Source organism: Xenopus tropicalis, chromosome 1, assembly GCF_000004195.4.
Source record: "Xenopus tropicalis strain Nigerian chromosome 1, UCB_Xtro_10.0, whole genome shotgun sequence".
In the NCBI taxonomy this organism is placed as follows: domain Eukaryota; kingdom Metazoa; phylum Chordata; class Amphibia; order Anura; family Pipidae; genus Xenopus; species Xenopus tropicalis.
The window spans coordinates 64049794-64121882 of record NC_030677.2 but is presented as its reverse complement, the minus strand read 5'-3'; the positions used below and the strand labels follow the sequence as shown (position 1 = coordinate 64121882).

Below are 72089 nucleotides of genomic sequence, written 5' to 3'. Positions count from 1 at the left end.
TCCTGCTATTGACTTAAAGAGATACTGACACCAGAAATTTAACTTTTTTACATCTATTATAACATTCTCTTTGCATGCTATTTATAATTTTGCCATAAAAGAATTTGCCCAAAGCATTTACATTACCTATCAGATCCCCCATGTTCCTCTATGAGGGGGCTGCCATATTTGTGCAGCAGTAGTTCATTAGCATTAGAAGCTATAACTGACAGGCTGAGAAGGGATAGTCAGGTTGCCAAAACAGTCAAGTTTAGGATTCAAGTAACAATTACTTGCAAAAGCAACCCTATCAGCTAAAAGATCAACATTAGCTATAGGTAACTTTAAATTTGAAAAGTAGTTTTTAGTGTCAGTATCACTTTTATCTTCTTCAGACCAAATTCCAAGTTCTTTATCTAGTGAAAGATAGGGAAATTCTATGTTAAGAGTTTAAAAAGGAATATATAATGTCTGCATGGATTAAATTTGTACAGAAAGGTACAGAACTCATTTTACAACATACCGAAAGATCTTAGGGCTCATTTATGCCTGCATGTGCAGTTGTGCTCCTGCATATTTCCCTGCAATGATTTGCTTGTTAAACTCCGTTCATTAAAATAAATGTTGCATTGTGGTGATTGCACTCTAAATTGCACTTTGCTCACTGCATTTGCAAATGTAAATGAGCCCTGTTGTGTTCTTAGTTACCAAAATAATAGCCTTATGAGGTCCTCCTTAGAGCACAGGGAAGAATGTAGATTTGTCCTGTCAGTTGTGTTGAAAAAAAACCCTAATTTTGTAGGCAGTTATAAATAATATAGGGTGCTGGTTTCACATTGGTCTAAAATTGAATGCAGTCTGTAAAAATGGCCCCTTTATTGGAGCTCCCTATAGATCCTATCAGTTCTCTGTCTGTGTTTCAAATGAAGGGTGGGCGTGCCAAAAGCTCAGCAGCATGGCGATAGCCAATCACAGCCCTGCACTCACACTAGCAAAGACAGGCGTCAGTTCCCTATCAGGTCAGCCTAGCTGCTGATTGGTTCCTATGCTACAGTGCAGTGTACTGAGAGCTGCTGGCACCCCTGCACATCCAGAGAATTCAGCCAGCAGGAAGTGGAACAGATGGGTGAGACTAGTGGGGTTTTGGTGGAATTTCTCAATAAATCAGTCCAAAACACAACTTTTTTAAGCACAATCCTTCTATAGTTAGAGGAGTATAATTCACTGGTACAAAATAAATTAGCAGCTTGGTCCAGAACCTTTGCCTTCTAAGCAAGAAAAACATTTTACTAGTAACAATATCTACAGTTTGACTCATTTACCTATGCTTAACTACAACACTTAATGGGCTGTCTTTGTGTACAATGCTCATTATTCCAGCTTATAATATATATTTTATTCCAGCTTATAAAATAAGAGTGCTAGACAGCATTTATATTTTTACATAGTGGGAGCAGCTTGTTTGTTTGTCTGTTTGAGATTACTCACACTTAATAAAGACTGTTATTACAGAAATATACTCTATTATAACATGCATCAAAGGAGATAACTGCACACAGTTTGGTACAAGTGAAGATCACTGGAATTTATTTGGACTTAATTTAAAAAATATTTTTGTAGGAATTGTCCAGAATACAATTAATTGATTTAAAAAACCCCAGATGTCAATGCCTGAAGCTTGCTTTTTCACCTCTCTCCCAGTGACAAAGTGATATGAACTGTTCCTTTACCTCTTATATTGTTGCTCATATTTGTAAAACTTGGTAATGAAGCAATATATGCTGTACATAGCACTAGTCTTTCTTCTCTTCTTACTGATTGTTGATTAATGGTGTCTTTGCTAATGTTACCACTGCCTGCTTCTTATAAGACATTTTAATTTTTATGTAAACAAATAAATTTGTAAATAGTAAGTAAAATACCCCTATTCAATGTTTTTCCCCAATAACAGTGTGAAGTTAAAGGTGAAAGAAAGGTAAAATCACTGGGGGGTGCCAAATGTTAGTCACCCCCCAGTGATTGTAATCGCTTACCTGTTACCCGAGGCTGCTGCTCCTGTTAGAGAGAGAAAACCAGCCTGGAGCGATCCTCTTGTTTCTTATGTCTTTGCGCAGCTTGTGTATGTGCAGTAGAGTGAAAGACTGAACTTTAACAAGAAAGTCATCATTTTCCCCGGATTCAGAAGAATGAAGACAGACTGAAGAGTATCACTACTTCCCAGCTACCCCAGGCTGGTGCAGTTTTCTACTAACAGGAGCACCAGCCTGGGGTAAAAGGTAAGCAATTACAATCACTGGGGGGTGCCTAAAGGTGCCCATACACTATAAGATCCGCTCGCTTGGCGATGTCGCCAAGCGAGCGGATCTTCACCCGATATCCCCACCTACGGGTGGGCGATATCGGGTAGGAAGGGACTTGGGGCCAAACGATTGGATTACATTTGAGCTTCAGGCCAGATATCGGTCGGCCAGGCAGCTCTGTTCTGCCCATACACGGGCCGATTAGCTGCCGAATCGGTCCAAGGGACCGATATCGGCAGCTATAGTCGGCCCGTGTATGGGCACCTTAACATTTGGCATAAAAGGTAGAGGGTTTGACAGCTATACCATGAAACTCGAGCAAAGCCAACTGTTACCAAGAAGTCAAGCCATAATATCCAAGGCATTGGACAAATTAGCAAAAAGAATTAGGATGTATTTAACTTTCTATTTGTTATATATTGTAATTTCCCCTTTTTCTTTCCCACTTCCTTTTCAATCTCCTTTGTATTAGCCTGTTCAATGCTTTTCTCAAAAGTGTAATAAAATAAAAATACAGAACATATGATACATTAAATAGCAATGGATCAACACTTTTAGCTGACATGTATTATTATTTATTCTGACTGGTTTCTGCATGCATGAACGGCCACATAACACATATACATACCTCCCAACTGTCCCGATTTTCATGGGACAGTCCCGATTTTAACAACTCAACGCGCAGTCACAGATTCTTATTGAAAAGTCCCTCATTTCCCTTTGATCTCCTGCACTGAATGCCAAAAGAGATACAAAGTTTATGAAACTTAACTAGATAAGTAGGCTTTTTTCAGAGAGCCCAGAATACTCAACACCTGCACTTAGATAAAAATTGTACAATACAACTAATAAGATAAGCAGGTCATAATAATCTATGTGAATGAGTGTTACTCCCACTGGTTCTGATGGCACCACATCAAAATAGAATGGTAAAATTAAACTAAACTGGTGACATTAAGCTAGGACATTATTACAGCATTCTAGAAACTCAACAATGGCCAAGCATTAATGAAATAAATGATGCACTGAATGTACTGGTGCTCTATATCAAGCACTTGTTACTTTGTCTATAAATCTCAGCAACAGAAAATCACACAAACTGGTGTTAGATAAAATACGTAATGGTGTGTATTGCCCAGCAAACAAAGACCCAATAACTTATTAAATTAGTAAATTATTAATTTACTTTCAAGATATTCGCTTTTACAGGATTCTTGAAAATATATTAAAAAATAGTATATCCAGCATTTTTCCCCTGCTTTAAGGGATCTAAATCATAAATAGTATCAATACTGACATACCCAGGTACGAACGAACAAACCAAGGTATTTCCCAGAACACAAAAACAATCTTCCCAGAATGATCCAATTGCTTCACTTGTTTTACTGTAAAGAACCCCATTACACATCAATACCATCAACAGTAATGGAAAAATCACTCTGCTGCAAAACAACTGTTTTATTGACACTACACATTTTAAACCATAAAGAACCCTCACGTCTCAATACTTACATATCTTGAAGTGCTCACCTGGATGCAGATTTCTAAAAATTTAAATTTGTGTAATTTTTGTGTTTTTTTCTACCACTAAACGCGCTTTTTAAAAATGCACAAATGTCTACTCATTTAACAAAAGCCATGACAAAAAAGTGGCTGGGAAACTGCATACAAAAACGCAAAACCTAACACTTTTCATTTTTGTAAGAATTTTCATGTGCTTACAAACAAAAAAAACCATATAAACCTCTAAACAGCCCAGGGTATCAGGTAAGTTGTTTTATTCCAGGCAATGTCATTCAGTGGCTACTAAAGCAAATAAAGTGCTGTCTTGCATAAAAAAGGGCATTGACTCAAGTACTTAAGAAGGATTAATGAGCTGGAGAGAGGACAGAGATGTGCAACTAAACTGGTAAAGGGGATGGAAGATTTAAACTATGAGGATAGACTCTAAAGGTTGAGGTTGTTTTCTCTGGAAAAAAAATCTGTTCATGTTTTTGAACGGATCTGAATTCAGGATTCTGCTGGAGAAGCTCTTTTAATGTTTTAAAAAACAAAAACATGTTTTTCCATGACAGTATTCCTTTAAATATACTGGATAGGAAGAGTTCAGCAAGAGACTTAGCAGAGGAGAGGGCGGGAAGGGGAATAAAATGAGACATTTTACTAAAATGGTCCACTACCACCCATATAACAGTATTTCTTTTAGAGGGAGGTAATTTTATAATGAAATCCATAGAAATATGGGTCCATGACGTTTCAGCAATAAGAAGCGATTGTAGCAGCCCTTGAGGTAAAGACATGGAAGGTTTTGAATGTTGACAAACTGGGCAAGAATCAATATAATTACCAACATCCTGCTTTAATGTTGGCCACTAGACAGTGTGGGACAGGAGAGAAAAGGTTTCAGTGTGGCCTGGATGCCCGGCTACCCTAGAATTGTGATCTTTCAACAAAACTGCCTCACAAAGTTTTTCTGGTACAAAGAGTTTACCCGGAGGCACGTTCTGAGGTAAATTAACCAGAGCTTCAGACAAGGAGGAATACAGATCTGCACTCATAGCTGCCACAGTCACTTCCTTAGACATAATAGGACCGGGTTCAGAGGATTAGAGACAAAGCTTCTGGAAGGGCATCTGCTTTGGCATTTTGATATTATCCTATCAATCTTTGACAGCATCAGATTGCCCCACCATGATTTGACTGTGTAAGGCAGTATCATTCCAGCTTGTCAGCAACATTCGGTACAACAATTCTTAACCAGTCGTTTACCCTGCCTGAGACTACAGATTACGATCAGGGTCCTTAAAAAAGGTGTCAAGAGAGACGGACTGGATCAGAAGGGGATAAGCTAAAAGTCCATAAATGAGGAGAGTAGGGTAATATTAAAATTTACTTTGGTCTCCTTGTGGAAAAGGAGCGTGGTAGGAACCCAAAGTGTAGTTAGCTTGCCTCCTGAAAGGCAAAAAATTTGCTATGTTCCCCCGAGAACTTTTCAGGGAAATGGACCTTAGGCTCCACTGCAGAATTAAGTGAGGATGTAGGTAGTGGTCTGCTTCCCGGGAAGGGAGCGACAGGTTGTTGTTGGATAACATCCAATCTTGCAGACAACCTCTGGAGGATGATTTGATCCTGCTTAGCCTCTTGTTCCCTGAGATGCTAGAGGAGATTTGCCAGGACTGCAACCGGCACGTGTGTCAGTAGCGAGCGAGGCGCATGAGGGAGGTAACCTTACAATATAATTCCTATTAAAAGCAATGTTTGTCAGTCCTTCCTATTCTGTGCTCTGGTGGCTCTGGCATTTGGAACAATGTAACACAAGCCAGCAGACCTGTCTTGCAGGAGGAGACTGGCTTTTGCAACATTGTTTTAAAAGTCATACCCAGGAGTATAGCAAATGTTTCTTTCAGTAGCCATTACATCTACAAAAAAACCTATAAATTGCTAATTTTTTAAAATAAATTAATGGAAAGTTGCTTAGAATTATGTTTTCTTTTATTAGGCAAAACATTATCTTTTGGATTGACATGTCCTTTAAGTATCAAAGATAGAGTATTTGTACTAAACTGGATTATTGCCAAGACAATAAATCTTAAACTAAAACTTTCTTCATTTTACTATAGTTCTTTAACAAGATTTCTTGCTGAGAGTGTAGTACAAAGGCAATTCTGTGGATATACAAGGACGGTATTTGCTATGCACATTAAATTGTTGTTTCAGGACACCTGATGAGGCAGTATATGTTTAGAGAAAGATTTGCTTCTCAGTGATTTCCCCTCAAGGAGATCACAGATTCAGCTGTTAGTACTCATTATTGCATTGCCTATGCAACAAACTGATACAGTCCATGGTTTTATTGCCTGTGATGTACTGGGATGGAATGCTTAATCAATAATGCAGTAAGACCTTTTCATATCATCAAAGGAAGCACGTTTAAAGAAATAATCAAGCTGTTGTTTGTCTTTAGGTTAATTTACTGTTGCACTGACAGTGAATAAAAATATTAGTGAGAATGTTTGTCTTTGTTGATGATTAAATATATAAGTTAATAGCACCCAGTAGAAGCATGCTTTCTGAAAAGGCTTCTACTATATACCTGGGAGTATAAAGGAATTGGTGCAGAAAACAACTACCCAAAAGACAATACAAACTCTAGTGAGTACTAAAGGATATGGGCCAGTTAAGCTCTTTTCTTACAATGTTCAATGGCACTGATGCATCAGACCAGCAAAATACTGTACAATCATGTGTTTTTCAGGAATCATAGGGAAAAGCCATAAAGGCTACTTGTAAATACTAAAATATAAATTGATTTTCTTTTCAAATAGGGGCCCAAAATATCCCTGTGTTGGGGTTCTCTGCTGTATTAGGTAGCTTATGTATTTGCTCTCAGGCTTTCATTGTCATCATCAAATATACATTGGAAATAGACAATTCCACTCAATATTAAAGACATGTTTAATTGCAGGGACATGGAATTAGTTTTTTTTTTTATATTAAAGGCTCGGTAACAACATAAGTGATTTTTTTTCTACATTTAAAGTTTGTACCAGCACCTACAAATATACTATTTCTTGGCAACAAAAATCCTATTTTGTATAAGAAAGGTTTTCATTATATAGCTCTGTAGAAAGCTAATGTTTATCTCCTCGATTTAATAAAAAGCCATTGTACTCAACAAAGTTTATCTGTTATTAGCCCTGTTGCCCTATTTCAATTTGAATGACTTTCACATGGCTACACAGCAGATTTATATTTACACTAAATACACTTTATTTGTTCTAATAAAGAAAACACACAGTCTTTACCATTGAAAGGTTACAGTATGATAGTTCTAAATGTATAGGAAAACCTTTCTTTATGGTGCTACTGTCCCTTTAAGGGGCATCATTATAAAAACATGTAAAATAAATGGCATATTTATAAATCTTCATTATGTCTACACATATGAATTAACACCACGTATTGCAATCATGGAAACAATCCCTTACCAAGATTAGGCATTTTGGTATGTGCCAGACCAAATATGAAAATTACACCATTATTTTTACACCACCTCAGACATGGTGTAATGAAAGAAAGCCAATGGGGCAATAAAAAGCAGCAGTGTTCAATGGTCTTTTAAGCTAGCATGTGTTTTTACACCAGATTTAGCTATACATATGCCAAAATGCATTAAACAGCTTTACAACTACACTTGATTGTACAATTACCAATTGCTAGAAAAAATAAAACAGAATACAGGAGTGTAGCTTAAAAGGAATGTATTACAATTACCGAAATATATTATATACCAACTGATAAGCTGCATGTTATTAAAGTAAAATTAAAATCAATGGGAGGGTGCCAAGTTGTTAAAAACCTCCAAGCAATGTTCCTTTTAATTTCTTCTTGGCTGTGTGCACAAAATATTTCTTTTGTGCACACTTTTTGAAATTGTGTGCACCCTTTTAATAGCTGGTATGAACAGTACAAACTTTTTTGTGTACACCACAATTTATTGTGTGTGTTGGTCTCAAAATTTGTGTGCTTGTGCACTCTTACCTGTTATCCCAGACTGGCAATTCCCTTCTACAAAAAATGCACCAGTCAGGAGTATCCAGGTTTGGACTGGGCTGTGGAACCCAGTGAGACTTTGCCCTTGGGGGCCCCACCAACCCATACTTGATTCCTGACAGAAACTGTGGCTGCTCCACCCTTACCCCCCATCATGACTGCAAGGGAGAAAAGGTACATGTGGGGGTAAGGGGTGGTTTTTTTTTGGGTATGCCGTGTGGAGCAGTTCATGACCTGTGTCGGGATGGGGGGGGGGGTCATCCCTGATGGGCCCTGGACCCTTCAGACACTGGCAGTACAGTTTACCAAACGCGGCATAAATTGGCACTCCCCATGATGTTACCTTTCTTTCTACTTTAAATTGTTAAACAATCAACTGGTCCTTACAATTTCTTTCTTACTAATACACCAGATAAACAACATCCAACACTTTTCATTTCAAGGTGTTTTACCTCATATTTGCTCATTAAAAATTATGTGCCATTTATTTGTCCTACTGTTAAGCTTAGTTGTTAGCATTAGCAAAGAGACTTTACATTGAGCAGCAACCTCATAAATTAGGATCTCTACAGAAATGAACTCCCTTCTGAGTTGTTTCTATTCAAAATCAACATTTTTAATCCTGTTTCTACAGTAAATCCAAACATAATCTTTGGTTCCTTCCTTTACCCACCAGCTTTATGTAAAACCCTTAAAAAATGTTGCATTGTCCTATTACTAACAGCAAAAAAAATCTCATAAACCAAGCTTACCCAGACTTTAGGCAACGTACACAAGGGGGATTAGGGTTGTGCTGCCTAAACCATGTCTAGCACTCGTCTAAACCCTTTGTCGGTGGATTACAGCACCCTCTTACCAGTAATTTTGCTCATAGCAGCCAATCAGATGCTTTGCCTTGGTTTCCTAACTGTTGAAATCTAATTGCTGATTGTTTGCCCCGACAACATTACCGGTAATGCTTCACTTCACTTTTTACACAGCATGATAAATATACCCCTCAGTGTACTGGCACATGGGGAGATTAGTCGCTCATGATAAATCTTGCTGCCATCGGTGAATAATCTCCCTAAAAATGCTTTCCCACCGGCAATAATGTAAATCGTTGGTGAGAAAACATACACAGCTCTTAATTTTTTGGAAGTCACCCAACATTGCCTTCCATTACCCTTAATCTGCTTTTGGTAATTTTTAATAAATCATGTGTACTCATCATACATGGCTTTCATGTGTACCTCGGGTTACCAACATATAGGCTCCTATCGGCCAGTCAGCACCTGACACTTCTTGTATTATTCCCTGTCCAAATATTTAAAAAAAATATGGTTTAAATAGTGGCAAGACCTTTTTGAAAATGTCCTGCTTACTAGTACCTTACTTTGTCTTACCCAGACTTGCTTATGCCAACTGCAACTCCCTTCAACTTCTGTAGAGCATGGGTTATATGTGACTCTTTACTCTCAGATAGACCCTTCCTTTACTGGTGGAAGAAGGGTTAACCACACTGAATTTACACACAGAACTTGATTTCTCAAATAACTTGGGTATCAGTGGTTCTTAAATAATAACTCTTTATTGGCTAAAAGGCTCACATTCTCTTGCTTGGTGCTGATCTAATGGTACAAACATCACTGAAGCGTGTTCCAACTAACCCTTTCTGGTTTCCTCAGTGGCTGCTTTATTAACTACCTTGATCCTGCCCCTCACTTTGAAAATTATTATAAAACTTCCTAACACTTATTTCTCATACTGAGGCCTACATCTGCCCCAGGCCATTTGGCACCACCTCCTCCAACAAATGGTTTCAAAAGAGGCAGAACATGGAGTGGCCTCCTTTTTTAAAGGCTGACACCCTGTGCCCAAATACTGAAATGCAAGGGAAATACTTTGACCTGGAAAAAGGAAACATCTCCCACATCCAGCTGTAAGTTAGGAAAATGCGAGACTTTGCATTCTCTCGCGTTTTCATGCGTATATCGGCTACATGTGCCTGCACCCGAGCGTATCCCATTCATTCGGGTGCAGGCACAAGTAGCAGGCGTAGGGCTGAATTTTCGGCAAGCGTTTTTCCGATTGCCGAAAAAATCAGCCCTACGCCTGGTGTGGCATCAGCCTTAGCTGTCCAAATTATTATAGTGAGTTCCTGGTTCCAGGTGTGCAAAACCTATACCCTCCTACACAGTATTCATTAAGCTGAAAGAAAACACTACACTGAATCACTTTCAAGCACAGACTACTCAATATTGCTCAGCTGACTTTTTCATAAGACTGTTATTATTTTGGCTTTGTGAAAGTTTATTTGAGCAACATTCTGTAAAACAACTTAATTCTGCAATTGACTTTCCTGATCATACATAACCATGTTTAAAGCAAACATCTGTTAGCTTGCTGTTGGAAAATTAAGAGATTTTCTTTTCATTTGGTTGAATGAATAGAGTTATGCCTCACTGAAATTTAGTCCAGCGTGGGTTAGTTAATTAGCAGAGAAACAAATAAATGGAATATAAAATGAATGTTGGGGTCCTTCCTAAAATGAAATTAGGCCAATCAATTCCTGAATTTAAGTGGAACTAACTACAACAACAGCATGCTGTCATATTAAGGTAAAAAAATAGTTTTAGCTATGATACTAGGGTCCATTTACTTTAAAGGAGAAGAAAAGGTAAAAACTAAGTAAGCTTTATCAGAAAGGTCTATGTAAATACAGCCATAAGTACTCACAGAAATGCTGCACAGAGTCCTCTGTCAATGGAAACACAGGATTTCTTCTCGTCTTTTGTATACACATTCTATTTTTGCTGACGACACTAAATTGTGCAAAACTATAAGTTCCATGCAGGATGCTGCCGCTTTACAGAGCGATTTGACAAAACTGGGCAGCAAACTGGAAAATGAGGTTCAATGTGGACAAGTGCAAAGTTATGCACTTTGGTAGAAATAATATAAATGCAAGCTATCTACTAAATGGTAGTTTGTTGGGGGTATCCTTAATGGAGAAGGATCTAGGGGTTTTTGTAGATAATAAGTTGTCTAGTTCCTGGCAATGTCATTCTGTGGCTACTAAAGCAAATAAAGTGCTGTCTTGTATAAAAAAGGCCACTGACTCAAGGGATGAAAACATAATTTTACCTTTTTATAGGTCCCTGGTCCCTTGAGTATGCTGTGCAGTTTTGGGCTCCAGTCCTTAAGAAGGATATTTATGAGCTGGAGAGAATGCAGAGACGTGCAACTAAACTGGTAAAAGGGATGGACTATGAGGTTAGACTGTCGATGTTTGGGTTGTTTTCTCTGGAAAAGAGGGGCCATGCGAGGGGACATGATTACTCAGTACATTAGAGGGGATTATAGGCAGATAAGGGATGTTCTTTTTTCCCAAAAAAACAATCCACGCACCAGTGGCCACCCCTTTAGATTAGAGGAACGGAGCTTCCATTAGAAGCAGCGTAGGTGGTTTTTCACGGAGAGGGCAGTGAGGTTGTGGAATGCCCTTCCTAGTGATGTGGTAATGGCAGATTCTGTTAATGCCTTTAAGAGGGGCCTGGATGAGTTCTTGAACAAGCATAATATCCAAGGCTATTGAGATACCAATATCTACAGTTAGTATTAATGTTTGTATATATAGTTATGTATGTGTTGGTATAGATTGGTAAGTATAGGTTGTGTGTGCTGGGTTTACTTGGAAGGGTTAAACTTGATGGATTCTGGTCTTTTTTCAACCCTATGTAACTATGTAACATATTCTTGGGTGTTAAACTTCCTTCTCTCAGAAAAATCCTTCAGGACACAGGCAATGAGTGCTAAGTTTGCTCCTCTCTCCCTTCTCCCCCTCCCAACTCTGTGTAATCTGAGCTACCAGCAGCTAGAGCTGCAGCACAGAAGCTACTGGGACCAAGCTAAAATGGCAGCTGCTATCGTAAACAAACAGAGGGAATTTCTAGGCCAATATCACTTACCTTAGGTGGGCATATCGGGGGGAAAGGTCCCCTCGTTTGGTACCAAACAAAATAATCTTATAGTATATGGCCAGCTTTAGTTAATGTTATGGGGCAGATTGTTTACTTAATCTGGTCTTTCCTAAAAAATGAGTTTTCACTCAGATTGAGTTGTTTTCCACAAGCACAAACTTTAAGCATTTTATTGCCAGTGTTAAGACTTTTTCAAAGCTTGTGAATGTACTGTATTGATGCTGAGAATCATTCAAACCAATAAGCTTAGCAGCAGAACAAATGATAAAAAACAGGTAACACCGGCAACACCAAGTGAAAAAAACTAGAAAGGTTATTGAATTGTAATAAATCTGTGCTATAATTTAAACTTAAATTATAAAATATAATTATTAAAATATAATTTAAATGACTATAAAATTAAACACATTGAAAAAGAAATACAGCTTGTTACTGCTATTAGAAACCTTTTATCATAAAACCCCCTAAAATACTCTATACAGCCCCCAGAATAACATACCTTTCTCCCTGCACCCATTCTCACATAGATTCTGTATCATAAGCAGCTCAGCATTAGGGGTCTATCTATTATGCAGTGTAAAACAAAATTTATTAAAAATGGTGTAAAACAAATAGAGAATTTATCAAGGTGTGTTTTATTTTACAACAAAGAAAGTTCCTCCAGCACACCCTTACCTCCTCCAACAATTCTTAGCCCTGAGAGTTGGCACTCCCAGCACAGTCCAGCAAAAGGAGTTGACCGGCGAGTGTAATGCAAGCGGGGTACCCCCTGAAGGGGTACGCCCCCAAAACGTTGCTGCTATACTTTGAATAAACACATAGGGGCTAAGCCCCGCTTGCATTACACTCGTTGTGCTGGTCATAATAAATGTGCCCTAGGTCTCTCAGCTACTTTCAAGTCTAGCATTAAGATTTGCCACCCTTTTCTTTGCTAAGCTCTTCTTCTCTGTCTGACTGTGAAGATAGTCAAAGTGGTGTCCACTGCGCATGCCTGATTTACATTGCAGCATAGGCAGCAAGCATGCACAGTAGACACCTCTTTGACCATCCCCATTTCACCATGAGCTCAATAATAAGGGTTTGTCCTCAACATATTTTTTGCTTATTGTTTTATTAGGAAATATCTATGGTTTTTGTTATTTCTGGCACTAAAGAATACAATAAAACCAGTTTCAATTGAGAACTTTTTGATTCTGATGAGCACAGGAGTAGGTGATATAACTAATTACCAGTCCACCGAGAAGCTCTCTGACAATGAGCTGCTCAAAAGCTGTAGTTCAGGGAAGGATAGGATTTGTTTGTTTAATGGTAGATAAGGCGATCTAAACAAATCATCTTGCTTATAATGGGAGAGGTTTGGAGGCCATTCAGTGAAAAATCCAACTAGTACTTTATAATGGCAAAAATAAAGATATAATATTGTATTTTTTAATTAAAAGATTGGGCAGAATGCATTTTCAACACAAGTTAAATTTATAGTGTTTTTTTTTAGCAAATGTGTTTTGAGGTGTATTCTGGCCTTTAACCCCTTGACAAATATGTACTGCAAAAAAGACAGAAGAGAACTCTGCTGCTATTACAGAGCATGGAAACAATGAGAACTAACAAGATGTTATGACATGTTTAGCTTTTAATGATAGGACTAATATTGTCCAATTAAACTGAGATGAATCAAAAGAACACGTTTAACTTTAATACATAATCAGCCAACGTCTATAAACATTTGTAGACTGTTCAGTGTGTAAGGGCAGCAAACATCTGTTTTTACTTGCTTGTTGGTGAGCTGGCATTTTTTAATTTGTGTAAGCATAAATGAAGATATTATAGAGCTATAGACCAATCTCCCTTGAGATTGAATATATATTCTCCATGATTTACAATGCATTTTGAGGATTTGTGAAAGATGGTAGTTTAATATGTCTTCCATTAAAACAGTGACAAGGAAATTAACACCCATTGCAAACCACTTTGCACCTAATATAAAAACAAATGGGTTTATTTTTAGTTAATGGTAGGTTCTGAACTATTTTAACCTATCATTGTAAGTTTTATAGCATTAATATAACTTCCATATTTTAACTGTTTTTACAGTATACAGTATTTCAGGAGATACATTTCTCTGAGCCCAATAAGGAGGGTAAAACTAGTCTGTAGATCTGAACAACAGCTGCCCTGGCTGAGCTTTGATAACCTGTAGGTGAACTTTAGTTTATATGGCAGCGGTTTCTAAACTGTAAGCCTTTCTGCTCTATGGGGGTCCAGAGCATTGGGTGGGAAGCTCAGACTGAAGGTCAGTTAGAGTGAGATTTGGGGCAATTTGCTGTCCTTGTTATTCCCGGAAACCTAATGTCAATGTTAATTATAGTGGATTTAAGTAGGAACACATGGGCTGAACAGTTACCCTCTCTCATCTCACATGTCGAACAAACACACAATGTACAAAGAGATACTCATCATATGGCCCTTTTCTATTGTTCTGTTGTGCAACAATAGGAACAGCAGAAAGCTACATCTCCTTATCAATTCTTCATCTGCCAATGCATTATGAACTAGCTAATATGGTGCAACAGCAGGTGAAATTTTCTAACCTATCTCATTTCAGAACCAAATTATAAATGGAGATCGGTCAGGCTTGGCAGGGCACCACACACATGAATCCTATGAAATGATATTATATGTACATGCATGGCCATCATTAGGGTGAACATTTCTTTTGTGCCTTAGATCATCATAGACCTAAGGGTACAATAGAAATGTTTATAAGCCAATGGGGGGGGGGGGGTGGACAAATATTGGAGCTCAAAGGGAGGTCAGAACTAAAAACTGCAATAAAGGGTATTCTGTGACAAGTGAAATTTTATGAGCAAAACTTTCAATTAGAAAGATTTCTTCAAAATAAGTTATAGTAAGTGAAATTATAGAACAGTGAAATGGGAAAGTCACGTTAGCCTTCCTTGTGGTCTCCACTGCCTTTGGCGTAATACTAAATCACAATAATATTGAAAAAGCAAGTGAGGCTAAAGAGCAGACTAGCTTCAAGTTACTTTATTATAAGTTTGTTAGTTTTGTAATGTGTAATTTGTTTATTGTTTATATACAGGTATAGGATCTGTTATCTGGAAACCTACGTATTGTCCAGAAAGCTCCAAATTATGAGAAATTAATCTCCCATAGACTCCCTTTTCATCAAATAATTTAAATTTTTTTAAATTATTTCCTTTTTCTCTGTAATAAAACAGAACCTTTTACCTATTTAATATAATGTTTCATTTAATTCATATTTATTTATTTATTTTTTTATTAGACTTAAGGTACAGAGATCCAAACGATAGAAATATCCCTTATCTAGAAAATCCCAGGTCCCGAGCATTCTGTATAACAGGTCCCACACCTGTACTATACATTTTGAGCCAAACATGGCCTTTTGTCAAATGTAAATCTTCCAGTTTATATTTCATGCACTTATACCTCTATACTTGTGCAAAGAAAACAATACATTACAATAAATGGGAAAAGCCAAGGGGTCATTTGATTAATTTAGAATATATTTCTTAAGAAATGCAATAAAACACAACTGACCACAAATCTGCATCTTATGGTGGACTGGACATCATGGAGTCAAAAAACATACCATATGGAGATATGTTTTCTTGTACAGTATAGTTATGGGATCCCATATCTAGAAACCTGTTATCCAAAAAGCTTCTTATTACAGTATGGCCATCTCCCATAGAGTCCATTTTAAGCAAATAATTCTATTTTTTTTTAATTTTTCACTGTAATTATAAACCAGTATCTTGTACCTGATGATAACCAAGCTGAATGAATCCATCCTAGTGGCAAAACAATCCTATTGGTTTTATTTAATGTTTAAATGATTTTTAGCAGACAAGGTAAAATGATCAAAATTACAAAAAGATCCTTTAATGGGACAATCCCAAGCATTCTGAATAATAGATCCTATACCCATATGTGGTAGTAGAACAAAGTTGCTATGTGGCTATGTATTTTATACATGTTTTCTACTGCAAAGTGTTGGATGGTTACGGGCCACCAAGAAAACAGGTTAAAGTGGGTCCTTCTACTCACTCAACCATGCAGCCTTGTACATTCACATGAAGGGAAGGACAGATGAGTGTATGAAATATGACTAAAGGTACAGGAGGAAGAATAGTTTGGGAAGTGGGCCAAGTCTTCCGGTGGGGGAGTAATCTCTGGTTTCTTACGTCTCTTTACCAGTCCATCTCACTACAGCTTTTCCTTTTTGTCTCGTAACACATGTTCAACAACCACACCCTTTAAACAAACATTTGCACTGTTGACTCCCTGGTTTTTTAAATTTCTAGGCGTTTACAGAAACATGACAGCTGACCTTTTTTTTATTTGAAGATACTTTAGCTACAGGGTTTACACAGAAACTCATGACAATCATGTTTCCAGTAGTAGATTTTGGTTCGTCTTCAGTATTGTCATATTTCAGTTTTTCACATACCGTATTTTTCGGACCATAAGACGCACTTTTTTTCCCCCAGAAGTGGGGGGAAAAAGTCCCTGCGTCTTATGGTCCGAATATAGCCTACAGATATACTTTAAAAAAATGTTTTTACTTGCCCGTGTGGTCTCCGTGCAGGGCCCTCCTCTATTTACCGGCGCTTAGCTCTGGCGCTATGGGCATGCGCGTCATTGTGCATGCGCACAGCGTCAGAGCTAAGCGCCGGTAAATAGAGGAGGGCCCTGCACGGAGACCACACGGGCAAGTAAAAAACCTTTTCTTAAAGTATATCTGTAGGCTATATGCTGGTACAGATGGGGGCAATATGTTGGGTGCTGCTGGTACAGGTGGGGGGCAATATGTTGGGTGCTGCTGGTACAGGTGGGGGGCAATATGTTGGGTGCTGCTGGTACAGGTTGGGTTTTAATGCACATAAAATATTTTAGGACACTATTTGTTTCAGAATCTTTTTTTCTTCATTTCCCTTCTCTAAAAACTGGTGCGTCTTATGGTCCGGTGCGTCTTATGGTCCGAAAAATACGGTAATTCTTCTTCTCTTTTTCAAAATACTTCCAGTTATTCTGTTAAGGTTTCATAAAACAAAAAACATTTGATGAGTTTATTACAGTTATTACAGTTTTGCTGAAAAAGGTGAAATTGCCCTTTAAGCTGCGAGTCTCAGTTCCCCCAAGAGACCTGTTTAGCTTATTAGTTAAGCTAATGTCAGACGAGGCGTCTGGCATATATTTTCGGCAAGCGGAAAAGCGTATCTCATTCATTCGGGTGCAGGCACAGGTAGGAGGCGGATGGTGCTATTTTCTGCAAGCGCTTTTTCGCTCCGCCAAAAGCCCACTTAATTAAAAGCGAGAAACAATGTTTCTAAGTAGGTAATGCTCGTCAAGATTTCTGGGCTCTCTGCCAAAAGTTACTTTTAATTAAATTTGTATCTTTTTCAGCTTCAGTGCAGGAGGTCAAAGGGAAATGAGAGACTTTTCAGTAAGAATCCGGGATTGCGGGTTTGAGGTGTCAAAAGAGGGACTGTCCCGCGGAATCTGGACAGTTGGGAGGTATGAGACTGCCCTCCTATAAGTTTACAGCTTTCTGGATAATGCGTTTCCGGATAATAGATAGCATTAGATATTTATACATTTAAGAATACCATTCTAAAGTACATTTTAGAATAATTTAATAATATTATTTTCATCGGTCGTATCTACACATACTGCTCACAGCTACAATATATGAATTAGAAGTTTTATTAACTTTTAGCCTAAATTCTAAACTAAACCTTGACCATGAGTGCCTTTCTTTGCTAGAGGCTGCTGTATATATTCTCATGAGCAAAAGATCTGTGCAGTAGTCAGCCCTGAGATGGTAACCCACAAGATCTGGATATGTACCACATGATTCCAAAACTACAGAGTTTATCCAGTGGTGTCATTTTGGATAGTTAAACTAAGGCACAAAGAGCCATAATTGGCTATAATTGGTAAATAGGGCTTTGGTTTAACATTTCTGATTATATCTTATAAGGCATGTGAAAGATTATATGCAGTTTGGACATTCAGACTCAACACAAAAATCAATGTGATTAAGAAAAGCAGTGCATATATTTGTTGTTTCGCCATGCAGTGAGCTTTACTTTACATTTCACAAGCTCCAAATAAAGGAGTAGAATTAGATACTCTCAGCAGATACTGAGAGATACTGCAGAATGTGTAAAATTAATGCAAAAAATTCACATAAACTTGCATTATTATTAACAATACTGTGTATGGGAATACAGTAACTATTTTTATTATCATATTCAGGCTTAGAGTGAGGATCACCTGCAAAATTATTTGGGATTATAATTACCATCCAGTTTTATAAACTTGGATGTGATCCCTGCCTATCTGATGAAAGTCATCAAATGCAAAGTTGAGCGCATCTGTATGTATCATATGATTTAAAGGTCAAGCTCATGTTAAAGAACAAATGCAATGGGATCAGGAATGTGTGTAACCATAACACTCGAAAACTGGCCAGGGATTCACAATCTTAAACGGCACCTATCACTGAGGGAGATCCTGGTGCTGGGAACAAGAGCAGGTGTTATGACTAAAATAATATTGTTTCTACATCTGGAGTGTGGGTTCTGTTAGCCTGCACTATATGTGTGGGGCAACAATTTGTAGGTGATATGGGCACTTTAAGTTAGTGGTCCACAGAGCTTGAAGAATGCTTTGGTTTGTTATGAAATCAGGGAAGTGACAGGAGAAATTAAGTTTAACAAAGAGGTAGGTTAGAAATACTACACAAGTGACTCATTTAATATTAGAAGAACTAGCCCCACCCCAGTAACCCATGGCAACCAATCAAATGTTTGCTTTCATTATTCTACCTGAAGATGGCAGAGAGGTGATCACTGACTGGTTTCTATGGGTAACTGTCCACATGCACAGTTGCCCAGTAAATAGCTGTCATGTTTCAGGCTTCTTTACTGGCACAAAGTGACAACAGACCATCTACTTTTCTGCTGATTCACAGCAGCTCGAGAGCTTGGGGACTGAAAATATACAGTATATACAGAATATAAAAACAAGACTAATTAATAATAAATTCAGTTTCACATTACATGGCAGCTCAGAAACCAGGGCATTCTGTATAAGCATTTAATAATCAACCCTTTAGCATCAGCTTCTATGGCAAATAGCATTTTCTGCTTGATGATTTCGTACAATCCCTAAGCTTAGATTCTAACAGCTGTCGAGAGCACATTGAGCATGTAAGTGTTGCTGAGCCTCAAAAATGGTCTAACAAGATGCAAGGTGGCTAGCTCCTGCAGACAAATTTGAAGGGCTGCAGAACCTTTGTGCTAGTACAGTATGTTCAGAGTATAAAATACAGCATTTCTAGCCATGTTAATATGCAGGCTTTACTTATCCTTTAATATTACATATTAGTATGCTATAGATTATAACATGAAAATTGCTTTTCTTTTTCATTTTATTACATGACAGCAACCTTCCTAAAATATTGCATGCTGATTACTTTAAAATTCAATAAATTTAAAACCTTTTTGATTGAATGTTGGAACAGGATACTAAGCTCACTGATCCTAAATACTGTGCAGTTGTTTCAATTCAATGTCAGAAAGACGGATGAAGAAGACAGAACCTAAATATAAAGGGCAATAACAATGTTAAATACCAAAAAATTCAACCTTGCATTCAAACTGCCTTTTGGTTTCTTGTACCACTGATCCTAGTAACCAGACAGTATTAGCTTCCCTTTAAAAGGGGATGCCATCACAAATCATAGGTCCAAGTTTTTAACCCATGATCCCCAGCCCCATCTAAGTAGAATAGGGCCCCAGTTAAAGAAAAAAAAAAAAAAAGCTGCTTGTCACAAAAAGGTCACGCAATTCCCTGTCATGCCCTGATGGTGATGGTGGCCCCAATTTACTGGTTTCTGGACTGCCATGTAATGTGAATCTGAATTAATAAGTAATTAGCCATGTATTGTAACTTTTATATAGACAGGACAGTGTCAGACTGAGATGACAGGGGCCCACCATAAAACCCTAACAATGGCCCCGCTCTCAAAACTTTAATTCTTCTCTGCTCCTTCAAACTCTTTTTTATCCTAATGTCTTTTCTCTACATACTATACTCTATTCTTCCATCTATCAAACTTCCATGTTCCCATATAGAAATAGGGAATGACCATGAAATAGGCCAAATAGTTAGAAGCAAGAGGGCCCACTGACACCTGGGCCCACCGGTAATTTTCCTGGTAGGCCAGTCCGACACTGAGACAGTGTCTTGTGAATTGGTTCCTAAGCTTAGACAACTGACAGCAGCACAGAGCAAATACTGTGTATGAGCAGAAAGGAAGATTGGGAGCTATAGAGGGCATCTTCTGAGGCACAGACCACTGCTAGGTGGGTTTAGAGTAAGTCATCATGGGACCCCCTACACCAGCTGGCCCCAACCCAAATTCTCAGGTAACCTGTCCCTTTTGCAGCAGTCTGGGCCCCCTGATGGAAGCCCTGGCCTTGGGTTGCTACAGAAACCCAAAATGTAACTGCTATCTTTTCATGTTAAATTGTAGTTCTTCTTCCTCACTAATTTGTTTTTTTTATCAGTTCTAATTACTTTAAGCATACACTGGAGACTATAATTGTATCAATAATATATCCTTCAGAGGCACTAACACCTCTGAAGGATATATTATTGATACAAGTATAGACTCCAGTGTATGCCTAAAGAAATTTTGAGCTCTATTTATGTCATCTTTTTCTAATACATAAAAAAAAAATATTAAAATATGTACTTGTGTACTTTTTTCACAAACTGAATAATTTTCCATTGGTTTCAACAATTCTTGCACTGTTCCATCGGCATATCACACAACAGTGCTGCTGGACAAATCAAACAATGATGCAGTGGAATAGTAATTGATAATAAATACATATACAATAAGTACTTGGCAGACACTTGTGTTTATCTGATCAATCAGATAAGGGATTATTGCCATTTTGCCATGTGTGACCATATTGTACAATGTGACAGATAATCCTGACACCCAGTTGGAATTGCCAAACATCAGCCCATGTATATCCAGAATTATACAAAGGTACATTTTGTACAAATCTTATTTGCCAGAATATTTCGGACATTGTGTCATAGTCCTGTATAGCCTTACAATTTCTACCTGGAGCAACACACTCATAGGGGCACATTTACTAACCCACGAATCCGAATTGGAAAAATTCCGATTGGAAAACGAACATTTTGCGACTTTTTCGTATTTTTTGCGATTTTTTCGGCGCCTTTACGACTTTTCTGAAATTGTCGCAACTTTTTTGTTACCAATACGATTTTCGCGAAAAAACGTGAGTTTTTCGTAGCCATTACGATGCGCTCGTATCTTGTCGCGACTTTTTCGTATTGAGCACTTGTAAGCGGCGGGCGAAACTTTCAGACTTAGCATGATTTTGGAAGCCTCCCATAGGACTCAATGGCACCCTGCAGCTCCAACCTGGCCCAAGAAAAGTCACCATACTGAAGCTTGAATGAATCCGAATCTTTAGTACTCGGCGCGAAGGCTATGAAAAAGTCGCGACTTTTTGCGCAAGTAGTAACGCTACGAAAAAATCGGCAGATTTTGCGCAACATTCGGAATGGCAATGTAAAAGTTGCGACAATTTTCCGAAAAATCGCCAAATACAGATCACTACGAAAAAAAACGCAATCGGACGCATTCGGCCCGTTCGTAAGTAAATGTGCGACATAATGTGCATAACACTATCCATTTGCACATTCCCATGCAATACATTATACCATGTTGAATACAAACAGCATTGGCACAAAGTTTGACGCATAATGTGGTCATACCCTCCAAAAAAAAGTTAAGGTTGCGAAGTACCTCAATGTGTTAACTTTGCAATATGTGACAGGTTCTAGAACAGTTAGGAAACATCACTTCCCTCCACTGCCCTGTATTTTTCCTTTCTGTTTTGGCAGAAGATCAAAGTGCTCCCCCCTGTGGCAGCAGTGACCCAGAAATGAGTTTGATTCACAGAGTCCTTCCTCCATAACAAGTAAATAACGTCAGTCACAGAGTGCATGTGTGTGAGAGGAGACACAATCTGTCCCCCCCCCCTTACCCTCAGTACCACAGCCGCTGGGCTGAACCTTACGAGCACAGGATCACCCATCTGGTTGCGGGGGGGGGACACGTTATACGAGCCCGGCGGAGGTAGCCAGGAATACCCGAGCAGGTAAGAGTCAAGCAAGTAGAGTGCGGGGAGGGCGGACTCCACGTTAACAGGCTTGTTGCACGCCTGTGTGGGCTTTTCAGCGAGTTGGGGGCGAGCCCGGGTGGTTTGAACACTGCCAAGGTCGCTGCTGCCTAGTGGAAAATAATCGAGTACGTCATTAATATGGCGCCAAAAGATTTGCTTGTTGCTAATGTTAGCGGGGGGCTCGGGGCTTGTTGGGTAGCGAGTTGTTAGGCTGCTGGGTGGGTGTGTACGCGGTTCCTATAGTTTGTATGGGGCGATAGTGGCAACTTTTGCCAGCTTTATATATATGCCAAGCGCACGTACACCATTTGTGTGCCCCGGCGGCCCGAAACATCGGTGTGAATGCGCGCTGCTGTGTCAGCATCATGAGCCGCCTGAGAGGGCGCGTTGCTTCTCACTTGTGAGTGTGTCTGTGTGTGTATGTGTCTGTGTGACTGTGTGACAGTGCCGCAAGGTGTCCCTGCTCCGAGCGATACTTCTAGGAAACGTGGCCGCGGTGTGGTAGGTCCGGGTTAATGGACTCACGGCCGGTGTTCTAAGACCTGCCATTAGGTGTCCCTCTATGTAGGACTGTAAGCTCATCCTTCAGTAACTAGCCATTTATCTAATCCTTATGGTTAATTAGCCGATAGTATGGATGCCTGCAGGCAGCGCAGAAACTTATGTAACCCGCTGCGTACATCCCATGCTGCTGCTGCTGCAATGTGCGGCATATGGGGCAGGGATGTTGTACAGGCAGGGCTCAGGCTCAGGCTGGAGTAAAACTACTAATGTGGAATCTTGTGCAACAAGAGTTGGTGGGCTTGCAGGATTAATACTTTCACAATTATTTCAGTGGTTTCATGGGCTCCATGGTGAGTGAGGCATTTGCACATCGCAGCCTACATTTTTATTATTAGTATTTTAATAATGCAACTTTCTGATCAGCTTTGGCATGACTCATGGGTAAATCCATTGACACTGGTGTAGAACTTGTTACTTTGAATCAATTTTTGCCAACATCATGGCATTTGTATTAGTGTTTAGGCCAGTTTTGTCCTCTGTGATTTGGGCACACAGAAGTAGGAGTGCGGCCAAAACGTTCGCATAGGGGGGATGGATCCAGAATGATAGAAATGTATCATGCGTTAGGGCCAAGATCTTCAACTTCAGCTTGTCTATTTATTTGTAAACTATAGCTCCCAGCGTTCTTTACCAATGGGAAGGAAACTTGTGTGGTTCCTTTCAAAAATTGTTCAGGGTTCTGCATTCCAAATTTGTACTACACTTCCCAGTGTGTGTAATATAGAACCCAAGTGGATCATTATCTTTGGCAACAGGCTAAAGGGGTATGTGCATTTGGTGGCTTTTACTGGATATAAGCCAGTATAAGGGTTCAGTCCGAATACAAAATTGTTTTATTTTTTCTAAGTTTTTGAACTGTGCATATTTTATGCAACTTTTTTAGTACTGTGTGACAATTTACGCGACAAAATCGTATTTGTTGCAACGAGTACGAAAGTTTCGGATTTATTCAAACTTCTGTATCGTGACTTTCCTCCATTGAGTCCTATTGGAGGCTTCCAAAATCATGCATTGAAGTTTCAAAGTCAGAAAGGGTTTCCTGCTGTTTACGATCGTTCGGATACGACAATTTCGTGCCTTTTGCAAACAATTGTTTCAATACGAAAATTTTGGATTGTAAGTATGAAATTTTCGTATTCAGACGGAAAAAAATTTCGGGAAATTTGCGATCATCAGAAATGATCGGATTTCGTGATTCGGATTAGTACTTTAATGAATGGGCCCCTAAGTGTACAGAAACGCATCTTAGAGGGACATGGATTGAGTATGGCATCCACTTGTAGGGAAATGAATGTGTTTTGGCACTTTTGAGATCTCCTGTTAGCGCACTTCTTACTAATGTATGCATGCTTGCACAAAAAGGATTTAGAGCCTTACTATCAAATAAAACACTTTGTCTCATGGACACTTGTATGCCTTTTGTTCATGTATGAAAACTGTTAAAATTATGACATGATTTTACAAGTCCCTCTAAATAAAACCACTAACCCAAAACACTTATTGCAAGTCAGAGTTGCAGCTTAACATGCAGAAGTGTAATTGCAACTAAAATAATACAAATATATATGCACATATTTATTTCTTGTTGCCGTGGCAAATGGTTAGGCAGCAAGGCCAGTCATCATAAACCCTGGTGCACGTATCAGTAACCCTTGCACAAGCATACTTTTCACACGTGTTGGTTGCTCTTTAGATCTGTGACATGGCTTTGTGCCATGTAACGGTTTTACAGAGACCGACCTCCATGGGTGAGTCATAAGTTACTCTGCGGGTCTGGCATCACTGTGCTAAAAACAGCTGTGGCCTAGACAGGGCGATTGCTTAATTGACTAGATTGTGGTTGAAATGATATGGCCTGGGGATATTGCAGCTTATATGGCCCAGAATATTGTAGCTTGTCTAACCTATAATGAGTGACTGCATGTGTGCTACTGTGCTATAAGTTGTTTATGTGCTGAAATACCAAAATAACAAAAATACACCACTCACATCTTGTTGCAAAACATTCTAGAAATTGAAAGTAAGTTCTGGAGCATAAAGTTAAGATTGTTTAAAAACTAACAAACAAAAAAAAAAAAATATGAAAAAGCTTTTGTCTCATTCATTGCTGCTACTGCTGTGTGCCCACGTCATGGTTACGACGACACTGTGTCATGGCCAGCTGTCACTTTATATCACCTTTCACAAATAAACTTCACCCATTTTGGACTTCATCCATAAAAAGAAAGCACCTGGTCAGAATCTTTGTTATGCACCCTCCTACTGACGTTCCTGTAAAGGATGGACTATGTCATTTGATCCCTTGTACACACAACATGTAAATGTGCATGGTACTTAACTCATTCAATGCTCCTAACATACTGCTTCCATTGTAGAATCCTTAGGGCTAAGACACACGCAGCAATTAGCCAAAAAATCATGGCGACTAATCCACGCTGTAAAAAAAATGCACGCAATTAGTTGCAGTGACTTATGCAGTACCCTATGGCGGGAAAGTCGCCACAATCGCTCCATGTGTCTTGGAGTTTATGTTTAACCCTTTGAATGGCAGGCAGTTTATTTTTTATGAAATTTAGCAAAAACTATTTTAGAAAATGCCCTTGAACATTTTGGGTAAAATATGTTAGGAAAAATAAAATTATTATTTAAATTTACTGGCAAAAAATATTATTGTGAGAACAGAAATTTGTATTGTATTGTGCCATTCTTGTTCACTAATTAATTTTTGTTTCATCTTAAAGGGGTGGTTTATGTTTACAGTAACTGTTAGTATGTTATAGAATGTCCTGTTACTAGCAACTTTGCAATTGGTGTTCTTTCTTTCTTTATTTTTTTTTATAGTTCTCAAATTATTTGCCTTCCACTTCTATATCTTTCAGTTTTGAAATGGGGGTCACTGACCCCAACAGCCAAAAACGATTGCTCTGTGAGCTTACAAATGCATTATTAATGTTACTTTTATTACTTATCTTCCTATTCAGCCCCTCTCCTGTTCATATTCTAGTCTCTCATTTAAACCACTGCCAGTTGCTAGGGTAAATAAGACCATTGCAACCAGATAGCTGCTGAAATTTCAAACTGGAGATCTGCTGAACAAAGAGCTAAATAACTAAAAAAAAACACAAAAATATAAAAAATGCCAACCGATTGCAAATTGTCTAAATTTAATTGTCTACATCATACTAAAAGTTAATTTGTAGGTGAACAACCCTTTAACTTTTAAGAGCATTAGATGTTTAATATATGACAAAGGATGGTTTGTTCTAGACAAAAGTAAATTGCAGAAAGCATGACTTCTCTGTTTCTTTATCTGGGGCAGGCAGAGGCAACATGTTTTTTTGCTGTGACACTGGGGAGCATAAAATAATTGTGGGGTTTTAGCCATACTCTAGCACTGAATTTTCATAAATAATATACGTTGTTACATAATAGTAAAGGGTTGACGCGCGTCATCATTTATGAGCACTGGGCAGATTGACATTTGGTCAGTAACCTATAGCAACCAAGTATTGATGAGTATTTTCAGCCAGCAGCAGGTAGAACAATGAAAGTAAACTTTTGAATAATTATGGGTTATTGCCCTAGTATAAATTTTCCCGGTGTTCATAAATAAGCCCCATTGGTACATCGGGTTTAACCTTTTACTTACTGGAAACCCACATCTAAATGATCCAGTGTGCCAAGAGTATTAAGACATTATATTGGAAGAAGTATAAGGGGCATATTTATTAGTTTGTAAGCCAAGATCACCGGTGATGTTGCCCATAGCAACCAATCAGATATTTGCTTTTGTGTTCCAACTTGTAGGTGACCATTTAAATCTAATTGCTGATTGGTTGTTATGGGCAACATCACTGGTAACGTTGTCTTGCACACTATAGTAAATATGCTGAAATAAATATGTGCTTCTTGAGTAATTTCACACTCTTTTAGAGCTGTCATGCAGCAGGTGAGTTTCAAACTGTCTTTGAATGCAGCAGCATCACAGGAACTATTTTTTGGGATCATGGGATTTTTGTGGACAAGCAGTGGCACTCTAGCCTAACATGTCTATGTACAATGCCCTTCAGTGTGCAAGCTGGAATGATTTCACCATCCATGCTTCCCCCATGCACAAATTCCCATATTGAATTGGTTAATTAAAATGGGAGTAGAAAACCATGTAACCTTTGATAAGATTACAAGCCAGCCCTGCTTGCCCCAACCTCATTAGTACTCTTGTGACTAACTGGAAGCCAATACCACCAAAAGTGTTCTAAGATAGTCTGTTGCAGCAGCAAAAGAGGCAAACTAATAATAGTACTCCTAGTTTTTGGTATATATAGTGTATCTTGTTTAAAAGGCAGCAAACTGTTTCTTTCCAGTGCAATCACTTTAGGGAAACAAATCCATAATTTTACAACTGTTGGTACCAAATCCTTTGCACCTTAACATGAAACCTCCATTTTTTATCTCAAGGGATGCCTTGTGTGTGCTCTAAGTAAGTACTGAATACATTTGGGGACCACAGTTACAAGTAGAGTTGCCTGCTTTTTAGGAAAACTAGTGATCTTCTTATCTCTGTTATGTCTTGTTGTTAGGCTGCATCCTTACAAATTTGTGTATATATATTTTAAGTACTGAGGATTTGAATGCACTCCTGATGCATTGCGAGAGATTGGAATATAGTGTTTATATCTGTTTCTCAGGGTAGATGTCTGGATGATATTTTGCATATTCCCAGATGGGACAGAAGAGGGTGAAAAAGGCACAGTGGAGAGGAATGAGAAGTTGCTATAGCTGTGGCTAAAAAAGATTTTAGGATTATTTTATTTCGTTCCACCAAAGATCTGTTGGCAGGGTAACTGTCCCTGTGTATTTATCATATCACTGTAGCTTTGTGGATTAAAGCTGACAAGTCCTTAAAAGTTCAACTGAGACAAACATTTCATAAAAATAGAAACTTAAAGGCACTTTTATTAACACTTGCTGTCAAAAATTAGCATATTGAGCACATTCACATTTGAACTTTATTTAAAAAAAAAAAAAAAAAGAAAGAATATATACAGGTATGGGACCTGTTATCCAGAATGCTCAGAACCTGGGGTTTTCCGGATAGGAGATCTTTCCGTAATTTGGATCTCCATACCTAAAAAATCATTTAAACATTAAATAAACCCAATAGGATTGTTTTGCCTCCAATAATGATCAATTATATAATATTAATTGGGACCAAGTACAGGGTACTGTTTTATTATTACAGAGAAAAAGGAAATCATTTTTAAAAATTAGAATTATTTGCTTATAATGAAGTCTATGGAAGGTGGCCTTTCCGTAATTCCGAACTTTCTGGATAACGGGTTTCTGGATAAGGGATCCCATACCTGTATTAACATTTATTTTGGTATCCTATTTAAATAGAACTGCACCATCATACTTATTACCCTAAACTAAGGACAATTCTGCAAGAATTACTGGCATTTTAATTCATATAAAGCCATTACATTCTAATGAGGTTATGTAATAAAAGGCACTAAGTTTGGCCAGGAGCAGTAACCCATAGCAACCAATTAGCATGTAGCATTTACTGGTCACCTGTTTAAAAAGCAAACATCTTATTGGCTGCTATGGGTTACTGCTCCTTGGCAAAAAGAAATGTTAGAGAGGTAGAAAACTATAGATTACAAGTGGTGTATAACTTAGAAATGCAAGCAGAAGTTGTATTAGACACTGATGTGGAATTAGAATATTTTAAACGACAATATAAAAATAAAAAGTTAAGATTGAGAGATCACAACTGGTGATGTTACCAGTGGAATCTGTATAAATTGTCGCAAATTAGATAGTAATTTTAAGTGTTGACAGCCACTGACTGGGGAACTAGTGATGATGAACAGTTCAGTGTAAAAATGAAACTGGGCAAAATGGATAGACTGCAGAAAATAAAATAAAGACTCACAAATTGCCAATTTTTACAGCATTTTTTTGGAGACATTGACTGAGGTCATTTACAGTGTCTGTTAGAGATATATTTTTTGTGTAATGTTTGATGGTTTATTTCCATTTCATGTATATTTACAGTACATTTTGTCTGCTGTGTATTTAGCGTGGTGGTTAACCAACTTTTTCAATATGTGCTAATTTTTGATGTGCTTAGTCTTTTAAATAGCTCTTTGTATATTTCCATTCATTCATTCATTTTTATTAAATACTTTTGGTTGCACAACAAGCTAAGTGTTTGTGGACATGTCTGTGGGTCAGGGATTTGCTGAACCCGCACTAAACAAGTCTCCAATGCCCTTCTGTTAACTAAATCAAAAAGAAAATTCTCCATACTAATACGATTCAGTAGTGATGAGCGAAAATCCGGGTATGGATTTGCAGTCACGTTCATGTCAAGTTTTGGGAAGTTTTCACAAAACAGGACAGATTCACTCATCATTATCCTCAGCCTTTCTTTTGCTTTTAAAGCAGTGCATCATATATGGCATCCTTCATTCCCTTGGTATACAGGGTACAATACCCTCCCTCCTGAATGTGGTCATACTTTCCTAACTGCTCCTTCTCTGTCTCTTTCTTAAATTAAACCTCCTCACAACTTTAACTCTTTGTTGGGGTCCCTCAAGGCTCTGTCCTTAAACCACCACTCTTCCTACTATACGCTGCATCTTCTTTCAGCTCATCAGCTCCTTTCCAATACCATCTTCATGCTGACTCACAGATGTAACTCTATTTTCCTGATCTTTCTTCCTCTGTCGTATCCAGTTTCTATATACTCTTGGATGTCCTCTTGTTTTCTAAAACTAAACTTGATCCTAGCTGATGCTTCTTATGCACATATACCCTACCCCAGTGATCCCCAACCAGTAGCTCGTGAGCAACATGTTGCTCCCCAACTCCTTGGATGTTGCTCTTAGTTCCCCCAAACTAAGGTAGTTATTTTTGAATTTTTGACTTAGTGACAAGTTTTGGTTGAATAAAACCAAGATTTACTACCAAATAAAGCCTCCTGTAAGCTGAGGTGTGCATAGAGGCTACCTAATAGCCAATCTTAGCCCTTATTTGGCACCTCCATGAACTTTCGTAATGCTTGTGTTGCTCTCCTTTTACATTTGACTTCAGCTCACGGATGAAAAAGGTTGGGGACCCCTGCCCTACCCCAATACAGGTATGGGATCCGTTATCCAGAAACCCATTAACCAGAAAGTTCAGAATTACAGGAAGGCCATCTCCCATAGACTCCATCCACTCCTTTTTTCTCTGTAATAATAAAACAGTACCTTGTACTTGATCCCAACTAAGATATAATTAATCCTTATTGGAACCAAAACAATCCTATTGGGTTTATTTAATGTTTAAATAATCTTTTAGTTGATTTAAGGTGTAAAGATCCCTTATCCAGAAACCCCCAGGTCCCAAGCATTCTGGATAATGGGTCCCAAACCTGTACTTTTATTCAAGGCTGCAAGAATATGTGGCTTTCTCAGCCAGGAAACAGCAAAAATAGCTGTAATACATTCTTGCATCAAATTTAATGGCTAACTTTATAGAAATATTACAGAGATTTGTGGTACAATATTTTTAATTGATCAACTAGCTAACAATGTAAAAGCCTTATTTTGGAACTTTGCCTTGAACTGATTTCCAATGAGACAGTATTTTTCTATCATGCCTACAGAAAAAGTATTTAAGGGCCCAACCCATAACTGATCTCATTGCCATGCATCCTTACCTATATTGCAGCTCCCAACCCCACCCATAGTTGATGTCACCGGAGGGAGCAGAGCTGGCAGGCCCAAGTATATAAACGAAAGCCAGTAGATGGCTGGAGGGGGGATTAAAGAACTTCAAGTGTGAGTTTAGCAAATTAAAAAAAAAAAAGACTAAAATGTTTTTCCTCTGTCTTATAATTGTTAGGTGAAATAAAGGAAAGGCAGTGTATCAGACTAGAAGAAAGAGACTTGTCAAACTGTGCAAGTCTTACAAAATGTTATCATGAATTTTTAAATTAACATTGAATTGTCCTGTACCTTCTCCCTGCAGCAACCTCTAATCTGCTTTAAAGTTATTACTAGCGTGCGCCATTTCAAGCTGCATCGACTGAAACAAAGGATTCTTGTACCTGTTGAACAGTTAAGAAATTGTCCAAAAGAACTGTCCATTGTCCAAAGAACTGCTTTAGCGCAGCAACATTTTCAGTTTTCAAGCGCTTTTCGGTAGGAATTTGGTAGTATGAGCCCGCTGTCGTTCAGCTTTAGCTCATTAACTGATTGTCTGACATTTTCCTTAAGATGCTTCTGATGCAAAGAAGCATCTATTGTTCCTTCAAAAAGCCCAGGTGCCAAGTTTCTGTGGGCAACAAAATATAAACAATCCATCAAGATAATGCTACATGGCTTGAGGTTTGGTAGAAGGCTCTGTGAAATAATGTTTGATATTCACTAGATGTAAGGCTTGTCATCCAGAAAGTACATTTTTAATTTATCAGTCCACAGAACATTTCTGATGTCTTCAAAGACATTCAGGTGCATTCTGACCTAGGTTTTCTACCATGTCATGGTATATGACATTTTCACATGAAGTCACTTTTGAGACAAAAGAGTGCAGCAGTGTCCTCCTTAATGTTGTTCTGTTGTAGGCTGAGAAATATTAATGACTTTATGCAGTGCATGTAGAGTGATTTTGGCAAGGCGAGTCTCTTTTAGATTAACTACTGATTAGTGTTCTCCATTTGATAAGTATGGCTTTGACCAATGTTCAATTTAAGAGCCTTAGAAATGGCTGTGTTACCCTATCTAGAGTGATTGCCTAAGAAAGGCGAAATTAAATTACCAATACTGGAGGTTTTTATTTCTTTTAAAGCTGGTCATACACTGAAAGAGATTTGGCAAGGTCACATGGATGGAATTCAGGCACTCGGGGCAAAAACAGCATTAATGTGCTGGTACACTCCTCACCCTAATGACATTTTTAAATCTGCCTGATCATCTCTAGCCCAATTTTTGGTCAGATATCAGTTGGGCAGGCCTGCCTGATAAGTTATTGATTCAGGCAGATTTTACCTGCCCATGTGTTGCCATTTTTAAGGCTCCATTCATAAATTACTAGATAGAAGTGGTAAGGCTGATGCCACATGTGGCGTTTTTCCGCTGCGTATTTTCTAATTCTCTTGGCGGCTGAAAAACGCCTGATATCATCCACAGAAATAGCTTGAAAAGACTCGAAGCAAACCACACAATGCGGAAATATGCTAGAAAACGCTTTAGCGCGGATTTTTCAAGAGTAGGCCGAAATACGCCAGTATTTGCAAAGCAAGCTATTCCTATGTATACGCAAAGGAAGCTGCCAGACCTAGCGGAAATACACAGCATTTTTTGCTATTTCGCACTATTAGCACCATGGAAACGGGATTTGCTTACGTCACCAGTACTAGGCTGAAAAACGCCATAGTCTCAGGCTGTGTGGCTTGTACAGCGTTTTTAGGCTGAGAAAAAACGCAGCGGAAAAACGCCACGTGCGGCATCAGCCTAAAAATATGTAATCAAATTTAGGTAGAACTACAAACATAGACAAAACTTAAATGGGGATAAATGCTGTTTGTTAGCACTGTATTTTCTGCTACTTCAATATCCCATTCCTAACCAAGATCAAAATTCCTTTAGGGCTCTGACATACTGGGTGCTTCATTGCCCACTTTTAAGAATAGCTCTTCTGTGGTCAGTGCAGAATGTGTGAGATATAGTTGGCTGAAGAGTGAAAGAAGGGCCAAGTGGAATCGGAGCAGGTTCCTGCTTAGCAATCAGACCCACCACAGAATTTATAAAATTGTGGAGCATATGTTTTTGGCTTGTTGCTTTCAATAAAGTAGGGAAAAAAGTAATATAGAAATTTATGTCAGTGAAAACCAAGTGGAAGAAGGTTGCTACCCCCAAAAAACTATCCTTTTTAGGGCTCATGTACATACGTTACCATAATAATGTAATACATTTTGTGTTTTATGTCTTTTAAAGCACATTTATTTATACATTATATTGACTTCCTTTGCAGACTGGCATCCCTATCCCTAAATAAGCCATGAAACGAACACGGCTCCTGAGCAGCAGTGAAGATTCTGATAACAACGACAGTAAGCGCTTTCACAAGATTTTTGTCATTTGTGTCTCAAGGAACAGAAGTGAGAGGAATAAAGCATAGTTTTTGTTATGTAACTGTTAAACAAGTCTCTACTCACATAACCGGTTGTGATTTTTCTTATTGGAAAATTAAAAAATTGATATAAATAACATCCAAGTTGTAATAAAGTAATTTTCTGTCATTTAGTAATAAATGGACTTATGTTATTGGTCATATTGCTATATAAAGATGTTATTGGTCATATTGCATATGACAAATTGATTTTTCATGGAATTTCAAACTGTATGTTTGTGTGGCTTTCATTGAGGTCTCGCATCATATTCCTCAAAACTAATAGGTTCTTATACTTCTGGCCTACTATGTTTAAAGCATTATACCACAATTTGTATTTGTACTCTGCTCTTGGCCAGGTATTGTCTTTTGCAAGACTGTATGAGAGCAACTGTGGTTATCTCACATTTAGGTCATTGTGTAAAAGCAGATTTTCTTGCAGATTTCTTGCAGTAATAATATAGAGTCCCTGATAAGCCTGATAAGTTATACTCCATCGCTCCTGTCTCATGGGCTCCTATATTTCTACAGGATTCCTTTTGTACATTGTAGGTGCTGGTATATTGGATACCTGAAGAAAGTGCTTTCTGAAATACTTTTTTTTTTGTACTAGCCTTCTTTGTATTTGTTTTTTTCCGTTCTGCACAGATTTTGTACACAGAAGTGCTGCTAAACATTTAACACAGGAGATCTAGGTTTTTAAAATGACTTTTTCCTGACTTTCCCAATTTGGCTCTATCTGCTTGAATTACTGGCCTCTCTGTTGGTCACTAAGGCCATAAATCACATTATGGATGTGGTTGGGTGAAATCACAGCAAAAATTCAGAATGTGCAAATGATTTTAGTAGCCTATATCTTCGGATCCACCAATCATTTTGGCATGCGATTTCATACTAAGTTTGGATTGCCTAGGTTTTTGATAGGGAATATTTAAAGGGGTATTGATTTTTATGGTGTAATTTTTTTTCTAAGTGACTAAACTGGTTAAGGGGATGGAAGATTTAAACTATGAGGTTAGACTGTCGAGGTTGGGGTTGTTTTCTCTGGAAAAGAGGCGCTTGCGAGGGGACATGATTACTCTGTACAAGTACATTAGAGGGGATTATAGGCAGTTGGGGGATGTTCTTTTTTCCCATAAAAACAATCAACGCACCAGAGGTCACCCCTTTAGATTAGAGGAAAGGAGTTTCCATTTGAAGCAGCGTAGGTGGTTTTTCACGGTGAGGGCAGTGAGGTTATGGAATGCCCTTCCTAGTGATGTGGTAATGGCAGATTCTGTTAATGCCTTTAAGAGGGGCCTGGATGAGTTCTTGATCAATCAGAATATCCAAGGCTATTGTGATACTAATATCTACAGTTAGTACTAGTGGTTGTATTTATAGTTTATGTATGTGAGTGTATAGATTGGTAGGTGTGGGTTAGGTGTGCTGGGTTTACTTGGATGGGTTGAACTTGATGGACACAGGTCTTTTTTCAACCCTATGTAACTATGTAACTATGTTTACATAGCAAATATATCATTGTACCATTTCAAATTTCATTCTTGAACCAACAAATGTATATATTTTTATTGTAATATTGGTGTGTAGGCGCCATCTCAATGCATTGTGCCTGAGTCTGAGCTTTCAGAAGGAGCCAGCGCTACACATTAGAACTGCTTTCAGGTAACCTATTGTTTATCCTACTCCCGTGTAACTGGAGGAGTGTCATGCTGGATTTGGATTTCTTACTATTGAGTGCTATTCTGATATCTACTGGGAGCTGCTATCTTGTTACCTTCCCATTGTTCTGCTAATTGCCTGCTGGGGGGGGGTGATATCACTCCAACTTGCAGCAAAGTGTGACTGATGTTTATCAGAGCACAGATCAAATGGCTGTAGCACCCTGGGAAATGAAGAATATGACTAGCCCCATGTGAAATTTCAAAGTTAAATATAAAAAATTTGTGTTTTGAAAAATGGATTTCCATGCAGGATTATGTTGGAGAAGCTCTATTAATTGATGCATTGTGAAAAAAAACATGTTTTGCCATGACATTATTCCTTTAATACAGGGAAAGCCATATCACATAGACTAAATTTTAATCAAATAATTCATTTTTAAAAATTATAACCTTGGTCTCTGTAATAACCAAAAGGTGCCTTGTACTTGTTCCTGCCTAAGATATTAATCCTTATTGTAGGCAAAACAATCCTATTGGGTTAATTTCATTCTTAAATTATTTATTCATAAAATATATTTATTCATAAAGTATTGTGATCCAAATTGCAGAAAGATCCCTTATCTGGAAAACCCCAGGTCCTGAGCAGACCTCTAAGTGAATACAATTTTGTTGATTTTATATATTTTTTAAGATTTTATTTAAAAAAAAAAAAAAAAAAAAAAATTGTTCTTAAGTGGAAGATAAGCTCTTTAAATGAATAAAGCTTACGTGTACTGTTATTTTGTAAATGAGAAAAGTGGTTGGCTTCATACATTGAAACCTGCCAACAATACAAAAATAAATAATTGCAGCTGCACATCCTGATTGTTTAACTTGAATAAATACCTGGCTCAGGGCTTTAACTCTTTTACTGCCAAGCACGTATGGCATACGTGCTGGCAGTAAAAGGGCTTAAACGCCAACGACGTGTCTCATACGTCGTTGGCGTTTAAGCGCTGCCCTCTGCAGCGGCGGCATGTGCCGCCGCTGCAGAGGGCTTCTAACAATGACAGCCCCCCTGGGCAATGTGCCAGGGGGGCTGTCATCAGGGTCCTGCGAACCGATCGCTCGCAGGACCCTCCAGGAAGCAGCAGATGCGATCGCATCGCATCTGCTGCTTCCTGCTTCCTCCCTCTCCCCCAGCGCCGGCCCAAATGACGAAGGAGGCGATCGGTCTTCAGGAACAGGTAAGGACTTTTTTTTTTTATTGCATTTACACACTTTTACACACTTATACACACATTTACATACATTTATACACACTTACATACATTTACACACACTTACAGCACACATTTTAGCATTTTTTTATTTTTTTATTTTTTTTCATTTTTCACACTTTTATACACTTATTTACACTCATATACACACTTACACACTATCACACAACTTTTACACATGTACACACATGTATACACAAACACTTTGGTTTTTTTTTGTTTTGCTTTTTTTTTTTTTTTTTTTTCATATTACCACTTTGGTTTTATTTTCTTTTACCTAAAAACTGTTTATTTTGACAGCGTAACTATTGGATCAGATATTCTGGCCACTAATTACACTGTCATGTAACTTATTTTGTTGTTTCACTGATTTGCACAATTTTTGTGGTTTTATCACATTTTATCCCTATATAAGTGTTCCTGATCTGTTTTTAGCGTAGCTTTGCCAGGTGTAACTTTGGTGTACAAAAATAACTTTACCTATTTTGAATTCATCAGAATGTGTACTTTCCAAAAATATATGGTTTTCTGGGGGTCACTGTATAGTTAGGGGGGGGGTTACTGCACATAATACACTGACGGGGCTCTGTGTGCAAAAGCTGAGCTGGCAGGCGAGAAATCCTTATGCGCTATTTTCATTTAGGGTTCAGTACATACCGCAGACTTTGGTATATCTATGCATATTGGGCATCAAACTGTTCAGTAGGCCTCTGGTGTTCCTATTTGGGGTGACTTGCCTTTGTACGCAAGAAATTGTGTGAGATAAATGCGGCAAATTGCAACATTTTTAGGCGATTTTCTGAAATCTCATAAAAACCGATAACTTTAGGAAAGCTTTGCGGCTTGGTACTTTGGTGTAGAAAGGACTCTTTACCCTTGTTGGATTTGTCAGAATGTGTACTTTCCAAAAATATATGGTTTTGTGGGGGTCTCTGTATAGTTAGGGGAAGTTTTGGCACATAATACACTGACAGGGGGCTCTGTGTGCAAAAGCTGAGCTGGCAGGCGAGAAATCCTTATGCGCTATTTTCATTTAGGGTTCAGTACATACTGCAGACTTTGGTATATCTATGCATATTGGGCATCAAACTGTTCAGTAGGCCTCTGGTGTTCCTATTTGGGGTGACTTGCCTTTGTACGCAAGAAATTGTGTGAGATAAATACGACAAATTGCAACATTTTTAGGCAATTTTCTGAAATGTCATAAAAACCAATAACTTTAGGAAAGCTCTGCAGATTGGTACTTTGGTGTAGAAAGGACTCTTTACCCTTGTTGGATTTGTCAGAATGTGTACTTTCCAAAAATATATGGTTTTGTGGGGGATCTGTATAGTTAGGGGAAGTTTTGGCACATAATACACTGACAGGGGGCTCTGTGTGCAAAAGCTGAGCTGGCAGGCGAGAAATCCTTATGCGCTATTTTCATTTAGGGTTCAGTACATACCGCAGACTTTGGTATATCTATGCATATTGGGCATCAAACTGTTCAGTAGGCCTCTGGTGTTCCTATTGGGGGTGATTTGCCTTTGTACGCAAGAAATTGTGTGAGATAAATGTGACAAATTGCAACATTTTTAGGCAATTTTCTGAAATGTCATAAAAACCAATAACTTTAGGAAAGCTCTGCAGATTGGTACTTTGGTGTAGAAAGGACTCTTTACCCTTGTTGGATTTGTCAGAATGTGTACTTTCCAAAAATATATGGTTTTGTGGGGGATCTGTATAGTTAGGGGAAGTTTTGGCACATAATACACTGACAGGGGGCTCTGTGTGCAAAAGCTGAGCTGGCAGGCGAGAAATCCTTATGCGCTATTTTCATTTAGGGTTCAGTACATACCGCAGATTTTGGTATATCTATGCATATTGGGCATCAAACTGTTCAGTAGGCCTCTGGTGTTCCTATTTGGGGTGACTTGCCTTTGTACGCAAGAAATTGTGTGAGATAAATGCGGCAAATTGCAACATTTTTAGGCGATTTTCTGAAATGTCATAAAAACCGATAACTTTAGGAAAGCTTTGCGGCTTGGTACTTTGGTGTAGAAAGGACTCTTTACCTTTGTTGGATTTGTCAGAATGTGTACTTTCCAAAAATATATGGTTTTGTGGGGGTCTCTGTATAGTTAGGGGAAGTTTTGGCACATAATACACTGACAGGGGGCTCTGTGTGCAAAAGCTGAGCTGGCAGGCGAGAAATCCTTATGCGCTATTTTCATTTAGGGTTCAGTACATACTGCAGACTTTGGTATATCTATGCATATTGGGCATCAAACTGTTCAGTAGGCCTCTGGTGTTCCTATTTGGGGTGACTTGCCTTTGTACGCAAGAAATTGTGTGAGATAAATGCGACAAATTGCAACATTTTTAGGCGATTTTCTGAAATGTCATAAAAACCAATAACTTTAGGAAAGCTCTGCAGATTGGTACTTTGGTGTAGAAAGGACTCTTTACCCTTGTTGGATTTGTCAGAATGTGTACTTTCCAAAAATATATGGTTTTGTGGGGGTCACTGTATGGTTAGGGGAAGTTTTGGCACATAATACACTGACAGGGGGCTCTGTGTGCAAAAGCTGAGCTGGCAGGCGAGAAATCCTTATGCGCTATTTTCATTTTGGGTTCAGTACATACCGCAGACTTTGGTATATCTATGCATATTGGGCATCAAACTGTTCAGTAGACCTCCGGTGTTCCTTTTTGGGGTGATTTGTCTTTATCTGATCTTTATCAAGAAATTGTGAGAGATAAATGCGGCAAATTGCAACATTTTTATGCGATTTTCGAAAATGTCATATAAATCTGCAAACTTAGGAAAGCTTTACAGCTTGGTACTTTGTAGCAATAAGAAATATTTACCCATTATAGATTCGGGGGGATGTGTATTTTCCAAAAATATATGGCTTTCTGGGGTGAATGTACTTTTTTTGTAGCATTATCCCACATAAAGGATGTAAATGTGTTGATTTTGCAGGAGCTGAAATGATAGATCATATGGGGGTATGTTCCCATTGGGGCCCCTACATGCCACATACTTAGGTAAACCTATACATATTGGGCATCAAACTGTTCAGTGGACCCCTGGCGTTCAAATTTAGGGTGTTTTATCTTGGTACCTAACACTATGTGGGAGATAAGATGCTGCAAAGTGGAAGCTTTGAGGGGATTTTTGGAAATGTCATCAAAATTGCTAACTTTAGAAAAGCTGTGCGGCTTGGTACTTTGGAGTAGAAAGACATGGGTACCCATTTTAGATTCGGGGGAATGTGTACTTTCCAAAAATATATGACTTTCTGGGGTGAGCGTACTTTTTTGTAGCTTTATCTCACATATAATGATGTAAATGTGTTGATTTTGCAGGAGCTGAAATGACAGAAATGACAGTATATATGGGGGTATGTTCACATTCGGGCCCCTACATGCCACATACTTGGGTAAACCTATACATATTGGGCATCAAACTGTTCAGTGGACCCCTGGTGTTCAAATTCAGGGTGTTTTATCTTGGTACCTAATGCTATGTGGGAGATAAGATGCTTCAAAGTGGAAGCTTTGAGGGGATTTTTGGAAAGGTCATCAAAATTGCTAACTTTAGAAAAGCTGTGCGGCTTGGTACTTTGGAGTAGAAAGACATGGGTACCCATTTTAGATTCGGGGGAATGTGTACTTTCCAAAAATATATGACTTTCTGGGGTGAGCGTACTTTTTACTAGCTTCATCCCACATATAATGATGTAAATGTGTTGATTTTGCAGAAGCTGAAATGACAGAAATGACAGTTCATATGGGGTATGTTCACATTGGGGCCCCTACATGCCACATACTTAGGTAAACCTATACATATTGGGCATCAAACTGTTCAGTGGACCCCAGGCATTCATATTTAGGGTGTTTTATTTGGTTACTTTATGACCTGTAGGAGATAAGATACTATAGACTAGAAGCTTTGAAGCGATTTTTAAAAAAAATCACAAATTTTGATAAAAACCAATAACTTTAGGAAAGCATTGCGACTTGATAGTTTGGAGTAGACAGACAGTTGTGCCTATTCTGTATTCCCCAGAATCTGTTCTTTCCAAAAATGTACAATTTTCTGGGATAAACCTTCTGTTAGTGGAATTTTGGCCTTGAAATCCAAAGTATGCAGTTTTTTTGGAGCAGTGCTTTGGGAATTTGGTAGTGTACTGCTGGGAGTTTTTGACCTATACAAGTGAGAAATCTCCATAAAACTATATATATTTGGTATTGGCACGTTCAGGAGACATGGGACTTTCCAAATCAGTTGTATATTCGTGCATAAAATAATTTTTGTTTCTAGTATGTGTGAATATATTATGGAAAATTTGATTTTTTTTGCATTTTTAGACATTTAGAAGCCTATATCTTGTTACAGAATTGGAATTACACAAAAATTCTACCATATTTTGAAAGCTTAGGTTGTTCTGAAAAAAACGATATATTGTTTTCCTTGGTAAACTAAAAGTCCCCCCGAGGAAAGGCCCCTAAAGTGAAACAGTGCAAAATGTTCAAAAACTGTCTGGCAATACAAGTTCCGCTTTGACCAAAATGGCTGGCAGTAAAAGGGTTAATAGTCTTTGGGGATATCCGATAGGGTCTGTATTTTATTTTGAATGTTCTGGTTTAGAAATTGGAGGCAAAAGCTACTATTATATCACTTGCTGCTCCCACAGGATCTGTGTTAACAACAAAAAGAAATAAATGCAGCACCATTTTTTATTCCCTCTTGAGTTTTCTGGATATCTTTTAGGGTTTTTATGCTGTCAGTCATAACTGTCATTTCTTGAAATTACAAGAAATAGCTTACATTTTTACACTCATTTACAGTGAATGTAAAAACACAATGTTAATGCAAAATGCTGTTAAGTTTAATTTTAATGCTAAAATGCTAAAGTAATGTAAATTATATGAAAGTGAAAATTGACCCCTTACCAGATTTTGCCTATATCTGTGGGTCTAGGCTGGATCAGAGATCCTCAGAATAGTATAGTTAATTGAAAATGATTGGAGGTTTATTACAGATTATGGACTTTGGAACTCTAGCCAATATTTGCCAATGTCTACAAAAAAGGTAATAAGGTTCTACTTGTATATAAAAGCTTGTTGAAACAAGGGATAGAAGCATAATTCTGCCTTTTAATCGATCCCTGGTAAGGCCTCACCTTGAGTATGCAGTGCAGTTTTGGGCTCTAGTCTTGAATCAGCTGAATTGAGTGCAGAGAAGTACTACTAAACTGGTAAGAGGGATGGAAATATTACACTTTGAGGAAAGACTGTTGAAAAGTTGTGTTTGTTCTTGCTTGAGTAGAGGCTCCTTATACACCAGAGGACAACATCGACAAAGAGTTGGGTATCTTTTTTTTTTACATAGAAAATATACTTTAACAGAATTTTTATCTGATAAACCCAAATTAATGGTGCACCTGTTTGTTTTTTCTACTGCAGGAATGTGCTAGCTGCATATGAAAGCTGCTTAATGCTAAAAATACTGCAGTGAATGCTGTGGCAGTACTGCTAAAGTATTTGTTGTAGAGCTAATGGATCTGCATTTCTGGGAGATGCTTCAGATGTTCAGAAGTTACACATCACAGTTAGATAGAAGTAGTTAAATAGTGTTTAATACTTTGTCACTAAAAGTGGCCATACAGATTGATTTGGCAACTCATCTGCCTTTGCATGGGCCCCACAATTGGCCTCCCCGATCAATATCTGGGCAAAAATCAGCCAGGTGTTGACCAGGCAGGTTTCATTTCCTCATATCGACTCCTATACCCTTCATTGTAATTTGACAATTTGAACCTAGGACCGACAATTGAATTAGCCCAATATCGCCCACCGTAGGTGGGCATATCAGGAGAAGATCCAAACAAGCGGATCTTAACATGTATGGTCACATACATAAAGTCTTTGCAATTTGCCCTGCTTCCTGTAAAAGAGCCCTGTGTTATGGTGTATTGTTGTGGACCATTGTGTATGTGTGCAGCAATCAAGAGAAGGTTACTAGGATACATTTTCTCCTTGTTTGGCCATGTTTGTTAAATAGCTGCAAATAGTCTCTGTATTTGCTATCTATATTTTTGCTATCTGGTCTACGTAAGCTCCAGAAGTGGTACTGGGATTTTTCCGGAATTTATGTAACATTTATGGGTTTATTTCGTAATTTTCAAGTTTTTTTTCTAAATCGAATAAACTTGAATATTGAATGGTAGATTATTTATTAATAAGGAAAACTCTTCTAATAAAAAACTTAAATATCTCCAATTTTTATAGTTTATACGTGCTAAAAACTTGCAAGCTTTTACATGGCAAATTTTTACATTCGAGTTTTTGGAATTTGAGAAAACAAATCAAACTTGACCGTTGATAAATCACCCCCTTAATGTATTTCTTTTTAGCCCTTTTGGTTCAAAAGATTACCTCTTAAGTCTGTGAAAAAAACTTCCAGCAGTTGGTTTTATTTAACAAACACTTAACTGACTGGAAAGTGTTATCTAATTGATACATTTATTAAAGCTATGTGCAAATTTTTCAAAATATATTCGAATACTACTATGAGCAGTCGAATACAGTCATTATGACTGGGTGTCAGTACACAATACTGTGTTACACCTATTCAAGATTCTGACATTTAATATAATAATATATAGATATTTACATCTAAATGATTTTTAAGAAATCCGCTTCCTGATGTTTTTCCTAGTAGACGTAACATAATTATGTTCTACTCACTAAGTAGAGTGCAGTGTTATTTGTTCTTTAATAAAAAGTGATTAGGAAGTGAGACTGAACAGAATAGAATGTTTACTATTTTTCAAGCCTAGGACTTTGCTTCAATTATTGGAAGACTCATTAAGAATTGCAGTAGTCAGTGTAAAATATAATAATTTGTGCATACTTGGGTGCACATAATAACCAGAATGGCTAAATCAGATTAGCATTGAAAACTGTCGATCAATAAAACTTTTGTTCTGTTTTGTATAGTGTTTATAAACGATTGACAGAAGGCATTTCAGAAGTGCCATTATTTATTACTGCTTAATCTGTTAACCAAAGTTCTTCAATTCATAGACTCTTGCGTCTTTTTTATTTAAAGGTCTCTCTACATCATGGTCTCAGCATTCAAGATCCCGTCCAAGTGGAAGTTTGAGGCATGAAGACAGGAAGCCATCTGAGGTATTGTCATTGATACCATTCAGCATTAATTATTGATGAAACTGAAACTAGAATCAGCACTTTGTTAAAGGGGAATGGCAACTATTAAAATCATACAGTATCGTACAGTATTTAAAATAATTTTTAAGTTCCTAAGCCTGACATTTTTTGACTGCAACCAAAACACTGAGGCTGTGAGCCATTGAGATAGCACTTGCTCTAAGTGGATTCCAGCAAGCTGGGCTGATACTAGAGACTGACAGAAGTGGCACATGCCTAGGGCATTTTCTGCAGCTCGTCGGCACCCCTGCTCATCACTGCTTACTCACACTCCTACCCTGCTGGGGGAAATTTATTGCAAGGGAGGGGGGGCGGAGCGGGATAATGAGCCGGAGGTCCTGCCTTGGGCACAGTCATCTTTTGGTCTAGCACTGGTAGCAAGTTTGAGTTGTTAGGTTGAGTAAAAGAAAAAATGTTAGGTTGAAGAAACACACCAATAAACCATTTAATGCTAAAAGCTAACAACAAATGAAAAACAATAAATCTGTTAGTTAGGGTTGCTTGTTTATATCATTGACCATTCCTCTTTGGGCTCTGGCACACGGGGAGATTAGTCGCCCGCAACAAAACTCCCTGTTCGCGGGCGACTAATCTCCCTGGATTGCCATCCCACTGGCGAAAATGTAAATCGCCGGTGGGATGGCATACGCGGTGGCGCGATTTCAGTAAAATTGCGCAAGTTGCCTCGAGAGGAAACAGGAGATTTGTCGCGGGCGACTAATCTCCCCGTGTGCCAGAGCCCTTAGATGTTTGTGGCTGGGAGCAGGGATAATTAAGACACACAGAGCTACTTAATAGCAGCTACTAAACACCAGAAAATACCCTTTCATAGACAATACTTAGGGCTCTGGCACACGGGGAAATTAGTTGTCCGCGACAAATCTCCCTTGTCACGGGCGACTAATCTCCCCGAGTTGCCATGACCCGCCATCCCACCGGCGAACATGTAAGTCGCCGGCGGGATGGCACACGCGGCGGCGAGATTTCCCGAAATCGCCGAAAAAGACTCGCGAGTCTTTCGGGAAATCGCGCCGCCGCGTGTGCCATCCCGCCGGCGACTTACATGTTCGCCAGTGGGATGGCGGGTCATGGCAACTCGGGGAGATTAGTCGCCCGTGACAAGGGAGATTTGTTGCGGGCGACTAATCTCCCCGTGTGCCAGAGCCCTTAGAATTGCCTCTACTAAAACACACAAAGAAACAATTACAGTAAATCAGCTTCCAGGTGTGATCATACTTCTAGATCAACTCATTGGACCATGCCTGGCTCTTTATTATTAGTTTATTTCAGTATCTTCACTGAATGCTTAACTCTTTTACTGCCAACGACGTATGGGATACGTCGTGGCAGTAAAAGGGCTTAAATGCCAACGACGTGTCCCATACGTCGTTGGCATTTAACAGCTGCAGAGAGCTTCTATCCATGACAGCCCCCCTGGGCAATGTGCCAGGGGGGCTGTCATGAGGGTCGCTCGCAGGACCCTCCAGGAAGCAGCAGACGCGATCGCATAGCGTCTGCTGCTTCCTATTTCCTTCAGGAGCACCGGCCCACTGAGGAGGAGGCGATCGGGTCTTCAGGACAGGTAAGGAGTTTTTTTTATTTTTGCATTTACACACTTACACACACACTTACAAACATTTATACACACTTACACACATTTACACACACAGCACACATTTTAGCAGTTTTTTTTTTTCATTTTTCACACTTTTATACACTTATTTACACTCATATACACACTTACACACTATCACACAACTTTTACACATGTACACACATGTATACACAAACACTTTGTTTTTTTTTTTTTTTTTCATTTTACCACTTTGTTTTTAGTTTCTTTTACCTAAAAACTGTTTATTTTGACAGCATGACTATTGGATCAGATATTCTGACCACTAATTACACTGTCATGTGACTTATTTTGTTGTTTCACTGATTTGCACAATTTTTGTGGTTTTATCGCATTTTATCCCTGTATAAGTGTTCCTAATCTGTTTTTAGCGTAGCTTTGCCAGGTGTAACTTTGGTGTACAAAAATAACTTTACCTATTTTGAATTCATCAGAATGGGTAACTGCACATAATACGCTGTCAGGGGGCTCTGTGTGCAAAAGCTGAGTTGGCAGGCGAGAAATCCTTACGCGCTATTTTCGTTTTGGGGTCAGTACATACCGCAGACTTTGGTATATCTATGCATATTGGGCATCAAACTGTTCAGTAGACCTTAGGTGTTCCTATTTGGGGTGATTTGCCTTTGTACGCAAGAAATTGTGTGAGATAAATGTGGCAAATTGCAACATTTTTAGGTGATTTTCTGAAATGTCATAAAAACCAATAACTTTAGGAAAGCTCTGCAGATTGGTACTTTGGTGTAGAAAGGACTCTTTATCCTTGTTGGATTTGTCAGAATGCGTACTTTCCAAAAATATATGGCTTTGTGGGGGTCACTGTATAGTTAGGGGAAGTTTCGGCACATAATACACTGACGGGGCTCTGTGTGCAAAAGCTGAGCTGGCAGGCGAGAAATCCTTATGCGCTATTTTCATTTTGAGTTCAGTACATACCGCAGACTTTGGTATATCTATGCATATTGGGCATCAAACTGTTCAGTAGACCATAGGTGTTCCTATTTGGGGTGATTTGTCTTTATCTGATCTTTATCAAGAAATTGTGAGAGATAAATGCGGCAAATTGCAACATTTTTATGCGATTTTCAAAATGTCATATAAATCTGCAAACTTAGGAAAGCTTTACAGCTTGGTACTTTGAAGCAAGAAGAAATGTTTACCCATTATAGATTCGGGGGGATGTGTACTTTCCAAAAATATATGGCTTTCTGGGGTGAACGTACTTTTTTTGTAGCATTATGCCACATAAAGGATGTAAATGTGTTGATTTTGCAGGAGCTGAAATGATAGATCATTTGGGGGTATGTTCACACTTGGGGCCCCTACATGCCAAATACTTAGGTAAACCTATACATATTGGGCATCAAACTGTTCAGTGGACCCCTGGTGTTCAAATTCGGGGTGTTTTATCTTGGTACCTAACACTATGTGGGAGATAAGATGCTGCAAAGTGGAAGCTTTGAGGGGATTTTTGGCAATGTCATCAAAATTGCTAATTTAGAAAAGCTGTGCGGCTTGGTACTTTGGAGTAGAAAGACATGGGTACCCATTTTAGATTTGGGGGAATTTGTACTTTCCAAAAATATATGACTTTCTGGGGTGAGCGTACTTTTTTGTAGCTTTATCCCACATATAATTATGTAAATGTGTGGATTTTGCAGGAGCTGAAATGACAGAAATGATAGATCATATGGGGGTATGTTCACATTGGGGCCCCCTACATGCCACATACTTAGCTAAACCTATACATATTGGGCATCAAACTGTTCAGTGGACCCCTGGCGTTCATATTTAGGGTGTTTTATTTGGTTACTTTATGACCTGTAGGAGATAAGATACTATAGACTGGAAGCTTTGAAGCAATTTTAAAAAAAAAAAAATCACAAATTTTGATAAAAACCAATAACTTTAGGAAAGCATTGCGACTTGATAGTTTGGAGTAGACAGACAGTTGTGCCTATTCTGTATTCCCCAGAATCTGTTCTTTCCAAAAATGTACAATTTTCTGGGATAAACCTTCTGTTAGTGGAAATTTTGTCCTTGAAATCTAAAGTATGCAGCTTTCTGGAGCAGTGCTTTTAAAATTTGGTAGTGTACTGCTGGGAATTTTTGACCTATACAAGTGACAAATCTCCATAAAACTATATATATTTGGTATTGGCACGTTCAGGAGACATGGGACTTTCCAAATCAGTTGTATATTCATGCATAAAATAATTTTTATTTCTAGTATGTGTGTTTATATTATGGAAAATTAGATTTTTTTTTTGCATTTTTAGACATTTAGAAGCCTATATCTTGTTACAGAATTGGAATTACACAAAAATTCTACCATATTTTGAAAACTTAGGTTGTTCTGAAAAAAACGATATATTGTTTTCCTGGGTAAACTAAAAGTCCCCCCGAGGAAAGGCCCCTAAAGTGAAACAGTGCAAAATGTTCAAAAACTGTCTGGCAATACAAGTTCCGCTTTGACCAAAACAGCTGGCAGTAAAATGGTTAAAGGACATGTAAAATCCCTACAAAAATGTAATCTGTGAACAGCTTCTTTAAAATCTTTAAACACTTGCCACTCCAGTTGTTTAAAGGTTAATAGTAAGGCTGCAGCATACCCTTAAAGCAAAAGTAACACTAAAAAAAGTAAAAAAATCAATTCTACCCTGCACTAATACTAGCTCTATCCTGCACAATGTTTATTGTTTTAAATGCTTTATTAAAAATACTTTGTGAAAATTCTGCTTCCGAAATACTCTAAAGGGCGACACTCACTGTGCAGGGTCCAACATGTGGCGCTCAACTTCTCGTCCTAGCCCCAGCAAGTAGCAAAAAACAGTTGTTGCTGCTCAGAGGATTTTTCATCCTGTCAGACTGATTTATATCTGTAAATGCTGTGAGCAATAATGGCAGCACGCAGGTCAGCTATAAATTTTAGGACTACAGAAAACCGCCCCCCCCCCCCCCCCCCCCCCCCACTAATCCGCATACTCTTCACTGCTCAAAGCTCTTACAGACATAAATTACACAGCTGCCATTTCACCTTTTTGAGGAGACCGGAAGCAGAGTTTTAGTAAGGTGCAGGAGAGTGCTACTGTGTTAGTGCAGGGTAGAATTAATGTTTTTACTTACAATGTTTTGTGTTACTTTTCCTTTAATCACTTAGGATTCCTTCTTTTCCTCTAACCCCCTTGAGAATTAACTTTGACTGTTGGCTACAGGGCATACTCACTTCCAAGTAAAGGCAAAATCTTCTCAGCTCAGATACTGAACTTGCCCACTCCAACCTAGCCACCAATGAAAAGATGGCATTGGAACCTATAAAAACTCTGTTCTAGTTGTATGCTCTTATTTTTCCTTTTAACCTCCTCTCCTGAGCTCAGCTTAACCATACAGTGACATTTTGTCAAAGTAAGTTATGCTTGTGTAAGCTTGCAATCTTGATTGCATGAACTTTACAGTGAATAAACGTCTTTGCAGACATGTGCTGTTTGCTGATGTAAACATCAGTTTTGATGCGTTCAAGGGAGAATAGCTGCTAGGTGAAAGCTGCTATTGGCAAAATGTGGCAATGATGGCAAAGGAAGGGGATATATCCAGGGCTGTGGAGTCGGTAGATAAATTCTCCGACTCCTCAGTTTCTGATACTTCCGACTCCACGACTCCGACTCCTCTGTTTTTAATATGCTAATGTATTTTATACATTCATACAGTCAATGAAAAATATGCTTCATGGTCACTCAACGTGTTCGTTTATGCACTGCGTGCATTGGGCTTTATTCTTATAGCAGAGAAGTAATTACCGTATATATTCCAGTATAAGCAGATCCGAATATAAGCCGAGGTACCTTATTTTACCTAAGAAAACTGGAAAAACGTATCGACTCGAGTTTTATAAGCCTAGGGTGGGAAATGCAGTCGCTACTGCCAAGTTTCAATAATCAAAATAAATACCAATAAAATTACATTAATTGAGGCATCAGTGGGGTATATGTTTTTAAATATTTATTTCAAAGAAAAACACTAGCTCTGTAAGTGGAGAAGAGAGTCAACAAAAACAACAGGCACTGGAGGGTCTGGTTGTGGGTGGCCTAATTTGCACACAAAGGACAGAGGGTGCTAGTCTGGAGGGACCCATGGCACCTGACTCGAGTATAAGCCGAGGATGACTTTTTCAGCAAATTTTGGGTGCTGAAAAACTAGGCTTATACTTGAGTATATACAGTAATTATGACTGTTTGTGAATTGGGACATTTAAACTTGCTTTATTTTTTTTTTTTATTCCCATTTAAATTTAGTCGGAGTCGGAGTCGGTTCATTTTTTGCCGACTCCGACTCCAGGTACCCAAAATTGCCTCCGACTCCACAGCCCTGGTATAATTGATGACGTTTGGGTGAGGCAGAATTTAGGGTTTAAATATTCTTTGAATTGTAAGCAGAAAGTTATTGTTGTAGCCCAGAAGAAACCATTCTTATTCATGAAAAAAATGTCGGGGGGATGCAGAAAGCCAGCTGCATGAAAGGGTATTCCTGCTCAGGTTAGAGTTAGAGTTTCAAAAGCTGTGTTAAGTAAATTTGAAGCCATTATTTTACACCACTAAAGTCTTTGCATAATCTATTAAAATCAATGGAAAAAATCCAACGGCAGGTAAGTTCTGGGACAAAAAAAAATTGAAAAATACGCAATGGATGATTGCTGTATTTTCTCAGATTTTTTCCTCTGGATTTTTGCATTTAACAAATATTGATTATTTGAATAATCTAATATATTAAAACTGTTGAGTAATAAAAATAGTAATTATAATTATAAGTTCTGTTCCTGGGTCTTGTCCTAAAAGTGTTTTTTTTTCTTTTAAAAAAAGATTTTAGCTTATACACTGGAGGAATGTGTTAGCCTTAGCCACAGTTGTATAAGGAACAAGCCTCAATGCAAACTGTTTGCATATGGTTCAATTTTGGGTTAGGTTGATATTCTAGTGTCTCCTTCCAGGTGTTCAGAACAGATCTGATCACAGCAATGAAACTGCATGATTCCTACCAGCTAAACCCTGAGGATTTTTATGTGCTGGCTGACCCATGGCGCCAGGAGTGGGAAAAGGGGGTACAGGTACCTGTGAACCCAGAGTTTATTCCTGAGACGGTTGCCAGGTAAGGGTCTTGAAATATTTTTTTTAGAGCACCTTTTGTATATGTAACATTATGACTTGATAAGCTCTATGAAAAAAATGCCTGCATTATGTCAACTAATAATAGCAGTATTGGGGAGCTCAACCCTCTGTTAACTTACCCAAACGGGTATCAGGTGCAAATACTGGAAGAACCTCACCTTGCATGGGGGTCAATATCCAACAGCAAAAAAATCCAGTAGCACACTGAAGATGTAAATCGTGAAAAAATTGTATTTTATTTGCCCAAGTACATAAAAACAAGCAAAGTGCATTATGTCAACTAGACATAGAATGTATTGGTCTGTGAGACTCTCTCCTGTTTATCACCAATATTTCATTAAAATCACTGCCTGAATGTTATAGGTAAATGCACTTTCCTAAAGGTAAATTCATTGAAATTATAATTAAAAGAAAACAAAAAACTGGACAGACCAGGTAGCTACAGCTACATAAACTGGAGAGCTTCTGAAGGAAAAGTTAAACAAATGACAAATTGCAAAATTCTTCAGAATAGCACTTTATACTAAAACTATATTTCCCTTATTCTAAATTGAATAGTGCTTCTGTGAAAAAAGGATTCTAAAAATGTTTTACCTGCTAAAAACATAATTATACTAGAGCTACAGAGAGACCCTCTCTGCTTAGTGTCTATGCTGAAATGAGGGCTGGACATGTCCTTTCAGTCTCCCTTAGGAGAACTTTAATTTTAGGAGGTGTTGATGAATAATGTACTTCTCAGGGGGGTCATCACAATAATAGATATATGATAAAAAATACAAGGTATGGTTGCGATAAGTTAAGAATCAGAGACAAGAGGATAGAGGTCCCTGCCCCATAGAACTTAATTTGACCCGAAAGGTATTAAAAAAAAAAAAAAAAAAACATTATTTCTTCTATTTTACATTACACAGCATATATTAATCCACCATGAAAAATTATAGTATATGTCCCCTTTAATTTAAAGATAAACTATCCCTTTAAATATCAAGACATCAAATATACAAGATTTGTCCCCCTTCCCCCCCAATGACCATGCAGTTAAAGAGATCCTTGTTTGGTCAGGTCACCAAATAAGCAGATTTTTGGCCAGCCATGTGAGAGCTTTATGCGATTTGAACCAGATGATGGCCAGGCAGACCCTCTCAAGGGCTAAATAAGCTACCTACTTGGCCTTGAATCATGAGTTTAAGAAAGAAACCAAATTAAACATTGCTAAGTTGCCGATTCAGGTTCTCCAGAATGATTTGGCAGCTCATCTGCCCATGTAGGGGGGGGACCCTGGACTGGCCTATTCAAGCAATTAGCCAAGTGTCGATTGGGCAGGATTGATTTTTTTCCATCTGAGTGGGGACTGCATCAGCTCACAATGCAGTATTCACTGCACAACTCCTATTCCCGTTGTTGCAGTACCATCATTTGGCCCGAGGACCAAAAATCTGATAATTTGCCACTGTGGCCCTAGCCTTAGTCCCGCATTCACCATCATTGATTGATTGAAATTGAATTGGATTGTTTTCTTACTAAGTACTTTTTTGTTTTTTGGAAGTTTAGGCACTAGTGTTAGGTTTGCATAGGCAGGCTGTTTCCTGTTCTCTACAGCAGGAAATGATGATAAGAAATAAAGGGGATTTAACTGCTGCCACATCCTATAGGGTTAATAAATTTTATAGATGCAAGTTCCTTAGGCTCTGGGTGGGGCTGTTAATTAGTAATGAGGAGAGACGATTGTGTCTTGTATCTTAGTTTAAATTGATAGTGTGTAAGTCTTGATGTTTTGTGCATTTTAAGTTCTAAATTCTGCCTTAAAGCATGAAATAACCAAGCATAATTTTATATTCACAGTCATAAAAGAATTCACAGTCCAAGCAAACTCTTCCCCCTGTACAGTTAGATACAAATTGGTTTCATGGGGTTTGTACACCTCTGGGGTTTGTTAGGAGAAAATTAATTGTTAATTCCTTGACATGAAGCAGCATTGGGTGAGCTTTGAGTGCTTGCACACTGTGAAATGATGATTTCAACAAGTAGTTTTGGGAATTTGTGGGAAGAAACTTTAGTTTTGCTTCTTATGAATTATTTCAGTTTACTATTTGTTAAGGGAACTCCTGTAGAGATCCAGCAGTTGTTTACCTGCATGCATTTACTTTTTTTTTTCTTACACTGTAACCAACCCGCAGGTTAAAAGAATATTTTTTACAGCCATTACAGACTTACAAATTTACAGAACTGCTGAGAGAAACATGCAAGGGATTAAAAGTATATAGTATAAGTTTCTTGGGTTAGTCAAAATTGTTGTAAGAGATACACTACATTGTAAAAAAAATTCTCTGGATGACTGTGGTATGGATCCCTTTTTATAATTGTTTTTTTTGTCTTTGAATCTGTGACTTTTCTTTGGGTAATCTTACGCATTGTCTGTTACCATTAGATATTTTGTAGTTTAACGTACATCTCAAACATAAACAGCAAAAAATTGAGTTTAAGCCTATATGTGTTGTTAATACAAACAGCTTGTTCATGGTAGCATCACACTTACATTGAAACCTTTCATGGTTTAGTATAACCGGTCCAAAGTCAAACTGGGATAGTAGAAGCTGTAATTTTTCACTGGATAAAATGTGTCATTGTTTTCTGACTAATTTCCTTCACCTGTAGGAAAACCCCTGTCTCTACTAACAGCAAGTCCCTTTCACTGTGTACATTGATTTCAGAAAGAAATCTATCCCATGTAAGCACTGCCTGTACTTGCTGTTCAGACTGATACAGGAATTTTTTCACAGGCATTTTTGCACTGATTGATAAACTGCACCATACAACATTAGTCTTAAAGTGGCCATACACAGAAAGATTCTCTTCCTCTTGATGTGCCCACCTTGGGTGGGCTAGTGCATCTTGGGCCCTAGGGCCAAACAATCGCATTACAATGAAGGGGATGCGAAAAGTTGAAGCAAGGACTCCCTCAATGAATTGATGTGGTCCTCAATCTGACAGAAAAATCAAGCCTGCCTAATCAACATCTGACCAATTTTTGGCCAGATATCAGTCAGGGAGGCCTGTTGGAGGGCCCCAAACACAGACAGATAAGCTGCCAAATTGGTCTGAAGGACCCGAATCAGCGGCTTAATTCTGCCAGTGTATGTCCACCTTTTGTCACTACAATCAGCTGCTTATCCTTCTGTTTAACATAAACCTAATGCATTACCTCGTTTACACTTTAGATAAGACACACTTGGGTTAGTCAGTTGGTCACCAACCCTAGGGCTGGTTACCAAGACTGTTTCATTTTTCACATTTGTAACAGATGTATTTTTGCTTTCTGTAATAGGGAAATAGCTGAAAAAGATAAAGTAGTCACCTTCACTAGACCTCGTAAATATATCCGGTCATCTGGATCAGAGCCTCCAGAGTTGGGATATGTTGACATCCAAACTCTTGCAGATGCTGTATGTCGTTATGACTTGGATGAGATGGATGTTGCCTGGTTGGAGCTAATTAATGAAGAATTCAAAGAAATGGGTATGTTGGGCCTTAGAATTCTTTTTTTCATGTTGCTTGTTGTAAAGTAGAAAACCAATTTTCTTTTTTGTAATTCACTATTTTTTTTTTTACACATATAAGTTAAAAAGGTGTTTCTTTTTTAGGACTGTAGCTTTAATAAATAGCTTATGATAAATCATCTTAGGATACATTAAGCAGCAGCCATTTGTGGTCCGTAGCTTAACAAAAGCTGATTTGGCATAGGTCAGCAATCGCTTAGATATTATTTAAATCTTTCAATACTCTGTATGCGGTCTCCTGTACTTCTAGGCATGCAACAACTAGACGAGTACAGTATGGAACGAGTTTTGGAGGAATTTGAGAAGAAGTGTTATGACAAAATGAACCATGCAATTGAGACTGAAGAAGGTCTGGGCATAGAGTATGATGAGGATGTTGTATGTGACGTGTGCCAGTCTCCGGATGGAGAAGATGGCAATGAAATGGTTTTCTGTGACAAATGTAACATTTGTGTACACCAGGTTGGTATATTATGTGCCTTAGATAGCATTCGTATGTACTTGAAATATCCACTAGTGTATAAAAATCTATTAAATCAATTGTACCAAAATACAAATCATCATTATGTTCTACTTTTAATAAAAATACCCATGCCATGTTAATTAACTAGATGACGTCCTGTTTCATTAAAGGGGAACTCATACAAGAGTCTCATGGTTTTCCATTATGGAAGAAAATGTAGTTGCAGTTTTCCAATGTACATTATTTGTTTTAGTGTTATTTGTAAAGTAATTGTTATTAAAAGGAGTATATTTATCTTATTTTATTTATATTTTTTCACCGCGGACTAGTACTCCCCCAGAGAGAGAGAGAGAGATCTCCAATACCACCATTAAAGGAAAGGCGAGGGTGGCTTTCCTCCCTGCAGAGTAACTCTGCTAAACCTTATAAATACAAAGGAGTTTGCAGGAATGCTCCAAGGCATTAAATAAAGTAGAATGGAAGAAGAAGACCATATCAATGGATATTTTCTGGGCCAATTCTTTGTAATAATTCTTTACAAGTGCATTAATTTTAAAAAATAGGTTGTGACAAGCTTGAAGTCATATACTGGCACCCCCATTCTTGGGAAAAGTGCCTTCTGACCATAGCTTTGTTCTTAAAACGGCCAGACTGATTGTCTAGACTGATTGTAATAAAGCTAAAAAGGGGCTGATTTACTTCATTTACATCACTGCTGTTTCAAAACAGCAAACAGAAACAAATAAATGTACTATACATTAGGAAAAGCTAACATATGACTTTATAAATGCCTTTCTGTATGGAAAATAGCTAATGCTAACCAATCCAAAATGGGTGGAGCACTCTTCCCTTGACTTTTTTTTCACCAGATTTAAAATCACCATACAGGCCTTATTCTTACACACATGTATTTCTAATAGGCATGCTATGGAATATTGAAAGTACCTGAAGGAAGTTGGCTTTGTCGTACATGTGCCTTGGGGGTACAGCCAAAATGTTTGCTGTGTCCAAAGAAAGGTGGAGCCATGAAGCCAACACGTAGTGGCACAAAATGGGTTCATGTCAGTTGTGCTCTTTGGATTCCAGAGGTAGGAATGATTGCAGTTTTCACATTGTGAACATTTTTGTATAATATATCGGGAAAAACAGTAATGATGCCAGCAGCTGTTGATTTCTTCTTTCTTACTTTGTACCAAAAAATATTTAGGAAGTTCATAGTATCTTTTCTTTTAATTAACTAGGCCAAGAAAATATTTAGCTCACTGTCCTTCATATTGAATAATTTATCAAAAACATTCTTTAAAGAAGATCTAATCCCCCCAGACAAAGGCCCCCATCCACTGCCCGTTTATGAGCTCCCTCCCTTTTCCACCCAAACAGATGCAAAATAGTGCAGCTGAGCTAACGGGTGTCATCTTCCATATCTTTGGGTTTTCTACGAATCAGTTTGGCAACACAATGCTTGCTGACGCATGCACAGTTGAAGGTAATGCCGGCGTATCTTCAACTGAGTAAGCTCTGTGTCGCTGAACTGATCCGAGGAAAACACGAAGATAGAGAAGATGGTAGCCTGTTAGTGGATGGGGGGGGGGGTTATTTCTCCTTTAAAAGGGGCTGTGTACACCTATGGTCAACATGAGTTCAGCTTGTATTTGACATATTTTCTACTTAATGTTGTGATTAATTTTGTTTATAGGTGAGCATTGGCAGCCCAGAAAAGATGGAACCCATTACTAAAGTGTCTCACATACCAAGCAGCCGTTGGGCATTGTTTTGTAGCTTGTGCAATGAGAAACTTGGGGCCTGCATACAGGTTGGTAATAAATAACTTTTTTTCTGATGGCTTCTTAATAAACCATAAAAAGTAATATGCAAAAAATGTAACAAACAATATGAATCACACAGAAATAAACAGGATGGAAATGTTTTACACCACACATCCAAGTCTTTCAAAAAATTAAATAAATGAATAAGCTATAGAGAACTTTGAAATAAATATATTGGGGTTATTAGTAAAGGGTGAATTGGCAGATTGCCACAGTTTGCTTAAAGAGCTCTGAAGTTTTATGTGTGTGTGAACATACCTGGGGAGTACTATTCTGGTGAATTTTGGCAAATTGTCTCTTCGTCCTTTGATAATTATGCCCTTGTGTCTGCACAGACTGTGCAAATAGTGTCACAAGTTGCATTGCTTTGTTTTGAGAGAGAATTACCTGTAGGTGATAGGTGTGATTATACCTCCTAAACTTGGATTGGTGTTTCTGTTTTATAATTGCTGCTGTTTTTCATGTCACAGAATATTCCTGTTGTTCATTATAATAAGAGTTTTGTTGCCATGACTTAACCCAAGATTAGTTGCATAAAAAGTGTAGGCAAGTATAGCTGTATGCTTGAAGCGAAAAGAAAAGCATTGGTTGTTCAGCAGAAGACTTGCAGTGCAATTGTTTTATATTTGTAAAAGTGGCAGTGGTCACCTGGGCAGTGTCTATAGTCATTGTCCCACTGTCCTCAAATCTTTTTAAAATAGATGCTTTGTGGTCATTTTCCTGCACAGGTAGTTTGAAAAGTCATGGAAGGTATGTTGGTAATAAACTTAATTAATCTAAGAAACTGATCATTTGAAATCTGTTGTATCCTAAAAATGATTGAGAAAAATAAATAATGCATATATTGACAGATTAAGTTTTGGTTAGCCTAGCTTTGCTGGTACAGGTGTGGGACCTGTTATCTAGAATGCTTGGGACCTGGGGTTTTCCGGATAAGTGGTCTTTCTGTTATTTGGATCTCCATACCTCAAGTCTACTAAACAATTTAAGCAGTAATTAAACCCAATAGGATTGTTTTGCCTCCTATAAGGATTAATTACAGTATATCTTAGCTGGGATCAAGTGCAGGGGGTGACATCACTCCAACTCACAGTACACCAGTAAAGTGTGACAGAAGTTTGAGTACAAGTCACATGACTGAGGGCACTTGTGAAACTAAGACATGTCTAGCCCCATGTCAAATTTCAAAATGAAATATAAAAATAATCTGCTCTTTTGAAAAATGGCTTTCTGTTGGAGAAGCTCTATTAACTGATGTGTTTTGTAAAAATAACATGTTTTTCCCTGACAGTATTCCTTTAAGGAAATACAAAGGTTTCTTTTTTTCATCCCTTATACAAGTCAATCATGTAAAGGAATTAGGGAAAAGCTACATAATATGGTAAGCAGAACAATGCATGTAAACATGAAATAAATTGATGCACTTCATGTGCCTGATGGGTGAGTATATCTCAGCTCAGTATCATACAGGGGAAATAAATAATGAAAGCTTTATGTTGATGATATTATCTAATCATTTTACATATCCATGTTTAAATTAGTTCTTGCACAGATGGTTATAGAGAGCATTGGCATGTAGTATTGATCTCTGCGCAGGACTCTGCAGGTTTTTGTTTTTTTCCAGTAACCTTTTTTTGTAGAGCAGCATGCTGTCTCCTGCTTCATTCGGTCTTTTATGTTTATCTTTTCAGTTTATTGATTTCTGACTAACGAATAGTAACGTATTCAACTAAACAAACTCAATTAATAAATGTCTTGTGTCTTTTTTTTGTGCTTCCTGATTGCTGTATGGGTAGAGCCTTAGCGGGAAAACTTTTGTCATTATAGTATGAATTAGAATTTAAGTACTTTTTCAGTGCTTTTTTTTTTTTTGTTTAAACTATAATTCCATGTTGGCTTTAAACATAAGCCAAGATTGTCTTGTACATATGTACTAGCACTAGTGGCCTTTTACTAAATTACCAACTTTTTAATATTACTCAGGAAACTTGTTGGCACATGACAGGTTTACATCAAATCTGGTCGCTGGTCTTCCATACAAACACAGTTTTACACGTTATAGGCAGTGTTGTTTCTACAAAGGGAAATCTTTCTTTTCCTTGTCTTTTTTTTTTTTTTTTTTTTCCCTCCCGATTTTTTTCTTTCTCTGGGTTGATCCTTCTTGTACTCCTGCTGCCAGGGCTTGATAAGGCTAAATGGTGTTTCTGTTATTTACAGATAAATGTACAGCTCTGACTTCATCAGTTTTTTTTTTTACCCTTAGTTTTTCATGCTCTTTGCTGTCGGGAAGTGAACACAGATATTTAGACTTGTAAGCAAAGTGCTTACTGCAGAGTTTTTGGATTTTGTGTTTCTCCCCCACCTTCTATCTGCTGAAAAGTGACTTAACCCTTTTGGCACTTTGCTGCTGTTAAGCGACTCAGAAAAAGATTTTATCAAGCAAAAGATGTTTTCTTTTTGCAGCTCCCCCTTTCATCTTGCACGTGTAAATAATGCTCTCTCTGGCTCTCTTGGACTGCATTCATGAACTGGTTATTGCGCAGTTTCCTTAAACCTCCCTTGGTATATAAATCAAAAGGTTCAGGTACCACTGATTTTCATACCTCCAGTTGTAAAGTGAAAAGTACATTGTTGGTTTTATATTTTTATGAAATAATGTATCCGGTATTGCAAAATCTCTGTATATTTAAGGGTCTGGAAAGCTTGCATGGTCAGCCACATTAGCAAATACACATAGCAATGTTATGGAACTTGTTTTGAAATATAGCAATATTTATTTAGCTTTCCTTTACATGTACTGCTTTATTAAAGGGCTAAGGATTAGGCTAGAACTGATCCAGCAAAATGTTAAATCAGCAAAATGCATTATGCATATATATTGGTGGAACCACAAAAAACAGTGTAAAACGCAGGAAACTTAATAGGGTATGTGAAATTATGGTTTCACTGTATTTTTTTAGTGTTATAGAAGAGATCACCATAAAGCTTTTCTTAACTTGGCAACATATCATTACAGCAGATTGGTCGATGCATATTAAATACTTTCCTTCTTTGGTATGTCACTTCTTGCAAGCTTGAGTTAGCATAATTACTGATGTGGATTGAGGTGTATTTACCTTGTTCTCCTGGTAGGAAAATGTGTTTTGCCGAGTATACATCATCTTCTTGATTGCATCTCGATTTTCACCTTTTGCATAATTCCTGCATAAATCAATTTATAAAGTTGTCTTATTCATGTGTGTATCAGTGTAGTGATTTACTAATATAAGTACACAATTATATTTTGTGCAAAAATGTTTTCTTCTAGAAACATGTTAATTTGCTTGGTAAAATGCTTTTTTGGCATTGATAAAACTTTGCGTACATCATCCACTATCTCCTAACATTATAATTATTTTGTTCTCTGTTTAGTGTTCCATTAAGAACTGCCGTACAGCATTTCATGTCACATGTGCCTTTGATCATGGCTTGGAGATGAAGACAATTCTTACTGAAGAAGATGAAGTAAAGTTCAAATCATACTGCCCAAAGCACGGCTCTACCAAGAAGCCAGAAAATAGCCATTTCTGCAAAAGTGTAAATGATGGTAAAGGCACATGTGGAGCCTCCCCAACTTGCTTGGATGGTCTACGCTTATTGGATGTCTCACAGCAGGATGCCAAACATGGAAGCCAGCGGAAATTTAAGCTTCAGCAACTTGAAGATGAGTTTCATACATTTGTTGATGTACAAGAAATAAGTCAGGCCCTGAAAATTCCTCTTGATATGACTGAATATATTTACCAGTACTGGAAGCTGAGGAGGAAAGCCAACTTTAATGAACCACTCATCACTCCAAAAAAGGATGAGGAAGATAACTTGGCAAAGAAAGAACAAGACGTTCTGATCCGTAGACTACAGCTCTTCACTCATCTCCGCCAAGATTTGGAAAGGGTGAGAAATATGCCTGTGTGTGGTTGTGGGATATTTAACTTTTTTATACTCTCTGATCTCCAGCTCCTATTTTGCTTTCTCAGTTGGCTCACTTATCTTTTTAAGGATCACATCTTAAAATGTCTGAAACAGGCACCTAAGTATTAAATAAAGCTTTCCTTTTATAATATAATCTAAGTTAGCCAATAAAAGGTTTCACCTTCTAGAATCACCTTGATCTTTGGTCATGGTAATAGAATTACATTGTAGATAGGCCTAATTATGAGGTGCATGCTAAAATTATTTTTTGTAGGTGGGGCTGCAGTTATTATATTTTATTTTTAGTCTGTATTCATCATTTTTGGCTTAGTAAACTCCTTCCACCATAGGACTTACATTATACGAGGTATTATCTGAGGCACAGAAATTAAGACATTTTTACATACGGACACAAGAATTTGATACTGGCATTCAACTCAAGCTCCCATTTATCAAAGGAACTGTCATATCCTTCAAGCCAATCATATTCCCTGGTATAATTCTATTTTGGCTCTGCAGTGAAAAACTATAGTCTCCAGGAGCAAAGGGAACTTTCCAGTTCCCATCACTAGGTTTTCTTAGTTGCATGTTTAGCTAAAGCTAGCAACAGATGCGTTCACTTATCCTGGTAATAAAAATAGTTTGTCTGTTCAGTTCTATTTTTATTTGTATCTTTATCTTTTTTTTCTTGTCTTCCCATATTGATCTTCTGTTCTGACCTCCAAACCACTTCTTGGTTGCTAAATTAATTAAGCCCCATCAACCAGATAGCATTTGTAATCCCAAGCCTGAGACTTGCAGAACAAAAAATAAAAATATTTAAAAAAACAAAAATTAAAATGATAGACAAAATACAGATTAACTTAGAATACTGCTGTCTATCATACTAAAAATCAACTTAAATATTTAAGTGTAACACTTGTGGAATAATACTACAGACATATTTCAGAAGATTGTCTTAGAACAGGGGTCCCCAACCACCGGTCTGGGGACCGGTGACGGGCCGTGGGCTGTGCTGAATCGGGTCACCTCTGGTCCCAATTACTTTTGATCCCAATTCCCCGATGTGTTACTCAGCCATGACAACAGCTATGCGAAGCCCAGGAAGCTTTCTACTGATCAGGACAAGGACCAAAGTTCCTTTACTAAGCTGTATGTAATAATAATAATAATAATAATAATAATGTGGATAATATAACTTTTAATAATTACATTTACATTATGTAATAATTAAATTATATACTATGCACTAGTTGTGCCACCCCCCCATCCACAGTCCTTGGAAAAAATTGTCTTGCTTGAAACCGGTCCGTGGTGCAAAAAAGGTTGGGGACCACTGTGTTAGAATACTGATATTTTATATTGAATGATAAATTAACATATACCTTAGATGAACTAAGATAACCATATTTTCTAAATCTAGTATGGTTTTCTGTTAACACCTTCACTGCCAGGTGATTTTACCAAAATACACAAACCAACTCCTAGGCAAATTTTCCACATTCGGCAGCTTTCCACTTAAGTTCACCAAGTTCGAAATAATGTATTTAGAGCAATATATATATATATATATATATATATACAGAAAAGAACAGAGCACACCCTAATAGTAATCAAATGCCCCAGGTGCTTGCAAAAACCATGTATATAGCAAGACAATGAGCCGCACACGCAGGGACTTTTTTAGAAACCAAAAAATTTCTTTAATGAAAACGATCCAACGTTTCGAGCACCAACTGTGCTCTTCCTCAGGGACAAAACCTGAGGAAAACCTGAGGAAGAGCACAGTTGGTGCTCGAAACGTTGGATCGTTTTCATTAAAGAAATTTTTTGGTTTCTAAAAAAGTCCCTGCGTGTGCGGCTCATTGTCTTGCTATATATATATATATATATATATATATATATATATATATGAAGTTGTCCTGATGAAATCATTGGGACAACTTTATGACAACTCATATATTGCTCTAAATACATTATTTCAAACTTGGTGAACTTATGGTGGCCATACACGCACCAATGATTTTGTACAATATTCGGTGCATGTATGGCGAATCGGCGAGATGACCGATATCGCGAAGGTTGCAGATATTGGTCATCTTGTCGATCAGCCGGGTCAAAAGGTTTTTATCGAAACGAGGTTTCCTACAATATTTGGTACATGTATGGCGGATTGACGAGATGACCGATATCGCAAAGGCTGCGGATATCAGTCGTCTCACCGATCAGCCGGGTTAAAAGATTTCACAATGATGCCTGAACAAAATCTGCGGTCAAGGCTGAATCGGCAGGTGGAGGTAGAATTCCTATTGTTTCTACCTCCACTTCTGACTATTCAGCAGGAAAGATCAGAATTGCTACATGTATGGCCTCCTTTATTCTGCTAATACCAATTATGTATAGTTTTATGGAGATTTTTGACTATAAAAGCACAGGACTAGAAATATATAAACTTTAGATTTCAGAGCCACCAATGCCCCTGAAATAATTGTTCTAGAAAACCATTCATAATTATCAAATACATATTTACCCAATTTGAGTTTGTCAGAATATGTCCTTTTACTAAAAAAAAAAACCTGTAAATCTTTGGTGAAATTAGCAGTTTTTACAAAATTTCCAAAACTAAAATAAAAATTCTAAATTCAGTTGACAAAATCATCCCCAAATTTGTATTTTAAAGGAATTTTTTTCTTAAAAGTTTCTGAATGAGGGCAGTCTGCTGAACAGTTTGAAATCCAGAAAATGTGGCATGCAGACCCCAACTAATAATATAGTGTATGTAAGCGTTCATGACTGGCACTCCTGACTATGTTTTATGTGTGGCAGAAGCCCCTAGAAAGTAAATTAACTCCAGAAAAGAATATATTTTTGGAACGTACGCAGTATTTTTATTGGGTAATGTTGCCTTTGTTCATCAAATTACCATACTGCAAAATAACTCAAAGCTAACAGGTATTGGACCCCTTATGCAGAAACCCATTATCCAGAAAGTTCCGAATTACAGAAAGGCCATTTCCCAATTTTTTATTTTAATTAAATAATTCACATTTTTAAAAATGATTTTTAAAAATCATAAAACAGTACCCTGTACTTGATCCAAACTAAGATATAATTAATCCTTATTGGAGCCAAAACAATCCTAGTGAGTTTAATTACTGTTTAAAAACTTTTTTTTTTTTTTTTTAGCAAACTTAAAGTGATACTGACACCAGAAAGTAAATCTTTTTTTTACATCTATCATAACATTGTCTTTGCAAGAACTTTATAATTTTGCCATAAAAATATTTGCCTGAGGCGTTTACATTACCTGTCTGATCCTCTGTTCCTCTATGAGGGGGCGGCCATATTTGTGCAGCAGGAGGCCGTTAGCATTAGAAGCTGTAACTGACAGGCTGAGAAGGGACAGTCGGGTTGGCAAAACAGTCAGGTTTAGGAACTTCAAGTAACAATTACTTACAAAACCAAACCTGCCAGAGAAAAACCGACCTATAGGTAGATTTTTATATATATTCATATTTTGAAAAGTAGTTTTTCGTGTCAGTATCAATTTAAGGTAGGAGATCCGAATTATGGAAAGACCCCTTATCCGGAAAACCCCAGGTCCAAAGCATACTGGATAACAGGTTCCATACCTGTATATATTTAAAGTGGAACCTCAAAAAAAGTTGATAAAGACATCAAATATACCTTTTTTTTTTCTCTTAAAATGGGAATAAAAGCCTAAAGGCACTGTCTTAACTGTCTAAAGGCAGTTATCTGATTTACAAATTTCTAAAAAATTGTCTCAGAGCTTATATTTAAATTATAACAATCGTAAATGTGAATGTTATGGTTCTTCTGAACAGTTTATTATCCAGTATGCATAGGGGGAGATTTACTAATCCACGAATCCGAATCCCGATTGGAAGATTGGAAACGAACATTGTGCGACTTTTTCGTATTTTTTGCGATTTTTTTCGTTGCCGTTGCGACTTTTTCGTGAATTGTCGCGACTTTTTCGTCGCCGTTACGACTTTTTCGCGAATTGTTGTGACTTTTTCGTATTGAACGCTCGTAAACGGCTGGCAAACCTTTCCGACTTTGCATGATTTTGGAAGCCTCCCATAGGGCTCAATGGCACCCTGCAGCTCCAACCTGGCCCAAGGAAAGTCACGATACTGAAGCTTGAATAAATCCGAAACTTTCGTACTCGGCGCGACAGTACGATTATTTCGCGACGGCGATGAAAAACTCGCGACAATTCGCGAAAATGTGACGGCGACGAAAAAGTCGCGACGGCAACAAAAAAATCGCAAACATACCGATCATAATGAAAAAACGCATTCGGACACTTTTCGGACGTTTGTAGATTAGTAAATGTCCCCTATAGTGTTGCCCAACTATGAGGCTTGTAGAGACCACAAAATATAACAGACCTAACACAAGTTCTTCAACTTTGCGTTGCACCGGTCTGTTGCTGTGGTGATAACATTTTTATGGCTTATGTCACGTGCCATTTTCTGATAAAATGCCAGTGTGCTCTAAACTTCTGCGTGGTCAGCAAGCTCACTGACAGGAATGGCATGCTCTTGTCAGTGTACACATGGTGGATTTCAGACCCAAAATGCACATTTTTCAGGTGCAAAGAGCATTTGTCAAAGAGAAAATGCCATGTGTAGTCTATGGATAAATACAAACTTAGTATATTGCTGCTAGTATATATTACTCATTGTTTTAAGATCTGTGTCTGGTAATGTTGCTGCATCAACTGTCCATATGCCACCATGAATGTAAAATTGTTACCACTCTAAAATATAAGATTAGGAATAAAAAAAGAGAACTAGAATTTTTTTTTCATTTTTTTTAATACAGATAGAAATGCAAGGGCTGAAGTTGATCTTATTTTAGATGAACATTCATTGTTTTGGGGGTTTTATATAGAAAACAGTAGCAGCTATCTGTTCTGGGGTTCACATACAGGTAGTACACAGAAGGTTTCAGAAATGTATTAAGCTTTCTACTGAAGAGTGAAAGGGGATATGTGCTAAAGAACCTTGAAGAGAGATGTGTTTGTGGTCACATATTGACACTTTCTTTCTGTTCGTTAAAAGGTGTCTTGCTGTGAACTTCACAGCACTTCACCTTCTTTACAACAATCCTTTTGCCACACAGCAGGTACTAAAACATCAGCACACCATTTATTTATTGTTGCTGTAATTTCATTTAGATGAAACTGTGTGGTGTGGAACATGAAGAAAGCAAAATATCTCTTAGCTGCCAAAACCAGCAGGCTGAATTGTACTTGATTTACCCTTGTTGTTAAGTGTCAGACTTCCCTTTATACTCTCTATCTTGTATATCCACTGCAGAGTACCGTAGCTTTAACCAACTGTTCACGTCCTCTTACTATACAGGTGACTAATGGAAAAACTAGCGAGTTTTCCTGACTTTTTCTTTTTCTAACTCTTTAGGTACGTAATCTTACATACATGGTGACCAGAAGGGAAAAGATGAAGCGCTCAGTTTGTAGAGTTCAAGAGCAAATATTTAACCTTTATGCAAAGATATCTGAGCAGGAGAAAAATCTGGGTTGGTACTGTTTTATACTGTTGATGATTTTCTTGATCAAGATTATTATTTGAAATTTTTTAAAACATAGTAACATAGTAAGTTGGGTTGAAAAAAGACATACGTCCATCAAGTTCAACCATAATGCCTATATATAACCTGCCTAACTACTAGTTGATCCAGAGGAAGGCAAAAAACCCCATCTGAAGCCTCTCTAATTTGCCACAGAGGGGAAAAAATTCCTTCCAGGAAAACCATTTTCCTGGAGTGAGATCAGGAAAATGCAATATCTGTGCTCTGAAAGGGCATTATATGCTATGTAATACAGTCAGTGTGACCAAAACTTTGCACTTTGTATGCCACAATGACACCTTCTGCATTGTTGGAAATCATTGAGAAAATAGTATTTATAGCCAGCTATTCCCTATTATTCCTTAAAGGGGTAGCTCACCTTTGAATTACCTTATAGTAGGATTGCAATTGGGTTTTTTTTTTTTATTTGCTGGTAGCTGCCAGGGTCCAAATTACCATATTATTAGCATTCACTGACCTTCACTGCGCTGGCCTGTTAGTGCACAAATGGGGTAAATTTTAGAGCGAACATGCATACATTTGTGTTTCTGTACTAAAATCTTCCTCATACGTGCTTTAGCAGGTCAGTGCCATGCTTGCGGGTGCACGGTGATGACTGGGGGTGGGGGGTTGCAGGTAAGCGGGTTGGCCTTTTCTCGCCCTGGCTTATATATACACCGACAGAGCAAACTGCCCTTAAAACAATGGAAAATGTTTAATGTATACAAAAATGGGCATGGTCAAAATGTTTTACTGTGCTACACGCAGCATTTCTTGTTGTGTCCCTCTTTACATTTTTCAGATACATGTGGCTGCATCATATACAGTGCGCAGATTTATCTGATTTTCAGTGGAGCCCTAAAGTAAATGGTCAAATACTGAACATTACTTTAATGTAATACAAGTATGGAATCTAATTTATGGAAACCCATTATCCAAAAAATCTGTGCAATATGGCAAAGCAATAACCCACTGTGTCCTCTATTAAAACATATACTTATTATGCATTTCCTCTGTAAGCAAACAGTACCTTTATTAATATTAACGAAGCTAGCATAAAACCATGTACATGGCAAAACTTTAAAGCATGGTGCTCAACACTATAGAAAGAACTGTTATCTGTAAAACCACTGGTGCCAATCATTCTGGGTTATAAAAATGTATTAGTTACCATGCTCAGCATAGCATGTAATAATGATCTGAGATCCCTCAATAAATCTATTCTGATTCCTTTAAATATGAAATAATTGTCTTCTTTTATTTAGGGTTTCCACTGGAGAGTGTGTTGCTTTTCAACACCCAGCCATCAGACCCAGATGCTCCAAAGATAGAAGACTTGAAGTGGCACTCTGCTTTCTTTAGAAAGCAGCTAGGCTCCACACTGGGCTGCTCAATGAAGGATTCTCACAAAAAGAGTAGAGTGAGAATCATGGGGAAATCACTAGACACAGAGATCCTCTTACCAGAGAGAAAGAAGGAAGGTCAGACTTCGGATGTTTCCTTTTCATTTGAAAAGACGGTTGCAAAGATTAGACCTGTGCAGCAGAAAAATGGAGCGAGTATGCCGGAGCATAGGAAAAGGCGTGACAGCCGTGCTCAGGGTGACCCTGCTAAGTTTAGTTTAAAAGAAAAGCCTCCCAGACAGCAGCATAGACCTGCAAAGCCTGCGGAACCCCCTGAGAGACCTGCTGAAAATAAAAGGGTCCTAAGTCAGTGTGGAAGCAAAACTGCAACAACGTCAGCCAATAAAAAGCAGTGTAGCAGCAGCTTGCCTAGGTACAGTGGCTCGCTCATCAAATTACACTGTAAACAGTCTTCAGTTAAAGTGCCTACAAGTCCTGTTAAAAACTGGGGGGGATTCAGAATTCCAAAGAAGGGGGAGAGACAGCAGCAGCCTGGAAATATGGAAACTTGTCAGCCAAACTTAAACTGCCAGTTCTTGGGACAGGTCTCCAAAAAAGAAAGGACAAAGGAGAAACACAAGCTGTACAGTGAGAACGATGGATATACTCCAGATGCAGAGATGAGTGACTCTGAATCAGAACCCACAGACAAGTGCCGGCTTCAGAGACTAGCATCGAGCAGCACCATAAGTAGAGGATACGAGACAGACTTTATTAGGAGAAGCATCCTAGCATCTTGACTGGACCATCAGCACTGTAGCCAGGAATGGGAGTGACTGCAGATAAATCCGCTATTTTTTGTACACAAAACAATGGGAGAGTAAAATCTGTGAACTGATAGCTCAAAAGCCAGCTACTCCCTTGCTGTTCCAGCTTAATTGCACTTGAAAGAGTTTTTGTTTTTTTTACCCTCAATATTTCTTCATTTCATTGAACAATTGTTGTTCATGTAGTGGTCTTAATGCGGCACTCTGAAAGTGTCCATGTTCTAGGTTTACAAGAGGGAATAATCTGCACTGATAGTGCTTTCATTGGTCCCTTGAAAGCACAAGATATTCTTTTTGAGATGATAAACAAAAGTTGGTTTTGGGTACACCATCTTGCACACATGTCCCAGCACATTTCCTTGCACTGTGACTTGCCCTTTATTCGGCATGAACTCCTGATAATGATGAATTCCACCCCTGAGTAAAAAAGTATTTTTCTTTTCGTTTCTGCCCCTTTAGTGAAAATGATGCACTCCCTATCTACATTTGTGGTTGTGGGAAGATCTACATATCTTTTACTTTGGGGGACTGTACATATAGATTGATTCGATCTGTGTACTGCACCGCTTTTTCTACTTTGTCTCCATTTAAAAGTGAGTCCTTATTGATGCAGATGATCATAAAACACAAATTACTGCTGTGCCAGATTGCAAATGAGTTATACTGGTTAGCAGCCTGGTACAAATTAAGCATGTTTAACTATGGATAAACACTGCATGACAGTCATTTGTAGGGGTCCTGGTCCTGTCCACACGCTTAAAAGTCCGGAATACGCTTAGTAACAGGCACAACAGTCCTTGTATATAATATACATAGAACAGTACAGGTGGTATTTTCTCAGTATGTTCAGTACTGAGCTCCTTTGCAGAATGTGCATTCCAGTTCCAGCTTTACATGCTGAGAGTTCATTGCTGTCAGCAATAATAGTGTCATAATTGCATCCCTGCGTTCTTCAGAAAGTCGATCCCACTCTGTTTTGTTTACAGGTTTTGGGTAAAGTATAATAAGCTATTGCTTAATTAAAAGATTAAAGAGTTAAGCAGCTTGCTTGATTCTTTACTCATACTACAACACCAGCTGTAGGGTATTTGGGGGATGGCCACTGCTCCAGGTATAAGTGACAGCCCTATATTTCCCCCCCCCCCCCCAGTTGATTTTATAGCACATATTTCATCCCCCTCTCTGTCCTTTCTGTGACATTATTAGGCATATCTCCCTCTTTACACAGCCCACCTCTTACGTCACCAGTTGGGATGGGTGTTTAAATTAATGACAAATATCATGGCAGGTCCAGGAGGGGTTGGTTAGATCAGGCACGTCGGGTACATATATAAATACATACAATATCCACATATATAAATGTCACGGTATTATTTGATAGTCTTTCTACAAATTAGCCCTACCCATGCAATATTAAATATTACAGCTGTGGAGCTGCCCCTGTAGATTTGCACAAATAGCTGTAATGTGCCAGCCTTGAGAACTTGCACATACTAAAGGGAAATATAGGTGTTTGCTCAACATGAGTCAAATGGGGCTGGTGTTGGACATGCTTTCTGTCTATTGTTGTAATGGAAATAAATCTAAGGCTCTTATGTGATCTGCTTAACAGTGTAGGGAATTGAAAGCACTTTCTTTCATTTTACACTGGATCTCACCTTCTTGGCTAGTCAGAACAATTGTAGCCCAAACACCCAGTGCCACTTACTGCCTTTTTTGGAAATATGGATTTTCCGATTTTAGGCATTTGGACCCACTTCCTGGGCTACTTAAAGTGACAGGTGTCCATGTGCCATTGCCTTTAAACACTTTGTATAACAAACTTCTTTTTCCATTTAAACATGAGGCAAAGTCCGAAGCAGGGGAAGGCACATGCTTGGCGTTATCAATTGTATGTAAGCACAATAACACAAGTCAGCCTTTAGTACGTTATAATATAAATATGGAATATTTAAAACTGAATCTATAATAAGAATATTTTCAATACATTTCCTATGTATTTGGCTCACAAGAAGCATGCCAGTTGCCCCCATTACATGGATAAGCAAATGTTCAGTCAGGCAGTTTATTGTTTTGCTAGCAATGCCATGGATTTTTCTCCATAGCTGACACTTGCTATTGAGTGCTTCCCAGATTCATTGCATTTAGGTGTTGCACACAGGTACAATTTTTTCCCCAGATATCACTTTCATTAGCATTTATGGGGAGTGATCTCTCCATATTCTTGGATGTTTCCCAGTTATTATGATAGGAAGAGTTCCTCAATAATCCCCACTAGCGGAATGCTGGGATGTGCCCTGAGCAGATTAGAAAAGATCAAAATTGGATAAATAATCCTTAAACAATTAATTTTTCCTAATCTCTGCGACAAGGCTTATTGCCTCAGCAGTTGTGCCTGGGTCACACTAAGCTGTGCTTACTGTACCTTGGGCAACATCTGCCCAGTCGTGACCTACAGAAGTACAGCAGCCACCTCAAGCCATCTCGTCTTTCAGCTCATCTGTCTGTCTATCTAATGTATCTATATCTCTTCCATTCTCACCCTTGCAGCCTGTTATTTTACTCTATACATCATACAGAAATATGAATATACTGAATTATTTTAAAGCCTTGTCTATCTTGTGTCTTTCACTTTCTAATTTCAATAATATTCCAAGTCAAATGAGTGCTTAACTTTAAAATATATTTTTATGAGACAGTAAATACTTTTTGGGTATGTTACTATTGTCCATGCTTGATAGCGAAACAATCTTGGATGGCAGTGTGCAGAGAGAGCAATAGTTCAGAGTGTTCTGCTCTGCTGCTTCATTCTGTTTCTGTGGGAATGGCATCTATACCAACACATAGGGGAAGATGCACCAATCCATTGCTTTTGGTTGTGATTAAATACTGAATCCCAGCCCTCATTTGCTTATTTAAATGTAGGGGGTTGGGATTTAGTTTAGCTGAATGCCTAAAGTGGCCATATCTGGAATTTGTCCCAATGCTTGATTTGTTCTATCCCTACTAAATCTACCTGTCCATAATTCTGGTTCTCTGTTCTGATTTGACATGTTTATAGACAGGCTGGGTATATAATGCAGTTACCGTGAAGCTGGAAGGACTCATTTACCATTGGCACAAGAACACTAAGCAGTGCAAAACGTTCTATGCACTTACCTGCTGCACCTGGGGCAGTCACTCCTGTATCCTGCAAGGGGGGAGCACAATGCATATGGCCATATTTATCTAATGCCTTCCCTAGGTAGGAAATAAGCATGGGGCTCCATAGCTCCTTGCAGCCCTAGCCACTTTTGCCTGGCCCTCATGAATACAGCAGGCAATTTGTGTTTCACAGGTACAGATCTTTTCAGATTCTGGAGTGAGATGGGCACTTCCTTGCCCTTTGTTTTGCCTATATATATATATATATATATATATATGTATATCTGCCTATATGATCCCTAGAGACTTGGGGTAGGACTGGTAATGGCACCATCCATGGTTCTAAGATTTGGAATTCATTCAAACATCCCTTCCTTCTGTATATCACATTTAGAAGCACATCTTATGGCACGCTTGTCCATTAATGATATAATAATTTAATTGCCCCCCCTCATAAAAAAGTGTATGTGTTAGTAAGTAAAGTGGAATGTTTAATAGCTTTATGCACTGAATCTACTGACTTCACATGCAAAGGATAACGGCACCCCGGTGTGGCCAGCAGCATTCTCACTCTGGGCTTCCACATGTTAGTGCTGGCCACGGGGGTTCCCTCTTATTACTGTGTCATTTAGCTTATGGCCAGCAAAAGTGTCTCCGCTTTCTGTTTTTGTTATCCTTATTATTTATGACAACTTTCCATCACTGATTTACTTTGGGAGCCCTGGCTCTATGTAAGGAAAACACAATGAGGTCACCGCTCCCTGCCTGTTGTACTGTTGGGCTTATCACTGAGTCAGTCCCATAAGGGAAATGTCTCTTATTATTCTGCTCTACCGGATTTATATCATCTGTGTATAAAGGAGAATCCATACAAGGCAATGGTGTGTACAGCACCCACAGATGCCCTAGTAATACTGACACAAGATCTTACTCGGAAGAGGAAATCTTTAATATATAAAAATGTAAAGGTTACATGGCAAAAGCCCAGTATTGGCTCAGTCCTGTGAGTGTCCTGTCGCTCATGTACGGCTCCTGTTCACATCAGCATCAGCACTCACACAAGCAAGGACAATGCCAGTTTCCTATAAATAATAATAATGACCATTTTCTGTATTTATTTATAATGCTTGTCTTGCCTTCACACTTCTCTTTACTTTTATTTAAGTATTTATAAGCGAATTGAAGCCAGCTTTGTTTTTCTGCTCAGATAATGTGTAGAATTGTGCCTTTTTGTCTCAATGTAAATAAATGCTGTACATTTTGCTATACAGTTGGGTGCCTTGTTATTTGCCCCCCCCCCAAAAAAGAAACCCCAGAAAAAAGTTAAAAAAAAATAAATTTGTACTTAGACTTTCTGATATAGTGAACAATATACCCCTTGTTGTAAAACTATTCTCAGTCACAGAGGAGTTTCTTGACCATATAAAGGAACAAGGCTGAAGGCCAAGGCATTAATATTTAAGGTGACTTTTAATATCCTCATATTTTACAAGAGGAGGTATATTATTTATAATACACGCATTTCATATGACAGAAATCACATCACTAAGCACTGATTATAACTAATGAAATCACTAAGCACTGTTTATAAGGGTATTATATGAGATTATGATATTCT

General features: G+C 38.1%; 1 protein-coding gene across 1 annotated transcript; it reads left to right on the top strand.

The window, feature by feature from the left end:
* Positions 1 to 22716: 22716 nt before the first annotated feature.
* On the top strand, positions 22717 to 71740 carry jade1 (jade family PHD finger 1). Its single transcript, NM_001097238.2, is given in 12 exon segments — positions 22717 to 22931; positions 32668 to 32746; positions 42831 to 42910; positions 49564 to 49721; positions 53067 to 53257; positions 53549 to 53760; positions 54682 to 54849; positions 55458 to 55574; positions 58999 to 59520; positions 64989 to 65106; positions 66423 to 69390; positions 69418 to 71740. Coding segments are annotated over 10 exon segments (2496 nt in total). The 5' UTR covers positions 22717 to 22931; positions 32668 to 32694; the 3' UTR covers positions 67301 to 69390; positions 69418 to 71740.
* Positions 71741 to 72089: the final 349 nt, after the last annotated feature.